Source organism: Myodes glareolus, chromosome 8 (assembly GCF_982192425.1).
Source record: "Myodes glareolus chromosome 8, mMyoGla1.1, whole genome shotgun sequence".
Lineage (NCBI taxonomy): Eukaryota > Metazoa > Chordata > Mammalia > Rodentia > Cricetidae > Myodes > Myodes glareolus.
Genome location: NC_142033.1, coordinates 39,806,128 through 39,878,216, shown reverse-complemented (window position 1 = coordinate 39,878,216; position 72,089 = coordinate 39,806,128). Strand labels below are relative to the sequence as shown.

Genomic DNA, 72,089 nt, shown 5'->3' with positions numbered 1-72,089 from the left:
TTCCTGCTGACAAAGGGGCGATGTTTGGGGGATAAATGTTTTTAGCGGCAGCGGCAGCAGCAGACAGCGGCGGTTGCCCCGCCTCTGAGGCCCATTGTGGCACGCTCCGCATGGCCCAAAGGCATGGCCCCGCCCTGGGCCGTGCGCGGGCGGGCTCGCCGTTTATCCCATAACTGCGAACTGTACCTCAGCCTCACCTCAGGCATTGAATTCGCACCGCCAAGCTCCGGCAAGGGGGGCATCCGCCCACCCGTGGGGGGGCTTCTCCTGCCCGGTCTGCCCGCGCGCGGAGCCCCGTTCTCTGGGAACTCATCTCCACCCGCCCATGTTGCTATGGAAACACAGTTCAGAGTTTGGCCCCTCTCCGTCTTCAGGTCTTTAGCGGCACTGCTGCTCACCACGCAGCTTCCGCCTCTGCCTCCCGAGTGCTGGGATTAAAGGCATGTGCCACCACTACCGGCTACTTCCTCAAACAAAGTTCAAGTTTTCTGTACGTGAGAGCCAGAGACTGAGCTCTCTTAACAAAATTAGGCGAAAATCACCTCCAAAAGCTCTGTGGCTCTTTAAGAATAGGGAAGGCAGTCTTCGAACACGATCAAACTCGCCTCCCTACGAGACTGTTGCCTCCAGTCTCTAACAGCGAGTACGCAGGTGGACGGAGAGGGAGCGGAAGCCGCGGTCTCCCGTACCCCATCGTCCTCATAGTCCCGCCTTAGTTACCTCGCCTTTTTTGCTGCTGTTTTTATTTACATTCCTCCTGCACTGAACTTAAGGGATTTTTCTTCCCCGTTGCTTTCTGTACCTTCTTTCAGATACCTTAACTTTGATTTTTTTTGTATTTTCTTTTCTTTTTAGGCCTATCCTTTGAAATTCTTTTTCCTCCCCTTTCTGGAGGAATTCAACTGACGTCACTCACCGCTCCACGTTCTCAGAGTTCTGAAATTCACGGCTCTCTGTGTCCTGGTGTCTGATCTTGGCTTTTTTCTCCCGGGCTTACAGCACGTTGCTGGGCGCTTCCTTCTCAGGGTCCCCCGGCGTAGTTGTCAGGGTCCCTCAGCGTCCCGGGGTTTCGAGCACCAGTTGCAGGGGGCCATCCTGTCCAGCAGGAGTGAACGCCACCAAAAACGAGAATTCCTTCTCTGGTCACATCTTTATTTGGAGCATTCCCTTGAGGAAAATTGGGGGAAGGGAAGATAGAGCAGGGACGAGAGAAAGCTTAGAGAGAGAGCGTTGGGCCCCAAGGCAGCTGCTTTTAAACGGTGAAGAGGCTTGAACGCTGTCCTGATTGGTTAATGCCATTCTGCTGTTTTGAGCATGTGCAAGCAAGGGTGCAGGCAAGGGTGCTCAGCCCCACATGGCTACCTCCAAACTGCAGGACCACCTGTGCCTCCAGGTGGCTCCCAACAAGGTAGAGTGTCTGTTCAGAGCTGACTGCCTCCGAGTCCCTCATCCTGCCTGAGACGGAACTTCACTATATATTGAAGATTGGTCTGGCTCCTTTATAGTCGTAGTTTCTAGTTTGCCTCCCTAGACTTGGTTTTATGGAGAAAGGCAATTTTCATTGCTATTACATTGTGTGTCCTCTGTCTGACTTGACTGACAGATACGATGGCCCTGGCCCCTGAGGATATCTTTTTCCTTAGTGTGATATGGAAGTAAGAGCAATTCACCTCTTACTTTGGGACTTTTTCCCTAGTAAATTAGTGTTTTTTGAAAATGTATGCTCTTTATCTTATATGCTAAGGAGCTAAACTCTAGAATGTCACATTTTACTCTGAAAGCCATGGTCACACCTTCTGACAGAATTTGTCATTCATTGTCCTTGTTCTCTAATAAATGTTTTCGTGGTTTTTACAGAATTCAACAGTAATTATTAGCATATGGTGAGGATACCTTGTGTTTGCTAGAAAACCCAGAAGCTTCTGTCTCTTAGTTATGTGCAATTGTACTTTTGTTAAAGCCGGATCACCCACCCGTTGAGCTGGACTGCTGTAGGGTGTGGTGATGGGGACTGAACCCAGAGCTCATGCTGGCTAGCCTGTGCTTGACCAGAGCTGAACCTGCAGCGCTCAGGACTGCGATCTAGAGCCAGCCTCTGCTGCGCTTCAGGGTGGATCTTAGACCATCCCGAAGGGATGCCAGCCGTATATCCTTTTTCATGAACAACTAAGCTAATTACTTAGTATCATTGGTATATTGAGAGGTTGTAGTTCTCCAAATTAAAAACCTATTGAAAATAGGAGCATTATAGTTTAGAATTTTGGGGAAAGATACAGAATGTGTGCCTGAAAGGGTTTTATAGAATTCTAAGATAAACGTAAAGGTGAAACATCTGTATTGTGATAGCGATACAGAGCTCTTCACGTCAGGCATGAGTTAGGTGTGTACGTATATTTAGTACTCATAAAGGGTCAGCAGAGTAGACTAATGTTGATGGTTTTGCAGGTGATGAAACAGATACAGTCATAGTTTGTGACCACTTGTCTGGTAATGGGTAGGACTAGGTTGTGAACTCGGACTGAGTGACTGTCAAGGCATATGAATAAGAATTTATTTGTTTCTGGGATGTTTGTGATGGGGGTGGTGAGGTAGGATGGGGCAGGACAGTGTACACTGTCATTCTGAGATTTTCATTGTTATTATTATTATTTGTGTGTGGTGTATGTATGTGCCAGGAGGTAAGAAGCGACTTTGTGGAATCAGTTCTGTATTTCCAACATAGGTCCTAGGGATCAAACTTAGGTCATCAGGCAAACTTACTGAGCCATCCTGCTGACCACTTCCAAGATTTTAAAGTCTTATTTAGGGGAACATGTGGCGAGATTTTGTTTGTGCCCTAACAAAGCTTGCCTGAAGATCAGAATACAGAGCTAGCTAGCCACACTAGTTAGCCATAGAGACCAGGCGGTGGTGGCGCACACCTTTAATCCCAGCACTCGAGATAGAAGCAGGCGGATCTCTGTGAGTTCAAGGCCAACCTGGGCTACACAAGATTGAATCTGTCTAAAAGAGAAATCCCAGCAGTAGGGAGGAGAAGACAGGAGTGATAGGGCTGGGTGGAGAGAGGAATATAAAGGGGAAGAGACAGGAGCCCGGGACATTGAGTCTGAGGATTTGTGGGGTGGGATCTTACCCACTTTGGTCAGAGGATTCGGTAGAGGTAAAAGGTCTCTCTAGTGGCTGACTCCTTGTCTGATTTTCAGCATTTACACCGACATCTGACTCCAGCTTTTTAATATTAAGACCAATTAGAATTCAAACTACAGGAACAGAAGATAGTATTGTAATTAATTCTAGTGTCATTGAGCCATAGGAAAAAAATCTAGATAAAGCATGGAAGTAAGCATGAATTTAAAAATGTTTCCTTTAGTCTGAATTGTATATCCCAATTTTTCAGATTATTATAAAATCGTATTTTAATAGATAAAATACTCATGATTGAAATTGTTCTGGCATTTATAGGGAATTCCTCACATCCCAAATACTTTCTTCATTCGGGAACAACTAGCATGTTACGCATTTAATGTGGCCTGTGTATACTCCAAATATGGATTCACTCATGTACTCTGTCTTGCTCGGTCTATAAGGGTTGTAAAAGTTCTGTATACTAGTGAAGCTCTTGTGCTTAAAAAGTGCTCAGCAAGATTGCAGAGATGTCTCGGTTTCTTACGAGCTGCTGCTGCTCCCCAGCTCCTACATCAAGTTGCTCACAATCATCTGTAACTCCAGTTCCTGGAGATCTGGTGCCCCCTCCTGGCCTCTGAGTGCATCATGCACACAAGTGGTTCATATACATACATGCAGGCACTCAAACATGAAAAAAATCTTTTTAAAGAAAAACTAGAATTTAAGAATAAAAAGCACTCAACCAGCTGCCTGTTTTGTGTTAACTGAGAGTAACTACATTTCTAGGAGGATGTTTTATGCTCACCACATGGTAACTACTAACAGCAGAGCTCTGTTTAGAGGAGGTCCAGCTAAGTCCTCGGTTGCACTGGTCACATTTTATGTGCTCTGCAGCCAGGATGGTTCTGGCCACTGTGTTGCACAGGGCAGGTAGGTATAGGACACTTCTCTTGTGCCTGGCAGATCCTTCCAATGTGGTAATCTGAATGTCTTTACTATGTAGCCGTGGATACTGCACAACAGAATAGAAGCTAAGCTGCTTTTAGAGGCAGAGGAAGGAATGGTGGCTTTTTTTCTTAGTTAGGGTGTCTACCTGGGACGTGACACTGGGACCAAGGCAACTCATAAAAGAAAGGAAGGTGGGCTTGCTTACAGTTTGAGAGTGCTACCACACTTGCCCATGCAGTGCAGGAGCAGTTAGCTGAGATCCTCTGGACTTGGTATGAACTTTTGAAACTTCAGAGCCCACCCAGTGACACAGTTCCTCCAACAAGGCCACACCTTCAAATCTTAATCCTTAAATAGTTCACCAACTGAGGGCCAGGTGTGCAAATATATGAGCCTATAGGGACTTTTCTCATTCAAACCGCTATACCCCCCCCATGTGTTAGTATGTGTGCTGTGCAAGTTTATGTATGCAGGTGCACATACAAATGTGTGTGTGTGTGCGTAGGCCTGAAAATGACATTGTCTTCTGTTGCCTTCTTACTGAACCCAGAGCTCACCAGTTGTAGCTAGTCTGGCGCGGCAGCCTGTCCCCGGCTCCAGGGGTTGGGATTACAGGTGTTCATCGGGCCTGCCCAGCTTTTCCGAGGCACTGGGAATCAAAATGCGGGTCCTCCTCACACTTGTAAGACAAGCACGTACTTCATCCACAGAGCCATCCCCACGGTCCAGCTTGGCTCTGATAAAATTGTATTGCTATAAATAATTAGCTTGTGGGCCATTTCAGGATACCAGCTAGTGTTACTTTGTACAAGTAAATTTGTCTTTTTGAAAATGAAGCTTTTGAACTCCCGTCTCTTGTTCATAATCGTGCTAAACATTCCGGAACAAACCGGCTCTAAAATATGTTCTTGAACCCTCAACACTTCCTGCCCAGCCTGGCAAATGATGTAATTCTGTGTTCACGTGAGTTTACTCAGTGTCCACCTAAGCACTCGGTGAGTATGCAGACGTCACCAAAAGCTTTCACAGGTGAGAGCCGAGGCAGATGTGCCCAGCTAATGCAAAAGAAGTTTCAGGTCTACAAGAAATGAAATCTTGAATGTTGTGTAAATTATGTCTATGTCAGGAGGAGCTCTCACTGTGATGAGGTGCTACTGTATAGTGAGGGCTTGTCATCTGCCCCATAAATCCTATTTGAAAGAAATGGACGCTGAGCCACTCCTGAAACTCTGATGGGTCAGTTGAGGTCTGTAGAGCATTAAAGGCAATGCAAACGTTTGAAGAAGCAAGGAATCACTTGAATGCATCTAGTTTTCTTACCACATTTCCTTTTTAAATTTTAACTTAGGAGCTGGAGAACTGGCTTAGTGGTTAAGAACACTAGTTGTGCTTCCAAAGGACCCAGATTTAATTCCCAGCAACCATCTCTAACTCCCAGGGGATCCAATGCCCTCCTCTGGCCTCTGGGCATTTCATGCACCTTGTTGTGTACAGACATATATGCAGGCAAAACACCCATGCACATAGAATGAAATCAGTTCTGTCATTTATTTTGTGTGTGTGTGTGGGGGGGGTGATGTTATGGCATACACATGGCGGGCAGAGGACAGCTTTCCCTCTGGTTGGCAGGGTCTGCCTTTTTTTTTTTTTTTTTTAATGCTGTACTCTGTACTTCTGGCTAGCTGACCTATGAGCTTCTGGGCAATTCTGTCTCCAACTCCAGTGTTGCTAGAGAAATGTTGGCATCATAGATGCATGCCACCATGTTTGGATTTTGGGTTTTTTGAGACAGGATTTCTCTGTGCAGCTCTGGCTGTCCTGGAACTTGCTCTGTAGACCAGACTGACCTTGAACTCTCTAATCCACACCTGCCTGCACCTCTGGTGTGCTGGGATTAAAGGCGTGTGCCACCACCGCTGGCCATGTTTGTCTTCTTATGTGCCTTCTAGGGATTGAATTTGTGTTTTTGTCATGTTTACATGGCTGTTTTTACTGCTGAGACATCTCACTGGTCTATTTTCTGTATTCATTAAGAACCTATATCAAAAATTTACTGAACTTCTGTGATGGACAGGTGCCAGTTGGACCCTTCTAGAAGGAAGATCGTAGTGTTACTAACTACATAAGATGACTCCTTCCTAATAGTCTATGGTGGTGGGTAGTGCATACTGGTCATCTCCTTACCTAGGAACCAGGGCAGCCTGTGGCTGGGGCCTTGGCTTTCTTGGAGCCACTAAGGCCATGCCTCAGAACAGCAATGGCCAGGCTAGCTCTAATGCAGAAGATGCTAGAATCCTAATCTGAGCCCACTAAGAGAGAAACATCCCGAGCAGCTCCCATGAAGAATTGACATTTGTTTGGTTTTTTGGATTCACTTATACTTCCCAAGCAAGTGCAATAATCTTGACCAAATTCCTGGATTTTAATAAATGTAACAGTTCTTACTCATTTTAAGAAAACACACTAGAATAGTGATCACCAACCCCCAGCAGGAAAAAAAAACATAAAATCAAAACAAAAATATCCTTTAGAGACTGACCTCCTTCCTGCTTTTCACTGCTTCTTGGATTGTCCAAGCATTCCCAAGGCACACTTTCACTTCCTGAAGTGGTCTTCACACACCTGTAGTGCCCACCTCATTACGTCAAACGTTTGTTCTGTTGCTGCCTCATTGATGGAACCAAGCAGCAAGCCCTCTCTCTCCCTGTCCCACCTTCTTCATCTCTCTGCCTCGTTTTTTGCTGTAGCACTTCCTGGCTTACTCTTGTTCATCCCCACCAGAATGTAAGATTCTCGAGAGCTGACTTTCTAGAGGTCAAGGTACTCAGTAACTCTGATCCAGATGGAATAGTATCTCATTCTTGATGGTTGGTTCTAGAGGCTAGAAGAGGAAAAAGACACATGCTATGAAGGACTGCATAAGAAGGGGACCCCGAAGATAGTCATCAAATAGTGTAAAAGTGTGCTTCTCACACTTAGTTTAAGTGAATTCATAGTGATTTTCACATGACATAACTGTATGAAGACACTCTGACATCCTGATGGATGTGCAAGTCACCGTCTGTCTGGAGGATAATTTGGCAGATATGAAGCACTTAAAAAAAAAAGCCATGACCTTTGACCTAGTCTTTCCACTTCTAGAAGCATGGATGCCACAGTTTGGATATAAAATGTCCCCAACTTCCCCCCCCCCAAAAAAACCACTTCTGTATTGAAGGCATGGCCCCAGCTGATGTGATTGAATGTTGATCAGATCCTGGGAACTAAATGGCTGTCAGGAGGTGGGTCCAGTTGGGGGAGCAGGTTGATGTGGGAAGTCCTGTCTATGTGTTGCTTTTTTTGGTTAATGAATAAAGAAACTTCTTTGGCCTGTGATAGGGTAGAATAGAGCTAGGTGGGAAAAACTAAACTGAATGCTGGGAGAAAGAAGGCAGAGTCGAGGTGAGCTGTGTAGCCCCACCAGAGACAGATACCGAACAGAACTTTACCCAGTAAGCCACAGCCACATGGCGATACACAGATTAATAGAAATGGGTTGAATTAAGATGTAAGATCTATCCAATAAGAAGCTTGAACTAATAGGCCAAGCAGTGATTTAATTAATACAGTTTCTGTGTGGTCATTTTGGGGCTGAGCAGCCGGGAACAAACAAGCAGCCTACAACAGCAGGTCACCTGGGCCATGCCTTTCAAGGGCTTGTTGCGAGTCCCTCTGACAATGCCTCCCATCTGCCATGAGGGATCACCTTGACTGATCACCTTGCTCCTTCCTCCGTGTCATCACGTTCTACCTTATAACAGACCTGAAAGCATGAAGCAAGCCAACTACAGGAGGAAGCCTCTAAAACTGTCAGCTAAAATAAACCCTACCTACATTTAAGTTGTTTCTTGAGTTTTTTTTTTTTTTCTTGTTTTTCAAGACAGGGTTTCTCTGTGTAGCTTTGGAACCTGTCCTGGAACTCGCTCTGTAGACCAGGTTGACCTCGAACTCACAGAGATCTGCTTGCCTCTACCTCCCAAGTGCTGGGATTAAAGGTGCCACCACCGCCCGACTGTTTCTCAGTATTTTGTCACAGGCTAAGCAAGAGCTAATAGAAGGCTTTCTTTCAGCATGGAGAGAGACCAGCAGATCAGAATATTTGCAAGTCTGGATACAGTTGCTCTCCCTTGTGCTTTGTTATCATTGGAGTTTGTTTCCTAAAGTAACTAAAAATATTAAACGCAAAATTCCAGAATATCTGCTGTTCTGTGTTTGTGACAACATCAGTGTCCTGCCTCATTCCACACAGGATGTAAACCTTGCCTTTGACCCCTGTGTCTAAACTCTGCTTCTCAGTCCCCGAGTAGCACATCAGTTGTCATATAGCTGTGGCACCTACCGCAGTTCTGTTCAGGTCACCTGTTTACCTAGCAGTGGCCTGGGGTGCAAGAGTGGGTGACACCTTCAGACTTGCTCAGCTATAGTGCTGACTTGGGTGTCAACTCATACCTGTAATCCTAACGGTGAGGACACAGAGGCAGGAGGATTGCCATGAGTTTAAGGCCTGCTGTGCTCCAGTGAGATTCCCTTTTTAAAAAATGAAAAAATACATTGTAATTTTCATTTTAATTATTGTCATGATCGTGAGCCTTGCTTATGCTAGGCTTATGCTAGGCTCGTGCTCTGCCAGGAGTTGTTTCTCTTCCTAGTGATTATTTTAGCCTCTTTTTTTTTTTGGCATTTTTCCTTTTTTATAATAATATTTTTATTATTTCAAATTATAATTACATCATTTCCCCTTCCGTTTTCTACCTCTAATCTCTTCCATACATCTTCCCTTGTTCTCTCTCAAATCATGATCTCTTTTCTTTAATTGTTCCGTATATACATACATATATTCTTAAATACATTAATATAACCTGTTGAGTTTGTATAGTGTTACCTTATGTAAATAATCTTAGAGCTGGCCACTTGGTATTAGATAGCCACTTGTGGGTCTCTGTTATTGTCTCTGTTGCAAAAAGAAATTTCTCTGATGAGGAGTGATGTCTTCGTTGGGGTTTCTATTGCTGTGAAGAGATACCATGACGACAGCAACTCTTATCAAGGAAAGTATTTAGCTGGGGCTGGGCTACAGTTCAGAGGCTATTATCCTCATGGCCAGAAACATGGCAGTATACAGGCAGACGCAGTGCCGGAGAGGTAGCTGAAAGTTCTACATCCGGATCCAGCTTGAGCTTCTGAAACCTCAAAGTCCATCCCTAGTGACAGACTTCCTATAACAAGGCCATACCTACTCCAATAAGGTCACACCTCCTAGCCGTGCCCCTCCCTCTGAGCCCATGGGGGCCATTTTCATTTAAACCACCACAGGCGAAAGCTACATTTATCAGTGAGCAGAAGGATGCATTTGCCCAGCCATGTTCCCTGCCACTGTGTTCGCAATAGCTAGGGAATGGAAACAACCTACGTGTCCCTCAGCCGATGAAGTGGATGATGAAGACGTGGTACAGCTACACTATAAAACACTCTTCAGTTAAAGAAAAATGAAATTATGACATTTGTGTGCAACTGGACAGCGTGAGGAAAGATCATACCGAGGGAGGTAACCAGACTCAGAGAGACAAATTCCACGGGCTCTCTCTCACCTGTGGCTCCTAGCTATAAGTCTTTAGATGTGTGCATATAACCTGGAGTGACTACGGAATCCAGAGAGGAAAAGGGAGACTTTGAGGTGTGGGAGAGGAGTAATAGAGCACAATAGCAAGGTACAAGAAATGTGAAGGGAGAAATGGGAAAAACAGGTGGACTTTTAATTGATAAGGGAGGAAAAGATAAGTACAGAATAAGGAGGGAGGTGGTAAAATAACAGGATGTCTGAAAAACTCATGTGGGATCATATCCATCTACCTAAAATTATATATAACACATGGGAAACTTTGTACACATATGTGGCTTACATGAAATCTTCCTGTCTGGACTGACAATTCCCCCTGAGAGCCATAGCATATCTAATAAAAACCCCAGCACCAGCATGAGAAGGCCCCTTTTACATTGCTGTTCAGGGATGTCCAGAAGACTCCCAAAACAGACTATTGCCCATGGCCGTCTCCCAGAGGTGGAAAGTAAGTCTGAAAAATGCCATGTCCTTCACACCCAGAACCCAGAGGTCCCTGAGCTGAATCTGACCTGAAAGCCTACACCCTGAGGGCTAGCTTTAGTACCAGAAGGCACCATGCAAGCTTCCAAAGGAAGGAAACAGTCAACGGTCCTACCCAGCTATGATGCCTATGAACCACAATGATGACCAGTATAGGATGATCACCTACAGGTACAATAGTGGCACACTATTGGCGGTAACCAACAGCTCTCTAATTGATCTGAATATTCACTCAACGAGACAGAAACCATTCTCACGCTGGAAACCAGCCAGCTCCCCAGGGCTATTGAAGTCCTAGGTCCTGAAGGAGAACCTGTGACCATCACTTTACTAAACCAGCATAATTCCTGACTACATTTCTTCTTTTGTTTTATTAGACAGGTGCCATAGCCCAGCTCAGGTTGGACGGAAACTCACAATTCACCAGCCTCCCAAGAGCTAGGGTCATAAGCATAAAACACCAGGCTTCGCTTCATTTTCAATCTTTTTCCCAGGGGGAGGGTGGTATACATGGAGCTTGGGATGATTTGAGATGTCACAAGAGCCTTAGGTGATCACTCCAACAGACAAGGGAGAAGAACCACGTCACAGTCTTTACAAGTGTTTTTTTCTTTTACATGTAACCAGTAGGCATGCAGAATGTAACACGGCAGAGTGATTAAGACAGAGGCTATGCACAAGGTAGGTCATTATGGCTAAGTTTGGGAATTAAATGGGACACCAAGAAATGCTTTTTTGAATATGTATGAGTTTTTTTCAGTTTTAGAACATGCCTAAGATTTGGGACTGGAGAGATGACTCACCAGTTCGGAACACTCACTGCTCTACAGAGGATCCAAGTTGGGTTCACAGCACTCACGGTGGGTGAATTACAATATCAGTTTCTGTCTCTGGGGACCAAATGCAGTCTTTTGGCCCCCACAGGCCCCTGCCTACATGTATGCTTATGCAGTCACAGACACATACACAAGCGGATGTCTTTCTGATTCCTTTTTAAACACAAGTACAAATGCAAGATATGTTATTGAAAATTATCCCAATGTGTGTACGTAGAAGATTGAAAAGAAATGTATTCTTATGTAATATTAATGTCTTACATAGATAATTTCCACTTTCAGGTCTATAGATTTCGTAAATAAAATTTTATTAAGAAAACGACAGATTATTTTTTTTTTACCATGAGATAATTTAAAACATTTGAGCATCATGAAGCTAAGGCCCAAGGGAGCCCTGATTTGAACTCCTTTCCCTTGCTGATTCCATCTGACCTGAAAAGTCCCGCCCAGCAAGCTCTGACCCTGGGAACAGTGTTTTTGGAACCAGGCATACTTGCTCCTCTCTTGCTGGCCAAGTCTGACGAGGCTAATACAACCTTATTCTATCTAGAGGGAATAGGGGAAAGCATTTTTATCCCCCGGAGCCTCTCTCCCTTGGTGTTAAAGAAAACAAATTGTCCCTCACCTCCGAAGAGATGTACGCTGCTGGCTCCCATCTGTTGGATCCAGAGAACGGCAACGGGTAGGAGTCTCAGCCCCGCTTCGAAACGTTGGCAGTGTCTATCCTAGCTCCGTCTATCTAACTCGTCTCCTTTCGAGTGTGGCTTCAAGACGGGGCTTCTCGCTGGCATTCTGAATTGTGATTCATCCACTCTCAGTAGAGACATGAAACAAATGTGAGAAACCCCAAGCCTGTTTTCATTGTCATTTTTCTTATTGAATTTCAGATGCAGCTTTAACGTGATGTGATAGGAGAAGAAAGCAAAGGGTGCTGGTAAACTCAGGGGGAAGCAATTTAAAGCCACGCAGGCAGCTCCATGTGATGCAGACACAGCCGATTCTCAAGTGGAAAACGTCTAGACTTTCCGAAGTGAATAGTTCCACAGGTGCTTTTCACCTGATTTGGTCAGTGGGACTCCCACGCTGCCTGGGCCTGGCCAGGGTTCTCCAGGACCTCTCCAGCTCCCTTCCCTCCTCTGAGGCTCCTGGGACATGTATGTCCCAACAGAACTGCCTTGAATGGTTGGCAGTGTCTTCAGATTAGAGCGGAGTTTTCTCAACTGACATCTCCAGTCCAACTAGACTTCACCGCAGTCTTGTCGGACGTTTACATTCTGACAGAATTCTAGAATTAACTTTTTCTTCATGAGGACAGTAGCAAGGACTAGATTCCCCGTGTCTAGATAACCCAGCCTGTGTGTGTGGGAGTGTAAGTACTAGATGCCCCGTGCCTAGATAACCCAGCCTGTGCATACATGAGTGTCTCTTCTCCAGTAAACCCGAGGAGTCCTATATAGATCGCGAATGTGGTTGTAAGACTGAAACATTGTTTGAAAGAAAAGCCATGTGCCTTCTCTTGTTTAGGAAGCGTGCGCATTAGGCATGTATCACTGTGACGGAATGCATCTTGTAGACAACCTGAAATGAACATTAGTTTCAGATCACAATTTAAGAGGTATGAGTCCATAGTGAGCTGGTTCCATTTTTTTGGGGCCTGTTGTTAGACAAACCCAAGAGCAGACTATGGTGATGGAGACCCACGGTGAGCAAAGCTGCTCTGCCCACTTCTCTTGTTACCCCAAATCCATTAAGCCATGACCCATAAGTGGCTTAGTTCATTAAACACACATAACCTGGTCACATTCCTGAGGGTTCACCTCTGAACACCAATGTAGAAGGGACCAAACCTTCAACATGTGAGAGGTTTTGCTTTGTTTTGTTTTTCCCAAAAGGGGCAGTTAAGATCCAACTCATGCTGGGTAGTGCCTTTAATCCCAGCACTCAGGAGGCAGAGGTAAGTGAATCTCTGTGAGTTCGAGACCAGCCAGGTCTACAAAATGAATTCCAGGACAGCTAGGGCTGTTCCATGGAGAGACCCTGTCTTGAAAAACCATAATAAATAAACAAACAAACAAACAAATAAAAGAAAATAACAAATCCAACTCATAATGGGAAGGCACGCTCACCTCCCTTATTCGGGAGATAATAGCTTCCAAAGTATGAACTGAAAAAATGTCAATGGCATTTTTAATAAATATCATATGATTGTCTCATTGAGACGAGGTCTTGTTACACATGCCATGTTGTTGTGCAGTTAACTGTATAGCTCAGGCTGGCCTCATCGCTGTGACTCTCCTTGCCCAGGTCCTCCCAAGCCTGACGGCTGCAATAGTGCATCACGATGGCTGTTTAAAACTTTCTCTACCAAGGCTGCCATTTTCACGGTATGTTTGGAGCACCTGCTTGACAGTTGGTGGGAGTGTCTGGGATCATTTCTTCTTAAAAAGAGGCTTGATGAAATGATGGGAGCTTCATCTTTTGAAGATAAACTTGATTCTTTTTGGAGGCAGTCAAAGCTAGTGAATCTAAGACTGATGAATACGGTGGATGAGTAAGCAGGTTATTATTTTGGGTTAAAAAAGAAGGAACGCTGGTAAAGTGTATGCTGCGTGTGTGGCTCACTAGCTCTTTTCACAGCGGGATCCCCACTCCCTCAACACAGGTTAAAATGAATCCATGGTCTGATAGCTTAGTGGGTAAAGACGCTTGCCACCAGAACTGACAACCTGAATTTGATTCCCAGATCTCCCCAGTGTACAGTGGCACGGAGACACTTCTCCCCTCAAATAAATTAATGTAAAGAAGAAATCTAAGTAAGTTCCTGTTCCTTCAAGGTAATTATGCTTAAGAGTAATCTACACCTGCCTATAGAAGTCCAAGAATCAATCTCAATATTTTATCATCTTGGTTCATTTTAAGCATTCATTGTTAATAAAAATGAACAGTGGTCTGGGCACAGAACTCACCTGGTAGAGTGTTTGCCCAACATACAAAAAAGTCCTGTGTTTTAGCTTCATACATATAGTAAGCATGGTGCTTCATGTTTGTAACCCCAGCACTTGAGAGGTAGAAGCAGGAGAACCAGCCTGGGCTGCATGTGATTCTCAAAAACAAAATGTGTTACTTCAACTTATAGCTGCTCCGCCACTAGGAGAAAATCTGTGCCCTTGGATGTAGAATGGGATAAGTTGAAGACACACAGTGTAAACCCATAAACTCAAAAAGCTTCTCTGGGGTAGGGGTAGGTAGGGAAAAGAGAAAGCCAGAATGCAAACTTCAAGGGGTTAAAGATATGCATTGTCAATCATAGAATAGCCCTTAACACACACAGACAGAATATTGTATATATAATAAATAAATATTTAAAAAAATAAAAAAGGTAAAGAAAATAAGAGGTATATCTAATAAGCCTACAAAGAAGATCAAATGGAACCATAAGTAAAAATACAATCCAAAACAAAGCAGATAAGAAGAAACTTTAAATAAAAAGGGAATTGGAACTGGGTGGTGGTGGCAATGCACGTTTTTAATCCCAGCACTAGGGAGACAAAGGTAGATGAATCTCTGTGAGTTCGAGGTCAGCCTGGTTTACAAAGAGAGTTCCAGGACAGCTAGGGCACAGAGAAACCCTGTCTCAGGTGGGGGGGAGAAAGAGTGGAGGGGCATTGTATTAATAGAAAGCTGATGTCAATGTGAGAGATTTAGATGGAACTGTGTTGATATTCACACTAAATATAAATGGTCTAAACACTTGAGATCATCAGAGTAGACCAGAAGTACGCTCCAATTATATGATGCCTAGAAAAACTACTGTAACTCACCTTATCCTAGCTCCATTCAAAATGAAAGCCTGGTCATGGTGGCAAAAAATACTTGTACATCTAGCACTGGGGAGGTGGTGGCAAAAAAATGAGGAGTTTAACACCAGCTGTGCTACATACTGTGTTTGAGGCCATCCAGGGACACACAAGAGTGTGTCTCAAAAACCCCTCTGGGGTAGGGGTAGGTAGGGAAAAGAGAAATCCAGAATGCATATAGTAGCATCTGTAAGGGTTTATTTTAAAAAATTATCAGGGATAAATATTATCATCATGAAAAGGGGGTTAATTCTTCAAGAAGCCAAAATAATCCTAAATATTTATATATAAATGCAGAATCTCAAAACACATGGGGCAAAAGTTGTGGAACAGAGAAGAGAAATAGAGAAAATCCCTAAGACACCTGTATGCAACAATCAGCATAAGAGGTAGTCAGAAAAATCAGAAAGTATATCCGGCATGAACAATGGCATCAAATACCCTTATCTGACACTTACAGCACCTTCTACCCAAATCAGCAGTCTTCTGAAGGGCAATTGGAATGTTTGCCAATAAAGACCATCTGCTTGACTAAAAACAAGTCTTAATAAAATTAACAGGGCTTAAATCACACAAAATATGCTTCTTTTTTCTTATTTTTTATTTCCCCTTTATTTTGTGGTAAGGGAGGGGTAGGTGGGAGCCCAAATAAATTCTTTAACCACAAGGAAATTGAATTAAAATTCTATTTTAAAAACCATGGAAAATTAAAATATGCAACAGTAGCACAAAGGACAGGGATGGGAATAGAAGAGCAGTGTGGTATGTCACACTTCATGAGGACAGGGGTAGTGTGGGATGTCACACTTCACGAGACCGTGGACTTTATTATAAGGCAGACTTCAGGGGTTAAAGATGTGCATTGTCAATCATAGAATAGCCCATAACACACACACAGGGGCACAGACACACACACACACACACACACACACACACTGCCCATATGTACACTACAGAACGCTGTAAGTCCTCTTGCCTGTGCCCTGCTCACACCCAGAGAGCGGTCTTGCGGCTAGTCACTGTCCACAACATATGCAGCAGGGCTAACTGTTTCTTGCTCCATCATAAACATCAAAGGCTCGGCTGTCATGCAGTCACCAGGCCCAAAGCTGGCAATGGTAGTGCGGGTTAGCCATTAAAGCAGCCTTTAAACTTCTGTATGCTTGGAGCAAAGTTATTTGTTTATATATTAATGCTATTTTAGAGCATTTGTGGGTTAATTAAGTAAATTAAATAACTATTTTATTTTCCTCTACCCACCCCACCCCACCTTGCCCATATTTAACAAGGCTTTAACCCATTGTCAACAGCTCACACTGGTCTGGAACACTTGTTACAACTAACTAACCTACACTGACATAATATACATGCATGTAAGTTTACTTTAGGGCCTACGTCTGCTCTTGCACGTGATGACAAATTTATAATGACCTGTATCCAGCACAACTCACCCTCTCTTCCCCTTGTCTTCCTCCCTCCCCCCTCCTCCCTTCCTCCATCCCTCTCTCTCCCTTCCCCATCCTTCCTCCCTCCCCCCTTCTTCCTTCCTCTCTCCCTCTCTCTCCCCTCTTTTTTTCTCTCTCCCTTCTCCCTCCCTCCCTCCTACCTTCCCTCCCCCCTTCCCTCCCTCCCTTCCTTCCTTCCTTCTTTCTTTCCTTCTGCTGTGGACTGAACCTTGGGTCTTGCCCATGCCAGTCAAGTAGCTCACCATCAAGATATATCCCTAACCTGACTTTGGCCTTGCAGTCCTCCTGCCTCAGCCCCCCAAGTTGCTGAGGTCACAGGCCCCGCCTCTATCACAGCTCCGGGCACAGTAATTGCAGTGCCCCGAATGTCCTCTGTGAGTCATCCACTCATCCCTCCCCTTCCCCAGATCCAGACAACCACTGATGCTTTTCCTGTCTCTCTAGTTTTGACTTTTCCAGAATGTCATATGGTTGAAGACCCTTCTAAGGCTGTCTTCTTTGGCCCGGCATGTGTATTTCAGCTCCTGCCATGACTTTTGGTGACTTCACAGCTTATTCCCGCTGCAGCTCAACCCTATTTCCTTTGTTGTATGTACTGCAGCTTCTTCCTATCCACTCAGTCACTGAAGGGATGCTTGATTGCCCCAACTTGAGGCAATTAGGAATAAAACTGCCACAAACATGTGTGTGAGTTGTCCTGGGATTACAAAACTCCAGTGGGGTAATTAACAAGGAAGGTGAGAGCTGATTGATTGCATGGTGTGTGGAGTTTTCTGAGAAAATGTCAAACTGATTTACAAAATGGCAGAACTGTCTCACTTTCTCATCAGTAGTGAGTGGTGTTCCTATTACTGCATCCTCAACTACATTCAGTGGACTGGAGCTCAGCGGTCTTTGGGGAGAAGGTTCTGTTGTTTTGTTTTATGATAAGGTCTCATGTAGCCCAGGCTGACCTTAAATTTTCAAGGTAGCTAAGGTTGATATGAAACTTCTGAATCCCCCTGCCTTGATCTCCCCAGTGTTTACGGGTGTACACCCAGGACTGTGTGCACGTTAGACATGCACTCTACCGTCTGAGCTGTGTGTACGTTGGGCATGCACCCTGCTGTCTGAGCTGTATGTATTTTGGGCATGCACCCTGCCTCCTGAGCTGTGAACACCTTAGATGTGCACCCTGCCGTCTAGCTGTGTACACCTTTGACATGCACCCTACCATCTGAGCCGTGCGCACGTTAGGCATGCACCTGCCGTCTGAGGTGTGTGCACATTAGGCGTGCACCCTGCCGTCTGAGCTGTGTGCATGTTAGGCGTGCACCCTGTCGTCTGAGCTGTGTGCACATTAGGCGTGCACCCTGCCGTCTAGCTGTTTACACCTTTGATGTGCACTCTACCGTCTGAGCTGCGCTGCTGTCCCTGCATCTGTGTGACGTGTCTGGTGAGTCGCCAGCTAAGATATTTGGCCCATTTTTGAAATGAGTCCTCCTTTAGTCAGCCGCTCTTTAGGATTTCCATGTATATTCTAATTAACATTGGTAGACATTTTCTGCAGAGCGTGATCCATTCATCTCTTGAGAATATCTTTCACGGAACATAATATTTTAATAGTCAGCTATCAATTCTGTCTCTTACAAATAATCTTTGTTGTCAATCTAAGAAGTCATTGCCAGATCCAGGAACACATAGATTCTTGTTATCGTCTAGAAGGTTTGTTGTTTTGTGTTCCCCCTGCAGCTAAGTTAACAAAGGATCGCAAGGTCTGAGCTTAGACACATTTCTTTTTTACAAGTTGGATGACTACATGCTGCAGTACTCTTTGTTGGAAAAAGTTCTTGCCCCCCATTGGATTTATTCATGCCAAGGCTATTGGTTAATGTCCAGAAGGTGATATTGCTGAAGACAACGCTTACAGAGAAGGTAAGCTGGCACCAAACGAGAAGCTTCACCCCTACTGACTGTTGTTCATGGTGCTAGAAGCTATTCTGGAACTTGAGGAGAAAAGTAATTATCACTATCACCCAGCTACAAACATAGTGATGTACAACAAGGGCCTGCAAGACATACCACTACAATAGTGGCCCAAATGTTTTGAGAGTAGCCAGTTGCTTTTTGATTAGCTTTAAGACCCTCTTCATGAGTTGGAACACATACCTGACACTGTAAAGTGACCAAGAACCTGAAACTAGATAGATCCTGGGTCTAGTGGAAAACTTACTGCTATTATTCTGCTAAAACAGTGGTTCTCAACCTTCCTAAGGCTGCGACCCTTTAGTACAGATTCTCATGTTGTGGTGACCCCCAACCACAGAATTATTTTTGTTGCTACTCCACAACTGTAATCTTGCTACTGTTACAAACGGTAATGCAAGTATCTGGGTTTTCTGACTATTTAGGCCACTCCTGTGAAAGGGTGGTTAAATGCCAAAGCGGGGAGTGACCCATAGGTTGAGAACCATGCGCTAAGGAACCACAGCAATACAATGATTCCTAATGATATATTGCTACACCCACGGATCAGTGCATCATTCAGCCCTCATCAGAGAAGCCCCTTTCTTGCAGTGGATGGGAGATAATACGGAAACCCACAACTGTTGCTATGCAGAGAGTGAGGGACTTTACAGCACTCTGTCCTAAATGGGATGTCTTTGTCAAAACCCTCCAAGGCTACAAGAGCTCCGAAAGCGGAGTCAGAAGGAATGTCAGAGACAGAGGCCAAGAGAACAGCATCTTCCAGGCACAGCAGACACGGTGCCCTTGGGAACATAGAGACTACAGCAGCACGCACAAGACTCGCAAAGGTTCAGGCTAGATGGGCCACAAGCACTGGGGGGGGGGGGAAGTGGACACAGGGTTCCACCCCAACCAAGAAATTCTTTGCAAATGCTATGTGATGGGAAAGGGAAAATTAGTATACTCTAGTGGAGTCACTAAGTGTATCAACCACACTCCAGGGTAAGCCCCACGCCCCGGAATAGCTGGCCAACATAAAACAAGCTCCATGGTGTTTGTTTTGGGGGGATTTTTATTTCCTTTTTGTTATGTTTGGGGATTTTTTTGGGGGAAAGTCTTACTAGTTTTTGTGTGCTTGTTTTGATTTTTGGGTTTTGCAGTTTCTTTGAGAGAGAACATAAAGTTGGGTGGGTAGGGAGTTGGGAGGATCTGGGAAGAGCTGCAGAAGGGAAATAGGATCAAAATATATTGTATTAAAAATGCGAATACGAAGATTTATTATATTCTATGTGCAAACGTGTTGTGGGAGTAACTTCCGCTGCCTCAACCAATAGTCGCTGAAATAGGAGCCCACAGTGCAGCGGGGAGCGACTTCCGCTCTGTCAGCCAATAGCTGCTGAAATACCCCCCCACTGGGGCGTGGTACATTTCTCTTTTAAAAAGAGAAGCAGATCCGGATCAGGCCCTCTTGGTTCCGGCTCTTGGTTCCGGTGCTTGGTCCCGGCTCCTGCTCCCGGCTCCTGCTCCAGCGACTAGGCTCCCTTCCTGACGGTTTATGGTGTATGTAAGTTTTACCCCCCAAAATAAATAACCCCTTAAAACATAACTGGTGTGGGATTGATTCGCCAATACAAACGTGATTCACCTGCACGTGTTTATGTTTACCATGTGCATGACTGCTGCTCCAAAAGAGAAGAGAACATTGCATCCCCTGGAATGCTAGGGAGACTTGTGAGCTGCCGTGTGGGTGCTGGGAACCAATCCAGGCTTTGGTAAGAGCAGCAAAGACACTTGGCCTCTGAGCCATCTCTCCAGTGGCATCTGCTGCGATTGTCTTTAAAGCTGTTTACCCTTTCTCACATTGAAAAAGAAAGATTTTTTTTTTTTTTAAACACAGAGTCTCACCGTGTAGCCCTGGCTCTCTGGAGCTTACTATGTAGACCAGGATGGCCTTGAACTTGTGGAGATCCACCTGATGTCTGCCACCATGCCCAGCACAGAGGGTGGTTTTGTTTGCTTGTTTGAGTCAGAGTCTCATTAAGAATTATTTTTAAGAATTAAGATTACTTTTCAGTACATGACGGTCTTTATAGACTCCATGGGAGAAATAAACTACACTCTAGGTTGTCTATTTTTAAAAATGGGCAGGGATAATTTTTTTTAGAGATTTTTTAAAATTTATGTATGTATGTGAACATGTATGTAGGTACTCATCTGGAACTCCAGGCAGTTGTGAGCTGCCTGACAGCAGTGCTGGGAATTGAACTCTGGTCCTTTGAAAGAGCAGCAAGTGCTCTTAACACCGAGCCATCTCTCTAGCCCTGTAGTTTTTTTATTTATTTATTTTTACCAGAAGTATGTGTCACCTTTTAAATATGCTGTTTTTATTATTTCTTTGAGAATTTCATACATGCATACAATGTATTTTGACCACATTTAGAAGAAAAAGATAATAATAGTATAATAATTAGATTATTGTATGGCTGTTTGCAATATATATATACATATATATGCATGTATATATATGTATATGTTAAAGATCATACACACGGACAGACATAGACAAACACACACAGGCACACACACACAATTTGGTGGCCTGATTTAAAATTTTAAATAGTCTCCCCAACATGTTGCTGGTTGGGGTCCGCCTGCAATGGCCATGGAGACATCTGCTCACAGGACAGTCACCACCGCCCAGAGGGAAAGCTGAACAATCCCATCTGCTTTCCGGAAGGGAGCAGAGGCCAGGAGGAACACGCAGGGAGCGGTGGTGGCAGTCTGCAGTGGGCACCTGCTTGCAATATAAATGGGCAAGCTTGTCTTGCTAACAAAATGAGGATGCTTCTAGCATGCAATAATTGTCCCTTTAAGACATTTCCTTGCAAGTGTTTTTTTTTTTTTTTGGTGGACTTTTTAATACTAGCAGTTCTCTGAGATTGAGGTGTGGCATAAATTTGGAAGCAGGCTATGCTTTAGAGTTTAGGATTTTTGGGGAGCCCCAAACTGCTTCCTCTTGATGATTATAGCACACTGCTATGTACTAGTCGGGTTTCTGCTTATGGAACATCTCAGCCATGTCTTTCTGATGTCCTCGTTCTAAACAGCGTTGTGGGCGTGCCATTGTAATGTTCAAGAACGCTGTCTTCGGCTCTGATGCCTTCCTATATTGCAGACATGGCTGGGAGACATTAAATGCCATAGGATAATGTCCCAAGGAAAAGCGGTGTTGCTGAATATTTGCCTAGTGTGTGTGTATGGCTGTGGGTTCAAGTGCTAACATGAAAAACAAACAAACCAAAACCAAAGCTGGCACTGTGCGGTGAAGGTTCTGATAGCGTTCTTAACATGGGGACTGCGGTAAGCCTTTAAAAAAACCTCAGAAGTCCTTGGACAATCAGTGTATTTTGGGGGTGGGTAGGGAAAGGGACTTGACCCTCAAAGTTAGAATTAGTCTCATAATATTTGCCAAGTGAGACTGCGACTTCCATAGCAAACCAGTCTGGAGACCCTCAGCAGCTGGAAGCAGCTGTTTCTCCCTCAAGTTCCTTCCTCTCTAGCTTCTTGGATAACAGGGTTTGGTTCAGGGCTTGTTCCATTCCAAGACTTTCAACCAGGGCTCGTGTGTGTGTGTGTGTGTGTGTGTGTCTGTCTGTCTGTCTGTCTGTGTGCCTATGGGCACATGTCTGTGTGTGTGTGCCTAGACCCACCACCTCCCAAGCAGGTTCCTAGGTTCTATCTTATCCACAGCTCAGACTCTCCTCATCGCTACAGACACAGGAACAGAAGCCTGGTGGGAAAGCAACATTATGACTGACAAGACAGGCTCACATGAAGGAACTGCGCAAACAGCTGGAGATGATTTTGTTAGTGACTTAAGAGTTGGGAGGAGGTAGCAGGGAGGGGTGGGGAGAGATCTCACTTCTGAGGTTAGTTTCGGCATCCAACTAGTACAACTTTTGAATACACTTAGAAGAAAGCACAGTTAAAATAACCCCTCAGAGATGACTACAAAGAACAGGAGTGAGTGACAGACCGTGGTGGAGCTCAAGCACCCCAGACACGTGAGTGCTGGGGTCCAGGGAAAAATGACAGCTACTCAGGAGAAATTTGTGAGGTGGTGGTGGTGCCTGCCTTTAATCCCAGCACTCAGGAGGCAGAAACAGCCAGCTCTCTGTGAATTTGAGTCAGTCTGCAGGAGAGTTCCAGGACATGTTCCAAAGCTACACAGAAATCCTGTCTCAAAAATAATAAGAAAAAAAAAAAAGAAAAGAAAAAAAGAAGTTTAGTCAGCTGGTTCTCAGGGACAGGCTGAATCATTTTACTTTGGTTCAGCTAGTGTACGGCTTAGTACATAGCATGAACTTGGGCAGGTTCTGGGATTTTCTGAGTCTTGTTCTCCCATGTCATAGTAATTATTGTTTTGAATTAGAAGAGTGCTACTTCTCTTCCAGCATAATTTCCTGGTTGGGTGCTAACGATGCTCAGAAGAAACGGCTTCCTTCCTCCATTTCACCAGCGTTACACACTTCCTTATTAGAAAAGTTAGAGTCCTCATAGGTTCAGGGGGGTCACGGAACGCCTCCATTTATGTCTCCTTAAGGAGAAAGGTGGGTTAGGAAAGGCCCCAATCTTTGACAATTTTTAACGATCATATTCCACACAGTAAGTGTCTAGTTTGGGATCTGATGTTCTTCTAGAGCTGCAGAAGACAAAAACACCCCCCAAAATGTATCAGAAACAAAAAGATAATGAGCAGAAAATGCTAGATTCCACAATCAACACAATTCTTCAGTTTTGCAGTTGAGTTGAATGCGCCTCCGCATTGCCAGCTGGAATAGGGAGCGCATCATCACACAGACATAGATGCACAGATAGGCACAAACAGTAGACATGCACAGTGCAGCCAGACACACCACAACGGACTGGCATTTCCCTGTATTTTAATAAAGACTGCCTGAAGACTTGAGAGTAAAACAGTTCCACTGATTAGCCTTACAGACCAGGTTATGGGAACACATACCTTTAATCTCAGTAGCCATAATGACACACACCACACCAAACCTTTAATCCCAGTAGCTGCTACAGAAACTGGGTGGTGCATGCTTTTAATGATAGTGATGCACACCTTTAATCCCAGCCCTAATTCCTGTCTTGTGACGGTGTCTGTGTGTTTGGATATGTGTCTATAGCTATGTGTGTCTTGGTATGTATGAACATGTTTGTGTGTCTGTGTGAAAGTGTAAGTGTGTCTCTGTGTGGGCATGTCTGTATTTGTGTGTCTGCTGTCTGTATGCTCTGTGTGACTGAATTATGTCTGGCTGAACTTGTGTGTGTGTGTGTGCGTTTGTGTGTTCTTCTGCAAAGTTCTTGCAGAAGAACTTTGGGTGACTTTCAGGCAGCCAGCTGTTTCTGTCATTATTCACATTTTTTGGGAGTCGCTTGCTTACACTTCCTGCTTATTCAGTTAATATCACTTCCTTCTTGGATCTCTGAGGGAGTTGAAGATTAGATAGCTATAGTTTACCAAAGCAAGTTATGACAGAAAGTAAATTAGGTATAAGACTTTGGATTCACCAAGATAGGATATCTGAATTTGCCAAATGCAAATGACTAGACATTGTTGATATATTTATTGCCTGCATATATTATATATATAATTGTACTTATTGTATATAGATTTCTTATATTAGTTATAGCCTTCTTTTTATTTTTTCAGACCAAAAGGGGACCACTAAGCACACACTAAGCACACAGAGTGCAGTCAGATACACCACTATATACACACACATACATGGAGTACAGACACACCACTATACACACACACACACACACACACACACACACACACACACACAGAGTGCAGTCAGACACACAGATTGCAGCCTCTTTCTCTTACATACACACACACGCACAGACAAGTTCAGCCAGACATAATTCAGTCACACAGAGCAACATACAGACAGCAGACACACAAATACAGACATACCCACACAGAGACACACTTACACACACTTTCACACAGACATGTTCATACATACCAAGACACACATAGCTATAGACATATCCAAACACACACAGTCACAAGACAGACACACACAATCACATATATAAACACAGACACACACACCCACACATATAACATAGGCACACATATACATACAATGCGCAGGTGCACACTCACACAGATCCACAAACACACATGCAGACAATTCTCACAGACACACACGCAGCCACACACAGCCACATAAACACATACACTTATACATTCTCATCCATAAACAGTCCTACAAAGACAGACTAGAAAACGTAGAAGACATCCTTACTGCTTGGTTCCCCATCTTAGTAAGATCTGAGTTTTTCTCTACAGTTGGATGGAAAGTCAAAGTGCCTTATGCCTCACTTTTAAGACAAAATCTCGATCAACAGAAACATCTATGGTACATCTCCACTGTTTTTGTTCTTCCTGCTTCTACCTACTCTATTCCACTTGCATTAGTGATGCTGTTATTGAAGCAGGGTCTTTTTAGCACAGGCTGTCCTTGAACTCGCCAAGAATGGGAGGAAGATGTTGAGCTTCTGATCTTCTTGCCTCTATCTCCTGAGTGTTGGATTGCAGGCATGTAGCATGAGGCCAGTTATGCAGAGCTGGAGCTCAAACTCAGGGCCCCCTGCATGCCAGGTGAGAACTCTATGTGAGTGCACCCTACCTCCCCTTCCCATCAGTGGGATCCTTAAACACTCGTGTTTTGACAAATATTTATTTTTACAGCAGAAACTGGGAAGGGAAATGCCATAAAACAAGCCCAATCTCCATTCCTGTGTGTGTGAGGATGAGGAGGAATGTTTACATCAAAGCTGTGACTTGAAACCATGATTTAACCCAGTCTGTTAAACATCGACAACTATTAAATACAAGGATTAAGATACTTTATTTCAGGCATGTTTTATCCCACCCTGCTTTTTAAATCAAAGTAGCGAGCATGCCTCCCCACCCCCTGTAACTAACTTGCATTTTTAATTGGCAAGACAATGCAAGCCTGATGATCTATGGGCATGTCTCTGGAAACAGTGTCTCCACTGTGTCTCTGGAAACCGGTGGTCAGACTTGGATGTTGTTCTTCAGGTGCCTGTTGTCTTGTTTTGAGACAGGCAGGGTCTTTTACTGGCTTGGAGCTTGCCAAGTAGATTAGGTTGGCCAGTGAGCCCTGGGGGTCACCTACTTTTCCTTCCCAGTGCCCAGATTATAAATATGCTCCTCCATGTTTGGATTTAAAAAGATTTTATTTTTAGAAAGTGTGGGTTTATGCGTGTGCCCACGAGTAGGTGTGTAAAAGTGAATACTGTGCCCACAGAGGCCAGAAGAGCATGTCAGATCTCTTGGGGCTGGAGTTGCAGGCGACTGGGAGTGACCTGGTGTATGTACTGGGAACCAAGCTCAGGTTCCCTCCAAGAGGAACAAGCACTTTTAACATCTCTCCAGTTCTGCTTCACTCCCAACCCCTTAAAGGCAGGGTCTCACGACGTTGCACGGCATATTTCTTTAGGATTGTCTTAGGGTTTCTATTGCTGTGAAGACACTGTGACCACAGCAGCATTTAACTGGGGCGGCTTACATTTTCAGAGGCTTAAGTCTATTGTCATTGTGGTGTGACCTGGTGGTATGCGGGTAAACATGGTGCTGGAGCTGGGAGTTCTACATCTTGATATGCAAGGGAACAGGAAGTAGTCTGAGACACTGGGAGTGGCTCGAGCATATATGAGCCCTCAAAGCTCCCGTCTCCACAGTAACACATTTCCTCCAACAAGGCCACACCTACTCCAACAAAGCCACACCACCTAATAGTGCCACTCCTTTTGGGGGATCATCTTCTCTCAAACCACCCTAAACATGAAGGCCAGTTCTTACCTTGGCCTCCTGGTATGAACACAAGACTACCTACGAACATTAACCTCAGCAATATTCAAGTATGTTTGGGATTTTGAGGCCCAGCCTTGGGGGTCACAGAGCAAGATGCATTCTTGTTGGACCAGCCAGAGCTGGGGAGACTTACAGGTAGGTAGTGTTTCATCGGCTTTATCATCACCCCCCTTACCTCAAGTGATGAAAGTCTTAAGAGAATATCTCCGAGGGCTGAGACAAGAGCAGCCAAGCAGTCAGACTCCCAGCTCTGCACACTGGAGCTTCTCCAAGTACCAGCTTTCTCATTCACACAATGTGGCATCAGAACTTCCTTGTGGGTTGGGAAGACTGAATGAAAGAATGATCACAGAACTTTTGACCTAATGACCCATAAATGTCAACCATTCAAATGTCTAAAGACCAAGCAGCTCTCGGGAGCAGCCACCTGCTTTGCCCTCTTATCCTTGCTAGTGTCTTCTCTCTTCCCTGCCTGTGGTGGGGGTGTGGGGGTGTGGGGGTGCGGGGTGGGGGCTGGCTGACTGGATACAGTGGTTATTCACACTGTGGTTTCCAATGTGTTCAGTTAGAGATGGGAAGGAAAGGGTGGTAGCAAGTTGATCCCCAATCTGGCTCCTTCCTTGCAATGCTCCTCAGATGGTGTGGAGATCATGTTTCCTAGCAGGGAGCCCTCTCCGGTTTCAGTCCCCTGCTGGCCTTGCCCCTCCCAGCTGGTCAGGCACCCTCCCAGCTCTGAGTCAGGCCAGCCTGCGCTCACTCTCTACTAAAGTCCTGGAATTAGGTGTTTTCTGCAGCTGCCGGCTGAACGCCAGGCATGGTATCACTAAGACTGCCTGGGTGAGGTCTGACCGACAGATTTTAAAGGGGAGAGGGAGAGGAGAAAGTGACCCAGCCAGCATTTGGGAGCACACCATACCGTCCAGGAAAGATGCTGAAACTGCAGGGCTATGACCACGTTGGTCAACCTTGACATGTCTGACAGTCAGACTTATGATCGATTCCCCCTTCTCAGCACAATTTCACCTTTGGAAACAAGCTGCCCAGCGGAACATGGGATTTCCCCCATCATTAGGAGATTCTTATCAGTTTTCTTTAACAGTTGCTCAGCCATTGGCTTATACTACAGTTTGCCAAGAACAAAGTATGCCACTGCTCAGGCATATCGGGCTCTGGACAAATACACTGCTTGAGGGTATAACCAGTTTCGAAGGGATTGATTACATCGGGTTCCTCAGTTAGGTCAAGTGTCCCGAGAAGCACCCTCTAAGCTGTGCCTTTCTGGGTTTTTGACTATTCTGGGCTTTTAAGTGTAATTGTATATTAGCTGGTCTTTTGTGTTTGACTTTGCTCACTTTCTGTATTCTGAAGGTTCATTCACGTAGTACTATGCCGTCAGCACTCTGCCTTTAACTCCACTGTATGGAGAACACACGTTGATAGCACCGCTTGGGCACCGGGAATCTTTCTACCTTTAACCACTGTATACCTAACACTATGAACACCTGTGTGCCCATTTTGATGCTCTTGGGTTCTGTGATGGTTGCCATCGACTTGAGAGGATCCACAAACACCAAGTGGGCTAGGTTCTGGGCATGTCTTTGAGGGGAGCTCTGAGCTCCCTCCAGGGGCTAGATACTGGGATCCCATTTCATCTCTGCAGGAGGTGGCCATCCTGCTGTCCCCGTGTGAGTGACACCTGCTGAAGGCTCTTCTTCCTCCAAGGAACCATTTCAGCTCATTAATCATCAACTACCGTGAACGTAGCTTTCATCCTGTTGGGTATCTGGGACCTTTCTGTTCCCATGAATCCTGAGAGTCCTTGGCAGTTAGCCTGGCAGCAGCTGCCTATTCCTTAGGGACCAGAGCTGGGAGCCCTGCATTTTTTTTTTTTCGAGGCAGGGTTTCTCTGTGTAACCTTGGCTATCCTGGAACTCACTCTGTAGGTCACTCTGGCTGGCCTCAACCGCACAGAGATCCAACTGCCTCTCGAGTGCTGGCTGGGACACCGCATTCTAACGGCCTTTACTGAACTTTCCATTATTTATGTCTTAAACGTCCCTATTTTATCGTTTGCAGTGTTAGGGATTTATTTTGTTAAAGTTTTAAGTCTCCTATTCTTTTGCTGCTACTATAAGGGCAATTGTTTCGTTTCCTTCTCTACTGCTCACTGCTCACGCAGTACTGGCTTTATTTACACTGGATTTTGAGCCGTGTAAGCTCACTGTTAATTCATCAGGCTTCTCCTTCCCGTGCCGGAGAGTAACTTCCAACCATGTCTAACCAACATTCTAATGCTAAACAAAACTATTTTGCCGGAGGCATTGTTTTTCAGACAAAATTATCGGCTAAAAGTTTCAATCTTGAGGGCAAAAATAAACACCTTTGTATTTCCCCGAAAGTGAAACTTTGGCTGTGGGCATAATCTGGCTCACGAAATAACATTTGCTAAAATTTGCGTTTCTGTAATAGTTATGCCAGACATATTTTCTGCAGTAACTCAAAGCGGGGAGCCACAGCCACACCCCTTTTTGGCCAATTTCCTTCTGTGCTCAGCGCACTGTTCAAACACCACACACAGGCAATACCCATGGGTTCGGAGCGGCTTACAAGGCTTCCTGATGGCACATACTCTTATCACACGTCACTTCCTCCCCACTCTCCCACCTACTAGGTCAGATGAATTTCTGGTTATCTCCCTGACATTACAGACAATAGGATTTTTTTAAAATTCCACTTATTCAATGTGTGTGGATACGCATACGCTATGGTATGCATGGAGGTCGGAGGATACCATGTGGAGTTAGCTCTCTCCCTCCTTCATGCAGATCTGGAGGATCAGACTCTGGCTGTTTTTAGGCTTGGCAGCAGTCACCTTTACCCACTAAGCCATCCTGCTGGCTTTTACTTGGGTGTTGAGCAGTGAACATCTCCGTGCATTTAGAGACAAGCAGGAAAGCCTTAGCTTTGGGAGGAAAGGACTCTAGACAAGAAACTAGAAACACTAAAAAGCAAAGCACACAAACAAACAACCAGTAATAATGAATTGGCAAAGGAGGCAATACAGCAAGCCAGGGGCTGGGGAGATGGCGCAGTGGCTGAAACACCTGTACTGCAAGCCAAAGGATCTGAGTTTAGAGCCCTAGACCTCAACATAGATACCGTGTGGGTGGTGGCTTGCCTGTAATCCCAGGTCTGGAAGGCAGGGGCAGGGGATGCCCACAGCAAGCTGGCCAGTATGACTAGCCTTACCAATGTGCTCTGGAATTGACTGTAAAGCCTCACCTCAAAAATAATACAGCAGAGACACAGCGGAAGATTCTTAAGATAAACCTTGGGATTCCACAATGCATACAACATGCACACACATGTACGCCCCACACATGAGGATGCAGACACATATGCATACCTACCATACACGCAGACGAAAAGAAAAAAATAACGCAAGTTAAAACATCTAACAGATAACTTGACATTTATTGTGCAATTTTATCCCCAACAGAACATGTGGCATTCTAGAGGTATATGAGGTAAGAAAAATCAATATTCCAATTAGAACACCCGAAATAATTAGCTCTAGTAACAAATGTCTCTTATAATTAAAAATATTGAATGTTTAAAAAACTCTTATAACATTTTAGGTTCCTAAAAGAAATGGCCTAACACTTAAAAAACAACTTACTCTTCTATATAAATTGTTCACAAAATTTTTTGCTATTCTATATTATACTATGCATTTTAGCTTTATTAACATATCCCTAGTGTGTATGAATTCCACACAGTACAATCAAATAGAAATTATTCAGAGAAGCCACAAGACTCCAACAATAAAAATATTAGGATCAATGGATTTGTCACAGTTTCTCCACAAGTATTCATCATAGAAAATAGAATAAAGGCAACTGGCCCCAGCGGGAGCTGCAACACGCCATTCTGCAGAGGAGAGACATGAAGGCAAGGCTTAGCCTGGGCAGGGTCAGGCTGGACAGTGACCAAGTTCCCTGTTCCCTCCAGCAGGGATTGCTCCCAAGAGGCACAAGCCGGGCCCCTTGTGGCTTTGGCATGCTCTCAAAAGATGTTAAAGCTAAAACTACAGGGGCAAAATCAACAGGTCACTATATTCTGTACCCAGTCTCCTCTACAGCCTGCACAGTGACTGTGTCAGCTAAACCTCCTGCCTCACCAAACTGTGTCACCAGAAGGCTGCAAAACCTGCCACACAGAGACGGGAACACTGGCCAACACCCAGTGCTGTCACCCGGTGTTCCCCAGGAGGATCTAGTCTTAAAACAAAACGCCAAGTTTTCTTTTAAGCCTTTGCATCTTTGCACAGGGGCCTAGAACACAAATAGAAAGGAACTAGACTTCGATGTGTCCATTTCCTTGAGTTTCTGGTCTCCTTCACAGGTTGTCAAACAGGCCATGACTTCATGCCAGCACCCTGAGAACGCCTGGAGGCCCGGGCTTCACATACCTGTTATCTAAGCACCTGCAGACTTCCAAAGCAGATATAAACGGCAGCTTTCCCTCGACAGCATCAGAAAAAACAAAAACGTTCACTCTGAAGTGTTGGCAGACTTTGAGAACCATGCCTGACGGGGGCAAACAGAAGGGGCCATTCTGCTTCCTGAGCTCCAAGTGACCTCCAGTGAGCACCCTGGGCAGTGACAGCTGAGGGCAGCCGTGAAGGATGCATTAAAGTGCTTATCTAAGCAACTAGCACACAGGGAATCGAGAGTCACACTCAGGTAGCTGTAGTTAACTATGGCCATGGCAGTGATCTCCGACGGGACCAAACTGTTTTGCAGCATGTCGAGGTGCATGGGCTACCCGGACGGGTGCCACTGTCCAGAGTGACCCAGGTTTACAAATGGGTCTCGCTAGCAGATGTACGTTCACTGCAATTTCAGAAACTGTGATCCAAGGAGAGCACAGTCCTCACAGCCAGTTATGGAAGCTCAGAAGCCAAGTTTTTTGGTGATTTACTGCCTTCTACAGTCAAGACTGACAAAGTCAGTCATTAAAAGTGAGAATTCCAGTTCTCAGCATTTCCCAAGGTTCAATATACTACGGAGAGTACAAGTGGCCTCTAATGCGTAAATGCATCAGCTAAAGCTTTAAACTTTACTTTTAAAAAAGTAAGTGGTGATGGGTACTATTTTTGTCCTCCACATTGCTGATGACAATCAATTTGTCCCTCTCCTGTAGAGACACACACACACACACACACACACACACACACACACACGCCACAGCTGATAATGCAAGTAGCTTTGTGAACAGCTAAGTGACATTTTCCTCCAGTGTTTCAATGTTATTTTTATCCAGTACTTATATGACTGAAAGAAGCCACCACCATGTTTACAAAAATACACCACACTGACACACACTGCTGTTTCGACACATTTGCATTAGAGTTGTGACTCAAGCATCCTTCTTGACGTGTTTGCCAAGCAGCTTTGGCAAGTGTCGTCACATTAAACACACACCAGCAAAACTCATACCGTATGTGCAAAACCATTTCTATCACATTTCTCCAAATCTGCATGTGAAAGCTGTCACAGATGAACACAGACCTGTACTGTGACATGGTACAGCACTGACTGAAGAAACTAGATATTTAAAATCTTTTCTAAGTCAACAAAAAATGACCTTTCAACCAAAACCGATAACCGGTCTATATAGAAACTAAAGAGGTAGTCAGGGGTGTCAGGGTTAGTCTGGAGTAAATACTGAATAATATTTAACTCCCTGCACCGCAAAACAAAACAAAAAAACCAACGACAAAGAAAAACCCTAAAACAACAAAAAACTCAAACCAAAACACAGAACTCATGAGGGCAATGAATGTCTGTGTTCTGGACATGGTGCACGTCTTCCCATGGAGCTCCATCCACTTCTCAGCTGCAGAAGAGAGGCACAAGCCATTATATGGCAGGGGTATGGAGAAATCACAGACCTGCAGATTCCTAAGTTTGAGCTATTGTTTAGAGTTTGTGTAAACATCTACTATTTCAAGAATCATTACCGGACTGAAAATAATAAAATCCTATTGCTATCAGTGACCGTAACCGGATGCCATGGAGTAGCTGTGTCAAACACAACTGGAAATACACGTCCCCTTATCCTCCCAGTGCTGGTCACTACTGGTCAGGAGTGACACCTGAACCACCCGACTACAGTGGTGACACGCATCCTTCCACACCTGACCAAGAGATGACGACACCCTTGCACTCCTGTGCTCTCTGTGGCCTTTTCAGGAAAGCCTCTAAACACATGGTCAAAGTCCCCCAACTGCTGTGATGGACGAGGAACAGGATTAAGGCCTGGCAGAAACGCTTTCAAGCAAAAAAGCTCCAATTTGAAATGTTTCAGTTCTCTGGATACCACGACAGACTGAACACTGCACCCACAAAAGGGCCGGTGAGAAATGCAACCTTATCAAATGCTTGTAGATCAGCGCTCCCCTCTACAGGCTCCTGGTCCCCGGCCCCTGATGGGTCATGCCAGGGTCATCCTCCTCTTGGCAAGATCTGTGCCTGGGGAGTTAATCACTGTGAGAAGCAGGCATTTTAATTTGGAAAAAGAAAAATACACCAGGACAATGTTCACTATTAACCATGGAGCTTGATAGCCGGGACACTGGACAGACCTACCTAATCACTGACAAAAACATCACATTTAGTCACGCCAGCCTGGCAACCACATCCTTCTCACCAATAACACGGCACAGCTGCATCGGAGCTGTTTTTAACTCAAGTCTACTTCAAACCAACACTAAATGACTCAGGGCAATTCTACAAGTTGACAGAGGACGAAGGTTCGTGTTGGGAGAGCAATGCGTCTGGACTGCCAGAATGATGTGGAAAATCAAACCAAGCTCATGGGCAACATTCTCAGACCTTCACACATAAAATCAAAGGCTTGTGGAGAAATGGGGGCAGCCTGATGAAGGGTGAGCTCTGAATTCCTTCCAGAGACGGCACCTTTTGCAGCTGATTTAACACTCGGGTGACCACAAAGGAAGCCACCATGACCTGAAGAGCAGCTTTACTACTGAGTAGTAGTAGCCGTAAATGGACACACTAGAGCTAAGCACTGAGTCAGGTCTAAGTAGCTGCCTGCTCATATCAGGCAGTGATCTAAGCTAAAGAAAACAGCAGTCACACAGGGGCTGAGGACTGCAGGTCCTAAGCCCAGGGCACACAGGGAAACCGAAGATGCTGAGGAAGTCAGCGCGGTGGTCCTTAGTTTCCTCATGTGCACAATGGCCAGTATCAGTTCTGTTTCAGAACTGGTGACTTGTGGGCAACAGCTGACAGCAGACATTCACTTGGAGTGAGAACAAGAGGCGGAGAGCCGGTGGCTCAGGAGCAAAGGCGGTGGCAAGCCTAGCACGGGCGCCTTTTCAAGTGGCAGAAGCAATGGCCAGTCTGGAAGTTCCTGTCCCTGCTCCACAGCTGTGGTGTGTTAAAGGTCCAGAGAGTTGGGGCCCCAAATGCTCCTTCACCCTCAGTGAAGACCTGCACCACAGCAGGCTCCAGGATGATGCATGGAAGGTGTGTGCAGACTCCTCAAACTTACATGGAAAAGATGCAACCTACAAGTCTGCATTCCTTAAAAGCAGCAGACAGACATGGCTGCTGTGGCAAGGACAACGTACCCAGCAGGAAGAGGAACTGAAGTTCAGCAGGAAGGGAAGATGGAAAGGCAGGAGGTGACGGCAAGCTCCCCGCAAGGTTTTATGGCACTGGATATGTCCGAGGACAGATTGTCCAGGCCTTGGACCACACATTAAGAAATACCAAAGGCCCTGCTCGCCCCTGTTGTAAATGACAGTTCATTTACTCAATTTTTTTTTTTTTACTTCTAAACTGCTCAGCCAATTTGTTCAAACTCTGATGCTAGATATTGAATATAAAAGATACGTGATTTTTGACAAAACCGACCTCCTCAAAAGCCCCTTTCCTAAATGGATAGTCTGAATTTCTATCCCGTTTTCAAAGCTCTTCCCTGTGTTCGGAGATGACATTCACGATCTTCAGCAAAGGCTGCCCATTTAGCTCCTGGTTCCACAAAGAACACAGTAAAATCTTGACTTGTCTGGTAAAGCGAGTCTTTCATGTCCAAAGTTGAATCCTTGTCAGAAACAATTATAGCACCTCTGTACCCTTTGCTGGGAAGTGGTCCCAGGTCACTATAACTCTCACATATGGATTCCACAGATTAGCCAGGCAAGCAGAACAGTTAACTGAGACCTCAGACTGCAGAGGGCTAGCGAGGAAAGGGGAGGCACAGCTGGATGAGGCGAGTTTATCCATGACGACGGGAAACAGAAGTGTCATACATTCTCAACTGCCACTCAGTCCAGAAAGGTCCTCAAATTTCAGAGAACTCACCACCAAGCCACCACACAGTTGTCAGATCGACCTTGAAGCTGCATGTCTGTCTGCAATGCCAGACCCCTATCAGCAGCAGATACCATCGGTCACAGCCTGGGTTTGGTCTTACCATACAGCTGGCTGGTGGGACCTCTCACTGAACCCACCACTGGCACTGTGCTGACTTAAGGCTATGGAAGCTGTGCATCAAGGAACTTAGGAAAGGAGGCATTGGAAAACGGTTCTGAATCTCTGGATGTTTCCTAAAGATATAAAGAAAATGTCCTGCTTGTAAGCCGCAGAATCAGGCTGCCTTTCTGATCGACACAGTGAGTTCTGTCTAGAAGATAACGGAAAAGAGAATGACCTCAACTGAATCACCTACAGACACGGCCTCTGTTCTCTGGCTTCTAATTAAGAATGAACGCTTATAGGGTCACCTATCCTGTGTCTTTGCTGAGAACGCTGAATTCAAGTCTTTGGAAAATCAAAAAAACAAAACTTAGTTGAATTAAGTAAGAGAATGCTTGTTGCTAGTCCCTTAAAACAAGTCTGTGTCTTTCCTTCCCCCATGTGCAGGAACACTAACTGAACCTTCCCAGGAGACCAGCTCTGCTCAGGAGGCCAGGCTGACCTGAAGACTTGGGACAGGAGACACCCTCAATGTCTAGCTGGTAATGACTTATGTCAACTGTACCTTTCCTCGGTGATATAACATACCCCAAATCTACTGCAGGTGCCAGAGACACCCCAGAAAAGCCCGAAGTGGATTTCTGTTTGGGAACTGTGGCGGGGGCAGGGTCTGAGAATGTGTGAAGTATGACAGAAGGGCATGCTGTGTACCTAGGGTGACAAGGAAATGGACATTCACAACTGGAGCTCCTAACAAAACAAAACAACACACAAAAACACCACTGGGAGGGTGAGGATTCTGTCCGCTAGTCCCCAGATCCATCCTGCGAACTCTTGTTGAAGACCTCATCCTGGGACGCCTGGTGATCCATGCCCTCGTAGAACGAGCCGCCGTTGTGCAGGAAAGTTCCCACTGCCCGGCCCTGTCGGGCGTGACCCACAGCATCGCTGAACACTTTGTTGATCTGCTCCTCCGAGGGCATCCACCAGTCGGGGTTGGAGGTACAGTGCATCCTAATGAACTCTGCAGGAATACAAACAGCAGTAGGGAGAGCGGAAACAGTGGTCTTTCGGTGGACGAGGACACAGAGGCCGCACCTCTCCCAGGAGCACTATCAGAAAGGTTACGTGGAGGATCAGTGCGATGCCACCACAGTGCCCCTCACTCCAACCCACCCACCCCACACCAGAGCTCCCACGGCAAGAGCAGAGGCCACCCGAACCCTCTAGGGATGTATGCTGTAGAAAACAAAGGTAAATGCCATCCTTAACCGCTCTTTGTTCAGCTTTCTATATGGATCCTGAGGATGAATCAGACCCTCAAGCTCATTCAACAAGCATTTTACCTACAGAGAATCATTTCCCCAGAAGGGACACAGCTCGTCTAGTTTTTATTACTTTAGCTCCACAAATAAGAAGCCCAAGCCCAACACTGCCTCTTGGTGAGCAATTGTATCACCTTTGATGTTGTTGGGACCAAAAGGAATTATGGTCAATTCATTAAAGAAGTTAGATTTTAGAAATTTCCACCAGCTGGTCATGCAAAGTATGTGGAATATTTGGATTGGTCCACAGGATCACTTTATGGCACTGATACTAGTTCATGATTGGCAGCGGCTTCCCCAAGCATGAAGGGCACTTGCATCAGAATTATCTAGGATGGTTGAGAGCCCAGCATGTACCCTTCCATTCATGGTGAACAAGAATCTGTGGAGTGAGCTAAAGACCTCTAGCTGCTATCCAACAGGACATGTGTACTCTGGCAGCAGGAGCTACAGAGCTCCAATGTCTAAGAGAGGCTGCATCCTGGGGAGCACAGAGACGAGTCTCTCAATCACCAAAGCCTGATAAGTGGCATCTAGGTATCTCTGTCTGTCTGTCTGTCTTTCTAACTGAATGTCTGTGTGTCTATCTATCATCTAATAAACTGTGACTTTCTCACCAGATAGGAAAAATTTGGATTCCTACCCAGACTAAATCACCATGCCTTTCTGGTCAATAAAATTAGTCCTGAACTATGAAGGGTCTTCTGGTGAGTTTTTTGCTCTGTGTTCCAGGACAGACAGTGCTCTGGTGGCCCTACCATGCTTCTACTTGTCTGTGTTGTGTCTGGGTTGGAACCTGCTCCATCAACTCATAGCTCCCCAACCTTTGCCTGACTGTAACTGTGGAGACAAAGCAATCACCTAAAATACTGACAAAACTGTCACCTCAGCAGAATTTAACATAGAAGCTCTTTCTTTCTTTTTTCCTTCCTTCCTTCCTTCCTTCCTTCCTTCCTTCCTTCCTTCCTTCCTTCCTTCCTTCCTTCCTTTCTCCTAACAAAACAAAACAAAAAAACCTGAAAAGGTTTATGGGTAAAGTCTACTTCTGGTATGCTTTGCATCTAAAGAAGCAAGTCAGATGAGACCCATGGAAGCAAGATACCCTTTTTACCAACTACAAAACGGCCCATCTTCGCTCCCTGTATATATCTCCCCACGCTCCAGTTTTGCTGAAGGTGGCCTTCTCTGGCAGCAAAGAAAATCTGAACTGAAAGCGTGAAACATGAGGTGCTATGCGATGCCTTTGTACCAATATGTGAAAACGAGGCAAAAGCAAAGAATCGTTCACAGAGCTTTTCAATACCAAGTAGATGGGCCACATGAAGCTTAGAAGGTCTTGGTGCAAAGATTGAAAAAAATAAAAATAAAAATACAGTAACGGCTGAACACTTGTGTGGGGAGCCACAGCCAATGCAGTGAAATGGGATCACGGATGGCGGACACTGAGGGGAAGGATGCAGTACCTCGGAGGCACGTGACTTTAACTGGATCCAGAGGGCGTCTTTCGGGACCTGTCTCTCCTGACTGAACTGACCTTTTCCTTTTCCCAAGGCCGCATGAGTACTTAAGCTCATCCGTGGTGAAAACAAATCTGATGAGGTAGCGGAGGAGCCGCCGCCCGTCTTTCTTGGAAGAATTTACAGCCTCGTCCCACTGTTTGCTCGTTATGTAGACAGGATAGTTGTTCAACAGCTGCTTGCTTCCCTGGAAAAGGAAAATATTTTCTCATTACCTACTGAGCCAGTCAGCCAGAAGCCAAATGATCTCCATTTCAAAGGCAAACACGCTTTTAAACCAAGTGGCTACGCTGACAATGAACCGGGCATTGAAGAGCACAAGTAATTGCTCACACTCAGAACGGGCACTTTTCAAATTACATTTGCATTTTCTATAACAAGAGCCAATGAGGTATAATGAACACCTTTGAAAGAGGAGCTATTTATGACTCGCATTTTAACAGGTAGGTTAAAATGTGTCAAGATCCAATGACAGGGAACACTCTTTAAATATAACCCGTAACTTTCCCTTTCAATCTATTAAATATGCAAAAACGACTTTGAAGAGTGGGATCAAACAGGTCCCTTCATCCTCCGGCTGCCAGTTAAGTTCTTGAGAAACGCTGCCGACAGTCTATTTTAATAGGCATTACTTGTGTTTAAGGCACCTAACACATGACTGTCATTGTGTAACAGTGAAAACATGAAAAGAATGGGTTTAAAAGGAGGGAACAGAAAAAAAAATAATGCAAAACAGCTTTTCTCAAATTGTAGCTTCTGCAAATACCAATGTGTCAACTCAAAAATCTTACTTTTCACTTCATAATTTATGTCTGCTGTAAAATTCCCAAGCTAAATAGCTGCAGTGGGACTAATTACGGGGACTTCTGCAACACTTATGAGCCATGTTTAGTCAACTGCACCCACGTTACCATTACTTTAGTTCTGGCTGTCCATAAAATTCTACAGTCCAGGAAAAATTAATTAACCCATGATCTCAGTTTTAATGTACTTCTTCCCCAGTAATTAAGGTGTACAAAATTTAAAAAAGGGAAACTCATTCAGTTTTACAACTCTGAAAATTTACTACAGGTTATAAATCTGGCACTGTTTGGGTCCGCCAGGGTTTTATTTCAAACCTGCTTGCTTAGTTAAGCATGGGGAAGGTACTGGTATGAAAGCCAGCAGGATCACGAGGACTGCATTGGATTAGGACACAGCCACTCAACAGTACACACAGGCAGTCCTTTCTTCAGCACTGTCCTGAAGGGGACGCTGGGACATGGTTTCCTTTAAGAAAAGAAGTGGTGGTTATGATTTATGCACTGAATTTACAGACGGGTTAGCTTTAAAATGACCTGGGTTCTATGTCCTACTAACTTGAGAAAGCTACCTGAACTTGTTGGAGTGGCTGTAGGTAGTCAACAGGTGACAGCATACACGGCCCTTGGCTCTGGGACCTTGTGCACATGTGTGATAAGAAATCAGGGGTCCAGGGTTCACAGGTTCTTTCAGCGGCCCTTAAGGGAGGTGTGAGAGTACAGTCTGGGGCAGTGCACGGAGGAAGGAATGGGGAGCCAGGCTGTACAACACAGATTCCTACCTGAACTTCATGGCTGATGCAGGAGGGAAAATAACTCACTGCTTCTCATGGACAGAGAGGAAGGGGCTTAGTGGATCTCCACCGAATGACCTTTCAACCCAGGCAGTCAGTGGAACTTGAGGTGGGTAGACTCCAAACTGGCTCAGAACCATTCCTTTTAAAAACTTTTTACAGAAGTCCTTTAATAACGGCTGCACTATTTACTGGCCAATTAATGAGCAGTCTAAGGCACTGCCCCGGGTAGTACAATTCCAGTGGGGGTAAAGGACAGGGAGGGGCCTGGCACTGGAGAGATGGCTCAAATGTTAAGAATACTGATCGTTCTTCCAGAAGGCTGGGTTCAATTCACATGGTAGCTCGGAACCATTTGTAATTCCCGTTCCAGGGTCTGAGGGGACTGTGTAAACACACGGACCCCATACATACATGAAAACAAAACACCCCCCCTTACAGTCAGCTCCGTTCCTGTGAACACATTCATCCTCAACCTTAGAAGAAAACTTTACAGCTACTTCTGGAATTGTTTATTTTCTCAAGACTACTGCATCATCACCATCCTATATACCTGTTTCCCTGGGGCTGGGGTGCTGACCTAAGGAAAGCTATGGCTGGTTCACTGACACTGTACCCTTTTCCAAAGGGTCACAATTCTTAAGTGGGGTGGGATGGGGCAAGGCTGAATTTTCCGTTCGTCCCTTAATACTGAGTTGTGCCCCTAAACTGTGTCTGTGACTAGGGAGCTAGCAATCCAAGACAGGTATTTTTCAGATCTTTGAGAAAATCTTAGAAGAGTCCTGTGCAATCCAAACCACAGCGGATCAACATAAAACATGGGTCTCATAAAATGCAGAATTACCATTTGGAGGTAATTTTCATCAAGAAACAGAATAAAGAGAACCAGTAATTTACAACCCCAAACATAACTCAGGATGCCCTGTGGGTTATAGATGAGAGTTATAATCCTGCTTTAGCATAGTTAAAAGGAATAAAATGTGATAAATAATAAAAATGAGAAAATTCTCAGGTGCCTGAAATGACAATAAAAATAGTATAGTAATAATGATGATGACAGGCAATGAAGTTTAAATAGCCCTATCCAAGGAACACAGGCAATCCTCCCTCTGTCCTTACTGATTTGTTGGGGAGGGGTATGAATGCACTCTTATGCCTAGACACATGGAGGGCAGGGTTCAATGCTGGGGTTCCCTATAAAACCTTACAGATGTGCACCACTTCTGTTTTTGAGACAGGGCCTCTCACTGAACCTGGAGTTCACAGGCTGACAGGTTAGCAAGCCTGCCCCACCTCTGCTGTGCCATAAAGCACACCAGGCCTTCTAGGTGGATGCTGGGGCACCCCACTTGTACTTTCTCAGCGAAACTGTCCTCCTCATCCCCCCTTCTATTTTGGAAGGTGGACTATGCACTTCAGTTAGCCACAGGCAGGGAGGAACAATCAGAGACACTTCCTAGAGAAAGTACATTTCACGTGTGTTTCAGACAAACACAGTCTTCAATTACGGATTTTAATATAGGCTTGGTCTTGAATTTAGAAAGAACTTTGTTTTGTGCAAAGAGAGAGGTAAGAGGCGCCAAGAGTAACCAGAAAGGGGAAAACTAACATGGAAGGTTGGGAGTAAGAAGTAACCCAGTGCCGGGGCTGGAGCTCCACCTGGGTGCAAGGACAGGCTGGGTACTGGAGCAGTCTGTGCAGAGTGAAGAGGGTGTGGACATCCCCAGACAGCCCGGGCAGTGAATAGTGATGCAGTGGGACCTTTCAGCCTTCAAATGGCAGAGAAGGGGGAGGTGAGGATGTAGAGGAGGAAGGGCACCATAAACTGAGACTGTAGAGAACAAGACGGAAGGCAACAAACCAGGAACAATGGACGAAAGTCATGAGCATGAAGGGCAGGGGCCAGGAGACAGCGCTGACACAAGGAGGGATCGGGCTTGGAAAGGGCTCCTGGACCAGACACCCAGGAGAGGCATGGAGGTGGGGGTGGGTGAGCTGCGGGGTTTCCTGCAGATCACTCAGAAATGGTGAGGGTAGCGAGGTTATAGGGTGGGAAGGAAATGAAAACAGAGGAGATCATACAAACAGTTCTTAGACATGTTTAATCATTTAAAAATGAGTCATCATTTGGAAAGCATGAACTGAGATTCTAGGGTTCGCAGAATCCCAGAGGCACTACGGTGCTAATGGGGATGAGGGGAGTTTACGAGCTGTGTGGCGGCGTGACATGGAAACGCTGCAGAGGGTGCTTCGGAAGCTGAGATGAAAGAAGGGAGGAAGGGGGACTCAAAAAAAGTCTAAAAATGCAAAGGCAGTAACGTATCAAGTCTGAGCTTTGAAAATTTGTGAAACTGTAGTGTGTTCAAACACCCCAGCGTCAGGAGCCCACTGTCCTATACATGGGAGACTGGTTGCTTCTACTGTGGCTCTGAGAAAGAAAACAGCTTGTGTGCATTGTCTGGGACAGAATGTCGAAACCCCAGGGAGAGCAGGCCCAAGGAGAGCAGGGCTCCACCGGAAGGCATGATGGGTGTTATCTTCATTTCCCACTTCTGTGCTCCAAAGGAATGGGGAAGACTCGCCTTTGCAATTGAAGGTGCTGTTCCCCCTTCCTTTTGAGGTGCAGACGAACCTTTGTAAATTAAATCCACAGAATACGTGCCCACAGTAACAGACCCACGAACTCCCCCAGTCAGCAACGTGCTTGGTCAGTCAATCCGCTCCACAGAGACTGGAAGCTGGAAGCAGGCTTCACCTGAGGGAATTCCATCTGCAAGCCCCTCTTCCCAGAGGCAACTCCTACCTCGGTGGGCTGGTCCGCGGGCTGCGGCAGGAGCTGGTTGTGGTGCAGCAGCACTGTCTTTAGGTAATCTAGGACGGTCTGGCAGGGCACTGTGGGGAGGAACAGCGAGGGCACATGTTAGTCAGTTCTCAATGTGGGGTCGAACACCAGGAAAAACCATTTATACCCACGAAAGGAAAAATCAGTTTTCTCCAATGGAGTTGAATGTCGGGGGGGGGGGGGGGGTAATATCAACCACACCCAGGACAGGCCCCTGGGCCAGGAGCAGGTACCAACACAAAACAAATTCCATGTCTTTTAAATGGATTTTCCGTCTCATTTTGTTTTTGTTCTATTGGTCTTTTGCTTGTTTGTTCTGATTATTTATTTACTGACTTTTTGGGGAAAAAGAATGAGAATACAAAAATTGGGGAGATTCTGGGAGAAGTTGGGGGAGAAGAAATGATCAACATATAGCGCACGAAAAAATTTTATAAGAAAATTAATTATTAGGGGAAAATGTCAGGTACTCCTACTGTTCACCCCGCTTTGTTATGCTGTGCTGAGGGTGTACCTCTGGCATTCAGTATCAACTGATGAAAGAGTATAAGAGCCCGTCATGGTGTTGCGTACCTTTAATCCAAATTCTGGGGACAGATGCACAAGGAGGTGAGTGAGGTGCAGGCTAGCCTGGGCTATATACTGGCGCTCGCTCGCTCTCTCTCTCTCTCTCTCTCTCTCTCTCTCTCTCTCTCTCTCTCTCTTTCTCTCTCTCCCTAAAGGCAGCAAAGCTGAGACAGGAATGGACATGTCCCGTGACGTGCATATAGTACAACCCTTGTTTGGCATGAGAATTATAGTAAAATTTACAATTCTCACTAAGTAGGATTTGAATGAACATCCTTTGACCCATATTTTTGCGTTGTGATTAAGGAATTCCAAATTGAAGCACAAAATACTTACAAAGCAATTCATAAAACAGAAAATTTAGTCTAACTTTAATGATGTTAAAGATATGTACATTTAAAGAATAGAAAAGAATTAAGTGTTATTAACAGTGATTTATTTCAGCTGAGGGATTATGCTAGTCATTCTTGTTGATTACTTTGTCATTCTCATTGAAAGCGGTACAGGGTGAGTATCCTTTACCTCAAATTCAAGCTGTCCCCAAATCTGAAACTTTCTAGAGCCAACATGATGTCACAAGTGGAAAATACCACACCTGACTTCATGATAGTTGCAGCTAAAACACAGGCATGCTAAAATTTTTCATAAAAGTAAACCTAACTGAATTATACTATGTATATAACATATGTACGAAACACGACTATATGGCATGCTTAAACTTAGGCTTCACCCTCAAGATCTCATTATATAGATGCAAATATCCTCAACTCTGAAGGGGAAAAATGGCACAGTGGTTCTGGTTCCAAGCATTTGGGCAAGAGAGACACTCAAGGTGTGTTTTAAAATCTTCCTATAGTGGGCATAACTTAACACCAACTGCTGTCTAAAAACCACCAAAGTAGCTGCTGTCCCTTGGCTCTCTGACATGCAGTGTTGGGGCCTTGAATGTACATGAACCAGCACGGAAGCGCTATGGCGCATGGGTCCTGAGAACGACACTGGCGACAAAGCTGAAGGCCGGGGACTCTGGGGACATACTCAACTAACCAACTCTCTAAGAGCTAAAGTCGGGGTGGAGAGGTGCTCAGACTCAGAGCACTTGCTGCTCTTGCAGAGGACTCAGGTTAGGTCATAGCACTCATCTGGGGCATCTCACGACTGGTGTTAACTCTGGCTCCAGGGGACCCAATGTCCTCTCCTCTACAGGCACATGAATGCATAGTGCATACGCAGAGTGCCTAACACACACACACACACACACACACACAATCATTTTTCAGTTTAAAATATTTGCAATCACCTGTAGATTTCCTGGGCTCTGGATGTCCCCTCCTCCAGATGTCTTGGCTAGTACCCTTTTGGACACTTGCCTAGACTTACACACGGAAACTGTAGAAACAAGTGAACCGTTTTCTGTGGAAAACCAAAACCAAAACCAAAACCGTACAACAAAATAACCCCCTCTAAACCAAACCAAGCCATCCAAGCCCTTATCAGTCAATCACAACAGAGGCTGGTGGACTAAGGCAGGCCTGAATTAGAGCAGCCTGCCTCACGGCTATACCCTAAGGCCAGTCCAGGAACTAAGCAGGCTCCAGTCAGGAAACTATGGGAAAGCCACTTTCTGTCTGACAACGGACAGCTCATAGAAACAGCGGGATTCCAGAATTCCCACACGGGGACATAGCACTTGCAGATGGGAACCAGCGTGCTCTGGAAGGTTCTGTGCATTCAGGGTTGCCTTGGGTTTCTATGGCCTCTAAAAAGTGGAGAGAGAGGTCCGGACTCATAGTTATGGAAATAACAATAGGGTCCTAAGGAGCCAATTACTCCCCCAGAGGCTGTAAACGGAATTGCATCCTTGGCCAATTAAGAATTTAAGCAAACCACTCTGTTGGGGTAGAAACTGTGGCCCCTGGGCAGGTTTCCTTTGTTTCCCTATGCAATCGGCTGATACAGAAGTGTCTACTGGAAGGAGAGACTGTGTGTAGTAGCGCACTTCTACAATGCAGCACTGGGAAATGGGGAGACCTTTACAGTTCACAAGCTTACAGGGCCAAGCTGAGCTGCACAGCAGCACCCTGTCTCATAAAACCAGAGGGTAATTACAAGAGAGGCCAAGATGTATCTAGTGTCCATCCCAACACTGGTGTTTCCAGTGCTCCTCCCTCTAAGGAACAACATGGGATTACAATGCTCATCACATAATCTGAGGAATGAAAACACGGACATGGGATGCTTTAACAGGAAAGAGACCCCTGCCTTACCCCTAATTTCTAAGGCTGCTTCATCTACATGGGGGAAAGAGCCAAATACCCACTCAGGGTCCTTACCACAGTGGAAGACCAAAGCAGACCATACTGCTACAGTAAATGTTCGGTACTACTGTTTCAAATGTGCCGACATTGCCGGCGAGATCCTGAGCAAGCTACACTACCTCTGAGCTCCTGGGCTCACGCCTCTGAAACTGCACTAATTACCTACGACAGAGTTCCTATGAGGACCGACTGGATCACTGCATGGGAAGGCAGTCCAGTGACCTCCTCAGTGCCCATACTGGGTAAGCCACTCCCATGCAGGCCTTTCCTAAAGAAACTGCTGCAGTGTTGGTTTTCCCATATTAAGGCTGAGTGGGTCTCCAGCTAATAATTTTAGTATACCGGTATTATTAGCCACGTGGCCCAGGTAGGCCTGGGGCTCACCATCCTCTTGCCTCAGCTTCCTGAAGGACTGGTTCGCAGGCCTGCACTACCACACCCAGACAAAATCTTGGTCCGTTTATCGCTTTTCCTCAAGCACTATTTAATCTATCTTGTTAGTCAAAGACTTCAAACTTCTCGAAATATTACTCAATAGTTTTATAAGAAAGTTGAATTCTTTTATTGATGACAATCCCAGCAATCTGTTTAATAATCTTCATGTAGCCTAACTGTATCTATTTCAGTAACGTATAATAAGCTCCCGAAGAGAAACGCCTCAAACCAAATGATCAGCATTAAGTTTTCGTCTCCTCCAGTCGCCCAGTTGGACTTCAGATAAAGACAAGGCCCGGTTTCAACAGGAACTACGACTTCAAGACGACAGGCTTTGGCCCTGCCCTTCAGCACGGTGTTCACCTTATCAGGACATCAGGAGACTACTCAGGGTAAACACAGGCTCAAAAACAACTTGAACAGAGGTATGCACTGTGCACGTGCCTGCTGGGAGGTTAGGAAGGCTCTCACAGGAGTGTCTTGCTTCAACTGGGTACTGAAGAATGCATAGAAACTTCTCAAGAGGACAGCATATTTTGGGGGCAGGAAGAACTGGGGTCATATAAAGTGTCTGGTTGCCCAAAAGTCACAACTGTTTGACGAGGTTGGACACTTGGAATACTGTGGACACTGAGATTTGAGAAGTCTCCAAAGCTGTTCAGGAGGGAAGGAAGCCAAGTACAGTGGTGCCTGGCCTGTAATCTCAACACATGTGAGGAGCAGGCAGGAGGGCCAGGAATTCAACGTCATCACCTTCAGCTACACAGGTAGTCACAGAACCCAATGCCCCTCAAACAGGACCCCAGAAGTGAAGACTGACTGTAAGTTGCTGACACAAACCTGAGGCTCGCTGGCTTCTTTCTGAAGTCAGACACTGCTTACCCTCTGGAAAACACTTCCGGTCTCTGCACTGTGCGGCACACAAACATTAAACTTTTCTTTCTTTTTGGTTAAGGTGGGAATTTGCTACACATCCCACAAGAGTCTTGGACTCTCCTGCCTCAGCCTTTTAGACATCTGGATTACAGGCATGCTCTACCACCAACATCTAGAAACGAGTTTTCTTTCTTCTTCTAGGATTTAACGTATCTGTATGAGTGTTTTGCCTGCTTGTGTGTATGTACACCATGTGCACGCCTGGTGCCTACGTAGGTTAGAAGAGGATCCTGGACGCCCTGGAACTGGAGTTTGTGGGTCACCATGTGGGTTTTGGGAATTGCATCTGGGTCCTCTGGAAGAGAAGTGAGTGCTCTCAACTGCCGAGCCATCTCTCCAGCCTCAGGAACAATTTTTCTTAGCGGTAATACTAAGTGTTCAAGGGGAGGCTTACTGAATTTAACACTTAATATTCCTATAACATTGTTAGCTGTGCTTTAGAGAAGGGGAGAGCGAGGCTCAGACCGGGGGAAAGGACCATCAGAGTCACAGCTCAGACCGGGGAAAGGACCGTCAGAGTCACAGCTCAGACCGGGGAAAGGACCGTCAGAGTCACAGCTCAGACCGGGGAAAGGACCGTCAGAGTCACAGCTCAGACCGGGGAAAGGACCGTCAGAGTCACAGCTCAGACCGGGGAAAGGACCGTCAGAGTCACAGCTCAGACCGGGGAAAGGACCGTCAGAGTCACAGCTCAGACCGGGGAAAGGACCGTCAGAGTCACAGCTCAGACCGGGGAAAGGACCGTCAGAGTCACAGCTAGCAAGCGCCATGAGTCGACAGCTGCGGCCACTCTCAGAAGCGCAGGATGCACTCCTAACTGGTAGCACTGTTTAAGGATACAGGGAACTAGTGGGGTTAGCTCTGTATCTGCAGCTCAGGGATTCCCGGCTCCCTCTTGGATTCTGTATTCACAAGTTTGTGTGCTTGCTAAGGTATGCGTGGAACTCCCCAAACCAGAACTTTTGCAAGCCATCCGCAGACTTGCACAATGAAGTTTGGAATTTGAGTCGTCTGACAGATGTCCCAGCCGCGATCGCCTTGCTTCAGTTCTTATGTTGGAAACAGGGGCCTTGGTCACGGTTTATTTACAAATGTTCCTTATATTTCTGTTTGGGAAGTCGTTTTTAAAATGGCCTTCCACTGTAGTGCTGAAGTGCCGACACCCAGAGCATGGAAGAAGCAAGGCTACACTTACTAGCTGGAGGCAGTGTGCGGGAGGCTCTCAGAGGCCTGAGCTCTGGGCTTCTGCCAGAAGTAAAGCCACCACGGTGCTCACTAACCCATTGGCTAATTCAGGATCACGTGGCGATCAGACGGTACAGCTACCCTGACAGTGAGGACTCTGCAGGCTGGACACCAAGTCAGAAAGCTTGGACAATGTAAATCTTCACCCACAGCTGCTCTCCCATCTGTGCCCCAACTTCCTTGTCTGTGAGATGAAGAGGATGGCGGATGGGGGCCCACAGTTAGAATAAACCAAAATGATAGAACTTCTGCCGGGTGCAATGTGCCTATAGACCTAGCCATCGGCAAGGGGAGGCAGAAAGATCAGAAATTTCACGGCTATATATACTAAGACCTTGTCTCAAAAAGATGAAAGTAGGTTTTTCTTTTTTTCATATAAAGACAGGATCTCACTATGAAGCCTGGGCTGGCCTGGATCTCTCTATGTAAATCAGGCTGGCCTTGAACTAAAAGAGGTCCATTTGCCTCTGCTTCTCCAGGGTTGGAATTAAAGATGTGTTCCATCATGCCTGGCAGAAGTAGAGATTTTTTTAATAGAAATACTAACAGTATTAATACTGGGAAAAACTAAATTTTCTTTTGTATTTTTCTAAGATTTATTTACTTTTATTTTGTGCATGTGTATGCACCTGGGTGAATAAGGACATGCGTGCTGCGATGTCTGTACCGGCTGCTGCTGCTCCGGAGGGGGTTGGGCCCCGGGAAATGGATTTACAGACAGTTGTGAGCTACCTCAACGTGGGTGCTGGGAACTGAACCTGGGTTCTCTGCAAGAGCACCAAGTGTTCTTAACTTCTGAGCCATCTCTCCAGCCCCGGAAACTGAATTTTCACATGCAAAAGAAATTAAGACTGAAAACTTGTATCATAAACAAAACTCAACCACTAATTCATATAAGACCATAAATATTAAAAACTACAGAGGAGCCCTAAATATAAGAGCAGAAACTGTAAATTCCTACCAGAGGAAGGTAGCTCAGCCAATAAAACGTTTTCCTTACAGACACGAGGACCTGGCTCCAGTTCTGGCACCCATGTAAAGGGCTAGATACGTAAAGGGCTAGATACGGGGTCCTAAGAAGGAGCCCTGGGCTGGTGGACTGGCCAGCCTAGCCTAAATATGAACTCCAGGCCAGTGAGGGACCCTCCCTCTCTCTCTTCTCCATCCCACCCTTCCACACAACACAGGCAAGAGCCAGACACAGCAGTACGTATATATCATATATTATCTCAGGAATTGGAGGGTTGAGGATCAGAAGAGAGACTGTTTCAAAGAGGATGGGCAGGTGGGTACACAATACATATTTCGCCAAAGACTTAAAAATATCCAAAATGCAGTCAATGATAGGTGCTCAGAGATCATTAACAAGGAAAGCAAAACTCGAACCCACCGTCAGGCCATCTCTGAACCCTTGGAACAGGCATCATAAAGCCAAAAGATAACAACTGTGTCTGACGATGGAAAAAGGCAATCCTAGTTTACTGTTGGTGAGGATGACTACTGTCCTCACGATGCAGATGAAATCACCACCTGTGAAGACAGGCACTCTGTGTTCACTGACACATGGGAATGACATGAATTTACAGCAACAGAAAAAGAGGCCAAGGAAAGTGGAGTATTATTCATGTCCGATACAGTCTGCTCTTAATTTTTATTTTGTATGCGTTTGCCTTCATTGTGTGTATCACATGTGTTCCTGGTGCCCATGAAGGCCAGAACAGGGAGTTCAATCCCCTGGAACAGCAGTTACATTTGGTTGTGAGCCGCCACGTGGGCGCCGGGAACCACACCGGGGTCGTCTGCAGGAGCAGCGAGTGTTCTTCACGGCGGAGCCATCTCTCCAGCCCCTGTCTGATCTAGCCTATGTGTGGAGTCTTAAAAAACCAAATATGCAGAGAACAAAAACAGAAAACCAGGCATGGTGGCACACACCTTTTAATCCCAGCACACTTGAGTAGGCAAATCTTTGAGTTTAAGGCCAGTCTGGTCTACAGAGCAAGTGGCCAGCCAGGGATATACAAGGAGAACTGTGCCAGTAAATACATTAATTTAAAGCACCACATACAATTGGGCAGAGGAGCAAACAACCCTGTAACCACCCCTACTACTTCAGAGGCAGCAGGAAGGAGTTCAAATCTATCAGTAGCTACACGGTGAACTGGTAGCCAGCCTGAAAACCAGGAGACCCTGTCTAAAACACACACACACACACACACACACACACACACACACACACAACCCAAACAAACAAATCCCCCATAGGTTCTTATTTTAATATCTATAGTCATTCCCTATGAACGTTCTCAATTATTGTGACTGGAAGGGAGCTCACTAGACGATACCCCACCTGACCACCCCCATTGAGAAACTCCAACCACTACTGCTTTCTAATTACTTCCCAAGAACTATACTCCTGGTCCAAGTAGCTTTATTTATTCATTTATTTTAGCTGCTTCTTTTTAGCCTGTTTTCATCTCTTACTAAAAAAATTGAAGAAATTTGATAAACTTCCCAATTTCTAGCAGAATGATCCAATACAAAAGGAAAAGTGCCAAAGTCACTTCCTTGAGGTGAACTGTTGACCTCCGAAAGGACCTCTGAGAGTAAGATTGCCTCTCAGTTTAAGGCTAGCAGACACCTCACCAGCAACACACAGCGCTAGGAGAAGGCCCTCCCCAACCTGCTTTAGGTTAGAGCTAACACCTTCCCTTCCTCTTGTGATCACCCAAGTGAATCATTTTCCTCGTGGCCTGACGGGCTAGCCCCCTTTAGTTCACATATGCACCAGGCTTTACTTCAGGGGAGAAAATGAAGCAGGAACCTATAATCATGTTCCCGGCAGTACCTTCAGTAGAACCTGAAGACATTTGGGTTCCCATCGGGTGGTCTGCAGCACTTAGTCAATTGATCTCAGTCTTCCTAAAATTCTCTCTCCTGACTTCTGGACACTGCCTTCTTCTTTGTACCTGGCTGTCCTGGCTGTCCGGCTGCCACAAACTGACTGTCCAATAGGGTAGATGCTACAAGACAACCCCAGATCTTCCTATGGGAATGCACTGTCTCTAGGAGAGTGGGGTGCCCTGAGCCCATTAGAGAGCAGGGACAAATACAGTTACTGCCTGGTAACACACACGGAACCAGCCTATCCCTTACTGTATTTTTCTTTAAGTGGGTGTCTAGGGGCAATTTTTCCTAAAACTTCAGTCACTAAGAGTCAAGAATGGATTCTTGAATGATCCCCCAACTTGTTCACCCAAAGAAGGCTTGGAGAAAGGCAAGAGGACCATGCTGCCCTTTGTCCTTTGGTCAAATGCCCATCTTCAGGTGACACCTTCAATCTCTTCCCTTTGACAGTGACATCTGACAGGTAATCACTAACTAGCGTGGGTGTTTTCCATTTTACATGGTTTTCATCTGTGCATAACTCATCCCTTGAATCTTCTTGTGTATTGCTGGGTTTCCAGACATAATGAAGACGGGGTCTCACGTAGACCATGATAGCCTCGAACTTGCTATGTAGCTGAAGATGGTCCTGACCACCTGACCCTCCTGCTTCTGCTGCAGTGCTGGTACTGATATGTGCAGCCATGCCCAGCCCTCCAGATGTGTTTAATGCAACCACAGTCCTATGTGAAATGGCTGTCGGTTCAAGGTTCACGGAAAGCTCCTCAACAAGCCGGGGGTACCCACAGTAGCTCTACTGATCATTAGACTACTTCAATCAGTGTCATTCAAGATCTGATCAAGAGTGCTCAAGAGAGTACAGCATTTTCACCTTTCTGGGAAGTTCAGTGACTAGATCAGGCCACCCGTGAGTTATTCCTGACACCGGCCTGGCTGAATCTCACATATATGATATGTCAGGAACACTTCCACGTATTTAGGACTCGGAATTAGTAATATTCTGGACATCTGTGTCACCTCGTCCTACACTGTGGAACGTGTTACACAGGAAGAGTCCACGGAGGGCTGCTAAGAGCGGCTAGGAAACCAGCAGAAGCTGCCGGCTACGGTTCCGAGTGTCAGTCTCTGCAGCCGCCTATCTCTCCCTGCCCTGAGGAGGAATGGGAATAAGATAAATGCGGGAGGTAAACTTACACTGAATGGGCCATATCTGCAGGCAGGGCTGGCAGAATGGAAAACCCCAGTGTGTTAGCTGTGACCACCTCTCCCTGACGTGGGCAGACAAGAAACAGCGTGGCCTAACCAGTTTTCTAGGTTCGCCTAGGGTGTCCCGAAGGCCTGACAGCCTGGCTGAAGCACACAACACAGATTTACTTCTCTTGTCTGTCCTTTCGACACACACAGAGTCAGGTTCCATGACATTCTGAGCCCAACCTCTCAATGAAACATGGGAAGGGATTTTTAATTTGGCAACTCTACGCATGTGTTTGTTTTTGAGATAGGTTTCATGTAGCTCATGCTGGCCTCAGATTCCTGTAGCCAAGGATGACCCTGAACTCCTGATCCTACTGGCTCGCCTCCCAAGATCTGTTAATACAGGTATGGATCACCATATGTGGCTCTGGTTGGGCAAATCTGTTTCTGATTTTCCGTCCTATGCTTTTTTTTTTTTTGAGCGTTTCCCCATTTTTACATGAACTACCAATAACATGGCGCGTGCGCACGTACACACACACACACACACACACACACACACACACACACACACAGAGCCAGGCTTAAACAGAAGAACAATTTCTATTTACGTACATAGCTAGCATAAATGTGATGACTGTGGGGATGTGGCCCTGCCTTTATCGTCTCTGAAGGGCCAGTGATGAAAACAGGTCTTGTTCTAGCTAATGATCCTGCTGTCAATCCCACTCACACAGGGATGAACTCAAGAACACAAGGGAAATGAGTACTTTTCCTTTTTAAAAAGACCTTTGAAATGATTTGTTTTTATTCCATGCACTGGTCTGCCTGTATGTGTATCTGTGTGAGGGTGTCAGATCCCTTGGAGCTGGAGTTACAGACAACTGTGAGCTGCCTTGTGGGCGCTGGGAATTCAAGTCCTCTGGAAGAGCAGCCAGGGTAGAGTCATCTCTACAGTCCATGTAAACGTCCCTTAACAGCAGAGGAAATAGCAGTAACAGCAAAAATCCAGAGGTCCTGTCCTAAGAAAATTCCAACTCTACTGCTAAGAAAGTGGAAGGTGTTTAAGAGTTAGGGACTGCCTCACACCAGGGGCACAAACAGCTTAATTGACGGTTTATCTCTGACCTATTAGTTTACAGTTTCTAAGTTAACTTTGGGAGGAGGGGGCTGGACACTGAAGAGACAGCGAGCTGAAACATAGTTGCCAAGCGAGGCCGGAGAAAGAGCGGGACAGAAAAGGCCCTGTCCTTTCCTCAGGACCGAGTGTTGCTCATGCAAAGATGGCTTCATTCACATCTGCACCAGGGGCTACGAAGGTCCTGTTAAATACAGACCGCTTTCCAAGGACTCTTGGATTCCCAACAGGTGACGCACAGCAATGCCACGGCACTGCATGCCAAGGAACTACTTATGGACCGATAGAGACATCCGTGGGCTCCGGGCTGGACCTAAAAACCGCGCAGCTTAACACAGACAAGACAGGTTAGCGCTTGTCCTGGAATGTCTGCCTGGATTGGGTAATCCAAGGACATCTTACACGCCTGGCTTTCCCAACTTTGCAACATCCTGGCCCAATCCCCATCACCGAGGCTGCACACACACACACACACACACCTGAGCAGCCGCTGTCGGCCCCAAGTGTGGCTGCGTACCTGGAATGCTTTCTAACTTCCTTCTGAGCTCTTCGTTTTCTTGCTGCAAGGAGATAACCTCCTGCTCCAGCTCCTGGCATCGAGGACAGTAGCCTTCCTCTTCCTCCTCTTCCTCCTCCTCTGGCAGCGTAGAGGAGGATGGGTGGCCGTGGGACTCAGACGTCGCCGGGGAGGTCCAGCCGCCTAATGTATGCACCGGGGAGGTTGAGAGAGGGTCCACATCAGCCAGGTGGCCATACTCACTGACTGATGAGGTGTTCGGTGTCGGGAAGCTCCCCGAGAGCAGGTAATTTTGGAGCGAGTCAGTGAACACTCTCAGAAAGGCAGAAGTCTGTTGTTTTCTTTGCATATATTGCATTTCTATGTCTATGTTGTCAGGGGTCTGGCTCTGGACCCCTTTTGCAATGTGACACTGGTCCTGCCTTTCGTTATAACTAGAGCCTTCCTGCTTGACGCAAGAAATCATGGACTGAGAATGGTTGGAGTCCAGAAGTTTTCCTCCACAATTTAAGAGACTAAGAACACGACTGCACTGCTGGGCAAAGGCATCCAAGATCATCCGGCTCTCTGGAATGAAACGAGAAGGAGACATCAGTGACCAACAGCCAGGCATGGAAGAAGCAAGGCCCTCCATTTCCGGCTTAACCTTCCCACACAAAAGGCCCAGTGAACCCACCACAGAAAGGACACACAGCTCCCTATTGTTCTGTGACCAATAGGTCCCCGGGCCGCTCCAACCCCTAATTCTGAGAAAAGGCTGGGAACCGTATGGAGATGTCCCTCTCTGGCCTGCACAGGGCTGAGCTCACACCTTTGGCTTCATTAATATCTTCACTCTAATGAATTGAGCCAGCCACTGCAGACTCGGTTCCTCATTGATAGGAGGCCTTCCTGCAATCATTACTGCTATTTCTGGAGTGCCCTCCTGCCCTTGCTATTCATCAGCTGATACAATCCCTGCTACAACCACGCAGCTCACGGATGCACGCTGGAGAGGAGAGATTAGTCCCTGTGAAGAGCTCCCTAGAAACCTAAGGTAACACAAGGCTGTACAGCAAGAGGGTGAGTGTGACACAGACTGTCACCCGGCACCCGCACTCAAGTCTTCCTAATCTGGAGTTCTTGCCAGAGTAGAGCGATGGGGCAGCACCATCTGAAAAGGGACTCCCTCTTCTCAGAGTCATTGACACTGGACTGTCATGTCTTCTACAGGGGCAGAAAGCGTGGGTGCCATGAAGCCCCACACCTGATCTAAGCACACTGTCAAGCAGCGGAAAGTAAAAGTGAAGAGACACCAACCACCTTGCTAGAGACAAAGGGAAAATCTCTCCCAAATCCTGAAAGCATTATAATGTTGTCCAATGCGTCTTAACGTGCGGAAACAGGTGGCTCCTCCCCCTGCTTGCTGCCACAGAGATGGACCTCACTGGCACCGAGTGACACTGTTCAGGCTCTTCAGATTTCTTCTTCCCCTTACCCAGATTAATGGCCACAAACAAAACACTGGAAAATTGTTCAGGGGCTAGAAATTCTTATTTATCATAAAAACGTAGCTTGCTACTGGCTTTCTCTGAAGACACTGGCTAGATATTTTTGTTTTATTTGGTCAGGGAAAGAAAAATAAGGTTCTTTCAAGTGAAGAATAGTGAGATGCTTGAGATCTTCTTTGGGGTAGAGACAACGGATGTAATAGAAAGCCTCAAGACACTCGGCATGTATGGTGAATGAAAACACAATTCTGTGTTGTCCATGAGCTGTGGTACAGATGCTGCCCCAGCTACTTGGGAGGCCGAACATTTAAACCCAGGAGTGGAAGACCAGCCTGGGTTTCACAGTGAGGTCCCTCCTCAGGAAAAATGGGGCCGTGGAGGGGGAGGGGAGACAACATGGGACATGGACGACAGAGAATCCCATTCTATAGTCAATGTTCTGCCATGCTTTCTTCTTCTTAGCACATTTTTATGAAGTAAGCAGGTACTGGGAAAGGGCGGTTCAAATGTCCTGTGTCAATTACTTAATTGGAAGACATAAAGAAACCCCAGCAGTGCCCCCAATACACATGAAGTATCCCATCCCCCAAGTCTGAACAATGCTACCATTCTGGGGAATTCTGAGCTAAAACTTTTCTGTCCAGGAGAGTCAGGCTATTAGTGCTTCCAATATAGCCACTGAAGAATGGCTCAATAGATACCCACCGATCAAACAGACCAATAGGTGAAGTGATTGTCATGCAAACACAAGGACCCACGCTCCACCTCCAGCACCCATATAAAAAGATGGATGTGGGGGTACATGCTTGCAATCCCAGCACTGGGAGACTGAGACAGAGGGTTGCCCCGGGGCTCCCTGGCCTGCCAGCCTAGCCTAAGGTCTAATCAGTGAGACCGTGTTTAAAAACAAGGGAAAGGCTGGGGTGCTAGCTCACGACTGAAGAGCTTGCTGCACAAGCATGAGGAGCTGGGTTCCATTTCGAGCACCTACATTAAAAGCCAGGGGCAGCACATGCCTACAGTCCCAGCATCGGGGGTGCACAGACAGGAAGATACCTGGAGTTTACTGACCAACCAATATTAACTAAACAGTAAGTGCCAGGTAAGGGGTCCTGCGTCAAGAAAATGGGGTGGCTGCTGTATAGGAGCGGCCTGACTCAAGAGCCCCATCCTTAACTGAGGAGCTATCGGCAGCTGATAGCTGACAGAATAATTTTGGGGGGTGGACACTAGTACACTGCCCATTCTCCAGTGAGCCATGCACATATGGACCCCGATACTGGACTTAGTGTGTTATTTAAAAAGAAGACATTTAGTGGGGAGATACACACAGGGTCAGGATACAGGCAGGAGCTGGGAGGAGGTAATGGGGGGTAGATGTCATCATATTTGTATGTACCCATGAGTTCTCAAAACAGGAGGGGACAACTGAAGACACCCAACATTGACCTCTGCCCCCCACAAAGGTCAGAGGCTATCTCAGACGCCAGCACTTTTAGCGTGTTTGAACACTGTCATTGCTGCATATACGAGCCTCCCCCAAGACCACCCGAAAGTCCTCCTGTTGCTGTCTATCTTGTTATACAGGGGTGCTGGGATTACAGACGGGTTACAGCACTTGCCTTTCCCTGGGCTCTACAGACCTGAACTGAGGTCCTCCCACTTACCACCCAATGGACCATCTCTCCAGTCTACTTCCAGTTCCCAAGGGCAACACTACCCTGCCCTTCCTGAGATTCTCCCGTGACAAGGTCAAGACCCAGGAATCCTTCCACAAACCTCTCGGAAGGTTCCCTCTCACCTGAGTTAAAAGCTCAGAAGTGTGGACCGTCTCCGTGAAAATACCAGAGAGTTGACAGAAGAACACCATGGGTCAGTTTAAAACCCTGAACACAAACCTGGTCACTGATGAGGGTGCGGAGTCGTGATCTGTACCTAAGTCCTACAGATCCCTGGGTGCCATTTCTTTACTGACATACACCACACTAGGAGGTGAAGCGCTGAACCTCCCAAGTGGAGAGGTATTCCACTCTCGTTATTTTACTTCATTATTTTGTTCTTTCATTAGTGAAATCAAAGGACGGTATTGACTGGGAATGCTCCATTCTAGCCCAGGAGCGGTTGTCATCAATTTAATCCTATAATCTCACACAAGACCTTAAGTTGTATTTACTACGTGCATTTTAACCACGCAGGCCCACCGACTTACAGCCCACACACCTCTAACATAACCTTGACAAAAGGGACGGCCGCAGAAGGCTTAAATGGAACTGTGTAGAAAGAGCTGCTCAAAGACACTTGTTCAGTGTCCTACCAAACACCGGGCAGCGTTAATCACATTGATGAATCACATTACAGCATAGATTTCAAGAGGAAAAAAATCTGACTTAGAGACAAGCATGATTTGTTTTCTTAATTGAAGGATAAACTCATAGCATGCTGAGAAAAAAAATCATTATGTAATATACTACATTATAAAGATAATCTATTAAAGTGCACTCAGAGCATCAGAGAATTGCAATGATCACCGAACAGTTCTTGCCTGACTTGAAAAGGCATCTCTCTGAATTTGCTCTCAGAGCTGATCTATAGAAGAACGGCAACTGTAGACGTGTAAGGCTGAATTTTCCCTCTTTTCAAAACCTTGAAATATCTGGGCAGTATATTTTAACACCAAAATACAAAAGAGTGTGATAAAAATATCCCCACTGCACTGGGTGTGTGTGTGTGTGTGCAATTCTTCCATTTCATATGCACCACAATCAGCAATACTTTAGCTTTCTGGACAGACTACAGTCAGATACGCAGGAACTGTGCAAGCCCCTTTCCACTAAGAGATGAAGAAATGTTCTGTTTCCTATGAATACGACTGTCTTAACTGAGCAAAACATAAACATGGATTTTTCTTAACTTTTTTTTAAAACCTCTTGTCATAGAGTGCCCCACACGCAGGGGACAGCAGAGAAATACAAAAATCTACAGCCTACAAAAGGACTTTAAAAACAACCTATCCCTAACTTCCCCACAAGTTAATAAATCACAATTTCAAAGTCCTCTGAATGACCACTGACTTAGCATGCTTTATTCTGCGCCGACTGAGAGATGAAACCGCGCTGTGTATTGTGCCCACCCTGCTTCTCAAGTCTAAACTCATGGCTATTACTATTTTTTTAATTAAGATTTTCATTTCTTGAAATTCTTCTGCACCTATGTGGTTTTAATCCATCCTCAATTTGATAAGTGACTAAGAACGGGATGGGAAGCAGGCACTCAAACATTGCCTCTTCTCTACTCTGATGGCCTGCGTGGGGCAAGCTGTGCTCAGAATGTGCCCAGCCCAGCCCACCCCTCAAGAGAATTCCGTCTCTGGGAGGGAGATCACAGCACTGAAGATTAGCGGCAACCTTTTGATTTTAGCTCAGTCAAGGGTAAAATATGTTAATATTAAAGATGTAGTAGGAAATTTTTAGTGACCTATTATGTTACCCACCCATTACATCTACCGAAGGACTTCCAACTAGTTCAAAATAGAGGCTCCCCTTAAAAGATTAACTTCGTTTTTAAGAGGCCTACATGGTATGGTACAGGAGACAGAAGTTAGAAAATTAAAGCGTCTTGGAAAACAGCACCCTCGTCTTAAATCAATGAAGGATGCCTTAAAAAAAAAAAAGCCAGCCAATTTTTTTTCCCATAATGGCAAACGTCAACACAGCAAAACAGGATGCAATTTTTCTAAATAAATAAATCAATGATGTGTCAAAAATTAACAGATGAGTTAATATACTCGGTGCTATCAAAAGCAGGTGGCGCTTCCTAATATTCATCCTGCTCAGTCAATCCCTGAATATTTCCTGGACCATCGGTATATAAAATAGGATGCTGCTATTTGTGATGGCAAACAAAAGCAATCATGCCTGCCAAGCACATACTATAACAGGCAGCATTTCAGCTCTGCTAGACAGAAAGTAATTAGAATGCTTTTAATGTCCAAAAGAATGATGCTGATAGGCTGCCACAGATGTGTAGATTTATGAATATTTATATGGTGGTTTATGGCTGACACTTTTATCAGTTGAAGAAGATAAAATATCTGCCTGACTCAAAAGCTTGACAGTCAGGTTAATAAAATCTCATTAAAGAGAATGACCTATGCAATTATATAGGATTTATTGTAATTCATTTTTGATTGTACTCTGCTTAAAGATGCAATTTCCCATTTCCTGATGCCAAATTTAGGCTGCATATCAAGATCTACGTGGGTTTTAACTCTAAGCCTCCCACAGAGGAAAAATATGCTTTTAAAACCATGGTGTATTACCCCTTTTAAGGAAAATTATACTCTTCACGAGATTTTATACGAATTTCGAGAAATCTATTTTAATCACGTATTTCTTTTCTCAATGGCTTGTAGCATCTAATGGCAAATAAGATTCACTTAACCTTCCATCTTTTCACCGCATTTACCTGGACAGCCTGCTGTACCTCTTCCATCCTGAGCTCACTCATCACACCGATGTTTGACAACTTTCAGCCGACAAGGTGGCCCTGAAGGCCCACCACAGCCACACCGCCGTGAGAGCAACAGGCAAAGCCCCACCTGCCCCGCCCCATGTGTTCAGAAGGCCCTGGTGAGCACACAAGCTCATTGGCTCCAAGTGGCACCATTAGCCCCTCAAAGAACCAATTGGCTCTCCATGTGACTGTCCCTCTGATGGCCACACACGTCACTGTGCCTGTTGAGAGATGGTCTGTCCACTAGTGATTACTATTACCTTAATAATAATAATGAGCGTTCTGCATCCAGAACGCTCTCTGGGACACGTAGAAGAAACCTACCATCCAGTTCTCAGATTTCCAATACCACTAGGTAGGCACCCAGTGACCTTACCATCCCAGTGGCCTTACCCTAGGGTCCGCACTAACAAACAAAAAGCAACAATTAACCCTCCTCACCCCAAAAAACCCTGATCAGAACAGCCTGGAGAAACCTGGTTATATGGGAAAGTTTGAAAGAAGAAGAAAAAAGCCCCTTCCTATCTTTAGATTCAGTGGCAATGGCCTCTAACTTGTGATAGAGACAAACTTAAAATAGGATACTAGAAAAAAAAAAATACTGAGGGGAGGAAAAAAACCAAACCCAAAAAACTCCAAATGAAGATGACAGAGATACTTCCAGAACAAAAGCGGCCATGGAAAGGAGAATGAAAGGCGGAGGCTGAAGGAGAGAGTACCGAGACCATGGCGGGGAAGAGCAGAAAGTGGATGAAAATGGTAAGGAAGGAGCAGATGGATGAGGTTCTGGAGGAAGCAGAGACTGGAGCACAGCAGTCTGAAGAAAGTGCTCGTCAAAGGACTGGACCAGGCAGGTAAGGGCTTCAGCCCAGAAGATGTGGGTGGAACCGACATTATACAAAAGAGTCAACTATGGGCAATGGGGAAAGGACCCAAACTGCCGAAAAACAACATAGAGAAAACGCTGAGCTGGAGTAACAGGCACACTCAAGCAGTATCGAGACTGAGGCCTGAGAGAGAGCCCCTAAATAACAAGTTCCAAGCTCGACTGAGATAAGGCAAGCCCCCGATTCGAAAACAAAAACCAAACAGGACAAGAAAGCTGGGGAGGTCCTAACAATGAATATAAAAACACAGTGGGACATAAGGGCAAGGGCAGTAGGGTAAAAAAAAAAAAATCACCTCAGAAGCAGTAAGGAAGCCATGTAAGAACCCCAACACAGAATCTCTAACATCTCCAAGGCATTGGGGGACATGGCAGGAACAAGGCTTCACTATAACCTGTAATTAGATTTTCTTTCTCCAAACCAATCCTTCACATGTCAAAATATTGACAAATGGCAGGGCTCTTAGCATGAGCATCTATAACTCCTTCAGAGACAATGCCCGTCTACTGTCACTAGGAACGAAACACACACACACACACACACACACACACACACACACACACACACACACACACACAAACAGTCTTAGATTTGCTGACATTCGGAAGTTGGGAGGATCTTAAGTGCCCTGAGAGGCCTGAGCAGGGACTTTAGCTCTGATGAACCATAAACGTGGCTGCATGTCCTTCCTCTGGGAGCAGAGAGGGTGCAGGCCTTGCTCGGAGCTCTCCCGCTCCCTGGTGAGATAGCAATCTCGATCTTTGGGTGGGCGATCCCCACGCGACTCAGTGACAGAGAAACCACGGACCAGGTGGGTGGAGATTGTAACTCTGCTCCGTGGATGCCCTCGAATTCAAGTCTGGAGGAGCGATCCCCCGCCCCTCCAAAAAAACTTCACCCCCCTCCTCCCCGCCCCAACCCAGTTGAGCACCAGGTCCACGGCCGACCCGGAGTGGAGAAGACCTACGTGTCTGCGCCACGGATAAAGTGAGGGGTGCGCGCCATCAAAACTGGAGCGCACAGAGAAAAAGAAACGCAGAGACCCCCGGAGGAGCCCAAGTGGCCCGGGACCGCTGGAGAGGAGAGGGGACCTTCAAAGGGCGAAGGGCAGGCCCTCCCGGGGCACAGAAGCGCCTAGAAGGGCGAGCTGGCAGCGAGCGGGAAAGGGAAATGTGGCGTGAGGAAAAAGTGGAGTGGCGGGGAATAAAATGGGCGTCTCCTGGAGTGACCTCAGGCCGCTGTCCCGGGGACTGTCCCCTCTTCAGTACCCCGCCCAGGGCCTGCGATCCCTGCACCGCCCCCCCTCCGCCCTCCCGGAGCCCGCGCCCCGGAGCCACCTGTTAGGCGCGCGCGCCGTCGGAAGCCCGGGCCGCGGCGGCGCCGGGAATCTTCCAGAAGTTACTACTGCCCGAGTAGCAGCACACTCCCAAGGCCCACCGGCACCCGCGTGCACGGCCTCCCGGGATCCCCCCACCCTGCCCCGCTCCGATCCCCCAGTCCTCACGCCACCGCAAAGTTGCAGCCGGGGAGTCGGTACCTGCACTGAGCTCCAAGCTGACGCCGTCGCTACCCGCGCTGCTGCTGCCCGCGCCGCTGGCCGGGCCCGGGCCGTACCTGACGACGGCGGCGAAGGACGACGACGACGAGGCGGCGGGGGCCGTGGGCGGCGGCGCCGGAGTCCTCGGGTGGCTGGGGGGCGCGGCGGGCGTGCAGGACGGCGACGACGACGAGGCGGCGGCGGCGGCGGGGGCCCGGCCTGCCCCGGCCGGGTAGGACGGCTGCGTCGGGAACGGCGGCGGCGGCGGCTCGCTGCTGCTGATGGGCACGGCGGCGAGCGGCGCGAAGGGCGGCGGCGGCGGCGGCGGCAGCGGGGACGGCCGCGCGGGCGGCAGCTCCAGCAGCGTGGGTCTGTCGTAGCGCTTGGCCAGCGCCGGCCGCCGGCTGGGGAACGTCTTGAGGACGCTGTAGGGGCCGCGCTGCTTGTAGATGCGGGGCGCGCTGGGCCCCTCCTCCGCCGCCTGCATCTCGGGCTCCATGCCGAGCCGGAGGCCCTGCCCGCCCCGCGCGCGGCTCCAGGGGTGGCTCGGCCGCCCGGCCGCCCGATCTACCCCGGCGCGCGCCGGCGGGAAGGCGTGTGTCTGCGCCGTGGTGGCCGCCGCCGCTGCCGCCGCCTGTCGCCGAGCCTGGCATCTCCGAGCCCCCGCGCGGGGGGCTGCCGCCCAGCGCTGATTGACAGCCCGCCTCGCCAATGCCTGGAGGGAGAAAGGAGGTAAGGAGCAAGTGTTTAGGGTAATATCTGCTAATGATGATGGGGGCGGGGCGGGGCCTGGCGCCGGGGCGGCCCGCGCGATCGGCGCCTCGGACAGGGTCGTGGGGGGAGGGGAGGGGAGGCCGCGGCCCGAGGGGACCCGGTGGCGGGACGGGGGGTGGGGGGGCGGCGGGGGTGGGGTGGGGGACGGAACCTGGAGGGCGTCCTGGTGGGGACAGGTGGAAGAGGTGGGCTCCCCGGTCTCTCTGCTGTGGACGAGAGGCGGCCGTGCTCGCCGGCCGGGTCCGAGCTTTGCAAATGAGTTCCCGGCGCCCTCCTGCGTGACCTCCCAACTCTCGGAGTGCACGAAGGGGGTGGTACCTAGAAGTTAGGGCGGGGTCGCCGGAGTGCAAGGGTGGGACGGTAAGTTCTTCTAGAAGGAGGTTACACCACCTCCCCCCCCCCCCTTCGGAAAATAACGTCTTGAAAGTCTTGGCACGGGCTGCTGGGAGGCCTGCCTTAGGGTCTTGCTGTCCCAGGTTTGGCGACTGAACCTGAAAGCGCTCAGGGCCCTGAGCATGCACACCGTTTCGCTTGTTCTCCATAGGGGGCTGGGAGAGAGCAGAGGGACGCCATTGCTTCTCTCCATTCTACAGATTTGAAAACTGAGGCTCCGCAAGATTAAAGGGCATTATCCAAATTCACGCAGAGGAGCTTGTGAGTGAGTTGCATGGATGCAGGCAGGTCTTCAGAATTTAAAATAGCTAGTAGACGGTGCAATTAAAGGGAACAAAATGACCTCACGCTTCCCTCGGGGCTGATGATTGCTTTGAACATTATTATTATTTATGCGTATACTTTGCAAGACCAAGGTGGCCTGGGATCTCACTTCCTACGTTGTTTGTTCCGGCTGGCGCAACCAAGATAGGGGTTCTGGGGAGCACAGGGTCTCAATACTTGTTTGAATGAAGGAAGATCCCCAGTAGTTTGCAGGAGGAGCCCCATAAGGTCCTTAAAATATGAGGAAGGGGTCTGGCGTCTGCCAGTCATTCCTTACTATCTCAAAGGAAGCCTCCTTTATTTAGGCCTACTCCAGCCCCAGCATCCCCTCCTCCCAAGCTTGGGTTCCAGCCTCCTTCATCATTATCCAGGTCCTTGATAGATGACCCTCATCTCTCCAATCCGGAGTTACTTTCTTATTCAGAGCTATCGTTTTAGTCTTGGCAAAGTGACCCATTTTCTTCTGGGGTCCAAGTCTTTGACCTCCCGTTTCCCAGGTCTCTCTTCCTTCAGAAGAGTTCTTCCTTGCTGTTTCAGAGCCTGTGTCCCCCCCACACCCCCCCACTGTCCTCCTCTGCCCTGTAAGCTCCTCAGATACTGCTGTGCACCTCCTCCATTTATTAGAGATGAAATAAATAATGCCATAAATAAAAGTATTTGGGAGTCCAGGAACTGTCAGGGCTGATTAGGGCATAGAGGACATTTTCTTTCTCATTATGCAAAAGCATTTCATGGGGAAATAAAAGAGGTTTCATTGTAACTCATGCATGTCATATTTCAAGGAATTCAAGATATTAATCATATTTAACATTATTTGCAACGTTTCTTCTCCCTGGCTTCTGAAAACTGCTAAATGAGGACACGTGGATCACCAGGAAGAAAGAGAGAGGGACAGTTGAGAAATAATGGAAGGCTGGTGGAGGAGTGAGGTGCCAGGCAGATGTTTCTTAGGCGCAGAAGTGAGGAATGGGGGAGTGACTTCTGGGTCGGGCGACAGATGAAACTGAATGATACGTGGAGGAAATAAATGATAGCAAGCCTCCCCGCGCATTCCCGGCTAGAGAGCCGTTCTGAATTTTGCACGGAAACCTTTCCCTCCCACTTTACTCCCCAATAATTTGCCAGGAACTCCTAGCTTTTGGAAAGAAGTTGGGGGGGGGTGTGATGAGGATAGGGCTTGGTGGGGAGAAAAACCTTCAGCCCTCTGGTAAAGAAATGATTTCTTGTACCTGGGGGTGGTGAAGCTATCTCTTCTACGTAGATTGATTTATTTATTTTAGAGTTATTAATTTCATTTGTACGAGTGTTTCATCTGCATGTGTGAACATGCACTGCATGGATACCTCTGGCCCGGGGAGCTGGAACTAGTGTCACCAATGGTTGTGAGTCATCTTGTGGGTGCTGGGACTCGAACCTGAGTCCTCTGCAAGAACAGCTAGCTCTCTTCACCACTCAGCCATCTCTCCAGCCCCTAAGTATTATGTCATCCTTTCCACTCAAACACCTTGAGAAACTGGCAACCATACTCCGTGTTTTCCTAACTAAAGGGACCACCGTTTATCATTTCCCCCCAAAGTGGCCATTTCTGCAAATGCAAACACTCAAATGAGAGGTTGCTTTGGTTGGGATCATCTCGAAACATCCATGTTGGAAACTTAGTCCCCACTGCCGCAGTGTAGGGGGGTGGGGCCTACGGCCAGGCGTTTCCCACATGAGGGCTGTGTCCTCAAGCTTGGGTTGACGCCTGTTACACAAGAGCACAGGAATGTGAGTTTGAATTCTTGGGTGCTCCTGTGGGTGATGCCTCTGTCACACTGTGTTGCGTGTTACAGCAAAAAGGCTCTAAGCAGTTGATGCCCATCAACCCTGGATGTCTCGGCTTCTGGAATGGCAAAAGCAAAACAAAACAGGAACAAAAAACAAAACGAAGCAAAAAATAAAATCCTCTCAATTTCCATTCTTTACCAATTGCTTAGTGCGTGGTATTCTGTCATACCTTGTATGGGTAAACAGAAGACAGTCATTGCAACAGCAATCCCATTACAAAGTACTCAAGAATTTGGGAGAATAAATGTGAAAGGCCTAGATTGCTACGAATGCTATTAATGGTGAGTCTGGTGAGAACTCGGAACGGTAGAGAGAAGAGTGGAATGCTGGCAGTGGTTCAGCGGTTTTGTTCTGTGCTAGAAAAGTGGGGTTTGGGGGCTCACACCTGTAATCCCAGTGTTATCCCCCTAATCTGTCACTCATTTGGGAGGGACAATCAAGAGGCCTGACCTGTAATACATATCCATACACCCTATTTTTTTTTTTTTAAAAAAAAAGGCCATCTCGGCTCTCCAGAACTCTGCCTAAGGAGTGCGTGGAAGGCAAAACTTCTCCATAAAGAACAATGAAGTACGGTGTCTGGCAGGATAAATAGCTACGCAGTTGCAAACCCTTCAGAGGGCTGCACAGCTTCTTTTGGCCGAGAGACTAGAGAAATGATTTAAAGATGGAATTTATAATTAAAGGGGATGCAGAGCGGAAAGATGGGGAGATTTGCAGCCTGGCATGGTAAGAGTGAAAAAGCATGCCCAGGAGAGAGTACTGTGGGAATAGCCAGTGGCCCTTTGCTTAGGAGATTATTCAGGTTCCGGTGCTTGGGATCTATTCATCAGGATAATGAGACAGTGGCCTTAACTGTCTGGGATCTTTGAGACAAGCCAGGACTTTGAAGGTGAGGTTTAAAGAAAGGCATGTGCTGCCCAGAGCCACCTTGGAAGGCTTCTGCATTCTGGCGCAGCATTCCTGGGCTACTCTGGGTGTGTCTCAAGCTGGACTAGGTTAGCTCAGAAGGGCGGAAGTGGTAAGCTTCCCAAGTAGCTGTGTGTGCTGACTCAGCGTGCAACTGAGTGGGACCAACTGTCAAAGGTATGTTGGATAGTTTGGGACTTCAGGCAGAGACTGGTCAGAGGGGCAGGGTTACCACACAGAGCCCCAACTAGGGCAGTGCCTTCTGTAGGTCTGGGAATAAGGTGCTTTTAAAGTCCCCCAAACTGTAGAGTCATTGATGTCCCGTCTCATCCTTGGAAAGCTGAATAAGTTGATCCCAGCAGAAGCTGAGGAGTGGGTACCTGATACTTTGGGGACCCAAACCCTGAGGGCATATAGGAGGTGGTAGGTGGCTATTCTGGAGTCTTCAGATTTTACCAAACCCCATTCCACCATCTTTGTGATTTTGAGATAGGGTCTCACTGTAGCCTAGGGTGGCTCTGAAGTCCCTGTGTAGCAGGGTCTTGGCTAAACTTTGAAGTGATCCCCTGCCTCAGCCTCCCAAGTACTAGGATTACTGAAGGCTGGGTGTGCAGATATTGGCATTTTGGAAGTCGATAATGTGTTTGAGTCCACTGGCTCCCCACTGGAGAAGCAGTCCGGGAGGAGTTAAAGTAGCTGATTTAGATGCCACTCTTGGACTTTGGGCTGGGCACTGGAATGAGTTTAGACCTTGGGGGGCTTTTGAGGTGGACAGTTGTAATTTGTGTATGAAGATAATGTGCCTTGTGGAGGACAGGGGCAGAGTACTAATGGCGTGAGTGTGTCTCCCAATATCACGTCATGGAAACAATCCGCAGTGTGACGCTGTTTAGAAGTAGGACATAATGAGAGGTGACTAGGTCCTCAGGGCTGCCCCTCGTGGATGGTATAAATGTGGAGGACTAGAGGCTTCCAGGACATCTGTGACTCTCCCTTACCCATACCATGCTGTCTGCCATGTTATAACATAGGAGGGAGGTTCTAACCATTAGGCCTGCACCCTTGAACTCCCCAGTCTCCAGAGCTATAAGCCTAACAAATTACAGTGTCTATAAACTCCGCATCTCTGGAATCCTAGTATACCATCACAGGAATGAATTAAGACAGTGGCTTAGCTTTGTTTTGTTTGTTTGTTTGTTTTTTGTTTTTTGTTTCTCAAGACAGGGTTTCTCTGTAGCTTCAGAGCCTGTCCTGGAACTAGCTCTTGTAGACCAGGCTGGCTTCAAACTCACAGAGACCCACGTGCCTCTGCCTCCCCAATGCTGGGATTAAAGGCGTGTGCCACCACTGCCCGGCTCTTAGCTTTGCTTTCTATGAAAGGTCTTGAAGAAGAAAAATGCCAGGAATCTGAGGTGGTCACCTTTCCTATCCTCACACAGGCCGCTCCCTCACCTGCATCGCAGGAAATGGTCTTCGCAGCTGAGAGAGAGCACTGTAATCCAGATGCTTAGGCCACGGAGATGAGAGAGTCATGACAGGCCCTCCCAAGTCCTGTCCTTGGTAATCAGGAGAAAAAGAGGGAAAGAAAAAAAAAAGTAACGTTCTTGATAATTATCCTTTAGAGAATAGAACGGACACTGACTCCCGAGTGTGGAGCTATATACTCCTTCAGACTTAGGACCACTCCTCCCCCTGAACTCAGAACTGTGTGTGCATGCGTGCAGCAGAGCTCCCTGTAAAGGAAGCGTCTACTGAGTTAAAGATCCTCAGGCTGCTTGCCCTTGGCTGGTTAGAACTCTGTGATTGTGGACTGATGGGCAGTCAGGGCCGAGAGTGCTCTGAGCCTCCTAGGCTTCTTAACAGCCATGTACTTTAGCCTCTGTTTCTGGCCTAACATCCTGGCGACCAGGTTAAGTTCCCACAGTATGTCACTGACCTTCATGGACCTTTGGCTTCCGCCCACTCTTAAGAACATTCTAACATCTCAACCCATAGAGAGCACTTCCGGCCTTGCGGCAGCTTCTCCAGTTGTCTACTGCTTTTGAAGATGTAACTGTTTATCACCTTCCTGGTTCTGTGACTGTGCAGAAGGCCTCGTCTACCATGGAGCATGTTGTTCAGAGAAGCCCGAGTCTACGTCCTGGGCCGTGGTCACTTGTCTTTGGCTAAGAATGGGCTGTTTCCTTTTTCCCTTGAACGCCAGCTGCTGCCTTACAACTCTTTGATACAAACATAATAGAGCCGAGCACTTGCAAAGTCCTTTGTAAGTAGCACTCAGCAGACGTCTTGTCCACTCTGTTGTTGAAGTCATCAGACAATGACTTTGCTGCTGTCTGCTCTTGGGGACTGTACAGAGACAGATAGGATGGATACATGCTTTAAATCTTTTTAGATGCTTACTCTTAACTCAAAAATAAGAGACGGTGGAAGCCGAGAGGCTATCTATGGACAGGGTAAATTTTTGATTGGCAGCATCTCAATTCCTTGAGCCATCCAGAACATAGCTTTTAAATAATAACTCAGCCATGGGAAATGCTTTTTATTGCACCAATTTCAATGATATTTAATGAGCTTCTGATTGACTGTTTGATCTCCCAATGTTTTGTGCTACTTTTAATTCATTTCGTATAATAGAAAAAAAAAGTAATTGGAATAAAATTTTGTGACAAGATAATGACCTTCCACTTTGAAATTAAATGTCTGATTAGCTTCAACATTTTAATGCTGAGATGCTGCTGCAGCAGGCACAGGAGTGTGCGTACTGTCGTTCCATGGAGAGTGACTGAGGAATATGCCCTCGCCTTGCTTATCACATAGCCAAAGGGCGTGGTGGCTGCAGAATCATAGACACACAGGCCTAGAAGGGAATGATGTAGTCACCTGAACCCATGTCTGCAGTTTCTAACAACTTGGATACGTGGTTGTACGAACCATGCTTGACTACCAATGATGGAGATCTCACTATCTCTGAATGCATCAGCCATTCACCCAGGCATTAGTCCAGAGTATTTATTGTGTGTATGCTATGTGTTAGGTGTCTTTACGGGTTCTGAGGGATATAATAGTGCAAGAGATTCCAGGGTATCCTGGGAGAACAAGGAGCAGATAAAAAATTAGTCACTTTTGTAGGGAGGCTGCTTGTTTGTTTCCTGGCTGCCCCAACTCCCAAAATAATCACACAGAAGCTATATTATTTGAAACACTGCCTGGCCAATGACTCTAGCGTATTCCTAGCAAGTTATTACATATTAAATTAACCCATTTATATTATTTTATATTTTACCATGAGGCTCGTGGTCTAACAGCAAGGTTCCGACTGGTGGCTCACATCTTTCTTGTCTGGAAGCTCCATGACTCTTGACTCCACTTTCTTTCTTCCAGCATTCAGTTTAGTTCCCACCCCCCAGCTCTGCTCTACCCTATCACAGGCCCAAAACAGCTTCTTTATTAACCAGTGGTATTCACAGCATACAGAGGGAAATCCCAGATTACTTCCACTTTTCTGTTTAAATAAAAAGGAAGGTTTTAACTTTAATATAGTAAAATTACATATAACAAAACAGGTATCAAGTAAGAATTATAGTTACAATATTTATATCTACTTTTATGATATCTTTTATCACAAGTAAGGAAAACTATCATTATAACTATCTATTCTTCAACTCCATCAAAGACTCCAGAGGATATAATATTACCTAAGTAAACAGGAAATGCATTGTAAGCAGTTTCTAAAACTCTAGAATTGACAGAAACATCTCCCTGCCTGGACAGTCACCCAAAGTTCTATACCTTTGGAGCATCCAATCTTCAGCTACAGGCCCATAGTATTTGGCAGACTTTTCTATGAAGCAGGAAATTTCAAAGACAGTTCTGCCTGTATTGGCAGTTTGTCGGTCACTTTCTTCTGTGGCCTGCAGAATGTCTGGCAGTCTCTTTAATGAAGCAGCAACCCTGAAGGACTGTCTCACCTTCTTTGAGGAACTTTAGCAGTCATTTCTCTGTGGGTCTTGCATGTCCAGCTCATACAGCATAACATTAAGCAGTCCAGGAAAGAGCAGTTTATTGCCCAAATGGCTAACCAACTCCATAAGGAGCCTCTTTGATGCCCATCATCCTCTCGAAATAACAGGAGCAGATGTGTTTCATTGTCATGTAAAGTCTTAAGCCCTTAAAACATTTTAAATGCCATATTCTGAAGGTCTCTGAAAGATTTGAAGACTACCTATCAAACTGAAATATATCTCCATACATCTAGAAAACCTAACTAACATGACTACAAGCTTAACTATTATAGATGACTTTCTATTAGTCTATATTTCTTAATTATATATTACATTTTTAAATGAGCTGCCCAAACACAATACCTTAATCAAGAGCAGAAACACACATATAACAAAATTCATCTTAGATTTGCATTGATAGCCCAAGATCTATACCAATGCAAAATATTCATCTCTATATCATATCCCCCTTTAAATACAAACAAACATTTATAAACAAATTTTGGACATAGTTCTCTGCAAATTGCTTCCTGCTTTTTATTGGGCAAAGTTAGTTTTTTTTTAAAGAGCCTCTTTTCCAAAACAATGTATCCTTAGACCCATATTTTGAAGTCAAGAAAACTTATATATATATGGGTTTAGCTTAGCAGCCTGTACAATGAAATGTCTCTCTGTCCTTAGCTCCTTCACAGTCAAAAATTCAAAGAAAACACAATAATATACATAATTCAGACTCTCTGTGTATATTCCATTTTTATGTGTCTTTTATTTTTCTTTATTCTTCTTACTTTTTCTGCAAGTTTACTGTCTCTTTAAAGACTTTGATTTATTTTTTAAAAAACCATTTACTTCTTTTTATAACTCTCTATACTCTTTTTCTTCTCTCCCAAACCTACGTATGTTTATCCAATACTCTGACCCATTTAAAGGTCTCTTTTTTTTATCTGAATCTGTCTTTATTATGTATCTGTAATTATTTTATGACCAGAAGTGCCCCCCCCTTTAAAGCTAAGTGGGTGTGGCTAGGGCCAACATGGCCCTGCCTGCTTGCTCTGCCCAGTCCCACTTGTTGGAGGCATGTTCACTGCCTCTGCAAGCCACGCACACCAAGGGGTCTATGTTGTGCCATTAAGCAGTTTATAGCACACTGCTCATACCATTTTAGAGTTCAGGCTGGCAGCATGGCCCTAGAAGCCGCAGTTTAGAAACTGGGCAGCCCCCCCTACCCCGTACTGCTGATTCAGGAAGACCTCTCTTAAAGGAGCTGTGGCACACCACCCGCAAACAGAGCAAGAAGCTGTGTTAAATTCTGTTTATTTGTGTGTCTAGAATTCCTTCCCAAACACTCTCAGGTTTTAAGGGGATTTAGTTGGCCACATGGGGCACCAATTCCTTGTAGGGAGGCCGTTTGTTTATTTCCCAAAGGAACTCCCAAAATAATCACAGAAACTATATTATTTGAAACACTGCTTGGCCAATGACTCTAGTGTATTTCTAGCAAGTTCTTACATATCAAATCAACCCATTTCTATTATTTTATATTTTACTATGAGACTCGCAGCCTACCAGCAAGGTTCTGACTCACATCTTTCTCCTCTGGCAGATCCATGGCTTCTCTCTGACTCCACCTTCTTTCTCCAAGCATTCAGTTTAGTTCTCCCCACCCCCCACCTAGCTCTATTCTGCCCTATCACAGGCCCACAGCTGCTTCTTTATTAACCAGTGGTATTCACAGCATACAAAGGGAATCCCACATCAAGTCACCAACTTAAAAATATTTGTTGAGAGACATAATCATTGAAAAAAGTAGGTAAGAGTGTTCTCATTCATATGCTTTCTTTCTCTCGTGTAGTCCAGGGAACCTCAGACTTGCTTTGTGGTAGAGGATGACCATGACCTTGAACATCTGTCTCTCCTGCCTGTACCTCTCAAGTGCTGGGATTATGGCTGTGAGGCCTGTACCTCTCAAGTGCTGGGTTTATGGCTGTGCATTTTGTAGTGGTGGGGAAATCAAACTCAGGGCTTTGTGTTTGCTAGGTAAGTACTCTGTCACCTGAGCTACACCCCAGACCTGTTTTCTGGTTAGTTTTGTGTCAGCTGAACACAAGATAGAGGAGTAGTTTTGAAGGAGGGAGTCCCAACTGAGAAAATGC

At 46.2% G+C, this 72,089-nt stretch overlaps 1 protein-coding gene across 2 annotated transcripts; it reads right to left on the bottom strand.

The window, feature by feature from the left end:
* Positions 1-29,685: 29,685 nt before the first annotated feature.
* On the bottom strand, positions 29,686-62,305 carry Bend4 (BEN domain containing 4). Of its 2 annotated transcripts, none has more exons than XM_085691803.2 (5): positions 61,709-62,303; positions 53,283-53,849; positions 41,990-42,078; positions 37,539-37,779; positions 29,686-35,774 (listed from the first exon to the last, which is right to left on the bottom strand). In XM_085691803.2, the coding sequence occupies exons 1-5, from the start codon at positions 62,205-62,207 to the stop codon at positions 35,557-35,559; spliced, it is 1,614 nt and encodes a 537-aa protein (XP_085547929.2). In that variant the 5' UTR covers positions 62,208-62,303; the 3' UTR covers positions 29,686-35,556. The 2 variants fall into 2 exon arrangements, with proteins under 2 accessions (XP_085547929.2, XP_085547930.2); XM_085691804.2 differs by having other exon boundaries at positions 35,632-35,774; positions 37,610-37,779; positions 61,709-62,305.
* Between the last annotated feature and the right edge of the window lie 9,784 nt (positions 62,306-72,089).

Excerpts from the sequence above, each read along its gene's own strand:
- Bend4 (XM_085691803.2), bottom strand. The coding sequence starts at position 62,207 with ATGGAGCCCGAGATGCAGGCGGCGGAGGAGGGGCCCAGCGCGCCCCGC. Across the intron at positions 53,850-61,708 it reads CAGCTTGGAGCTCAGTGCAG|AGAGCCGGATGATCTTGGAT; the intron begins GTACCGACTCCC and ends GTTTCATTCCAG. Across the intron at positions 37,780-41,989 it reads CCGCGGACCAGCCCACCGAG|GGAAGCAAGCAGCTGTTGAA; the intron begins GTAGGAGTTGCC and ends TTCCTTTTCCAG.